The sequence below is a fragment of the Babylonia areolata genome, chromosome 14 (assembly GCF_041734735.1).
Source record: "Babylonia areolata isolate BAREFJ2019XMU chromosome 14, ASM4173473v1, whole genome shotgun sequence".
Lineage (NCBI taxonomy): Eukaryota > Metazoa > Mollusca > Gastropoda > Neogastropoda > Buccinidae > Babylonia > Babylonia areolata.
In genome coordinates, this window is record NC_134889.1 from 485,215 (window position 1) to 557,303 (window position 72,089).

A 72,089-nucleotide genomic window follows, 5' to 3' on the forward strand; every position below is an offset into this window, starting at 1 on the left:
TTACATACATACTCCCCCCCTCCCCATCTCACGCACTGTTTCTCCCCCCAAACACACACAGAAGCCATGCACGCGCGGAGGCGGGGGCGGGGGGGGGGGGGAGGCAGGGGGATAAGGATAACTATGAAAAAACTTACGTTGTTGTTTGTTTGTTCTTTTTTCTTCTTCTTTTTACCACGACATGAACCGTGATCAGAAACTCTAGGGAGAGCTGGGCAGTACCAGGTCTTCAGAAAAGAAGCCCCCCTCAGTCAAGTGTTTCAGCCATTTACTCCTTACACTCTAAGGCGGCCAGGCTGCACCGAGGTCATAACCCCTGGATGTCCTCAACAGGTTCGAACCCGCGCCTCTAGGGTGGACGCCACTTTAGGACTGAGTCACCTTTTCTGTCAGACGTTTTAACCACTGAACCGTCATACACCTAGTGGGAATTTTAACTCCTTGTGAAGTTTACTTTCATTCCTCCTCGACCAGATCCAGCTGGAACTCTTTTCTGTTGCTTCTACCATTGCCTTGAGAGCCCATGTTCTCTCTCTGCCAGAAATTGACAGCTGTTTCATGAGGCTGTATGCAGATGCACCCACAAACTTTGCACCAATCTCTATGGCGAGGACTTTGGCTTGGAAGCCAGATTCTCTCAGGCTGCTGGCTTGACTAGCATACTTCTCGGTCTTGTAGATGTGGGCTTCCTCCATTCTCCTTTCGTATGGCACAGTGAACTCAATCAGAATCGCTTGTTTCGTTGCCTTGGAGTGGAGTACTATGTCAGGCCTCACGCCGCTCTTGCTGATGATTTCCGGGTGTTTCTTCCCCTCTGGTAGGTCCACTGTGCATTCCCAATCTTCAGCACCATCAGCTAAGCAGCCCACGTTTCCATGCTTTGGGTGTTACAGTGGTTCCTGGCCAGACTTCGTTGCCTTCTGCACAGAGGAACTCTACTGGAACTTCTGGTGGTGTGGGTGCTCCTTGGACAGTGCTCACCACGTGCAACAAGTGGCCACGTGTATAAAATGTGCAAAAATAGACCCTCAGGCTACTGTGACGGACGAACCCGGGTGTGGCCGTGTGCGGGGGAAATCTAAATGAGCGGCGTGGGAGTAATGCCACTGAAATGGCGCAGATGATGGGTCAGAAAAAAGACCCTCAGTCTACTATTATTGCTCCATCTACTCTCTTTTATATTACGTCTTCTGAGAACAAGTTGTCAGTGGATGATGTAGTGTCCCCCCCCCCTCCCCACCCCACCCCCAACCAGCCCTTTTTCCAGAGTTCACGAGATGAAATGACGGAAGTGAGTAGCTGTGTCGAGTGACAGTGTAACAAAAACACCACTGACATGCGCCAACATGCGAGTGGCAGGCATACCTAACATGGTGAACGTTGCACTGCGCTGTCTTTGGTGCCCGCCAAGTCTGTGGCTCCTAGCCTGAGACAGGGATCACCCGGTGCTGACAACAGGCATGCAGCGTGTGATGGAATGTGTACACAGAGGTGGTCGCATCCTTTGACTATCTTTCAAGCCTTTATACTGGTGTGCTGCGTGTGATTTAGTCACCAACAGTGGTTCTCTTTGGCAGGACGACGTCAAAGAAAGGTAGGTCTTGCAGACTGTATTTTATGTTGACCGAGTTACGTTGTGTTAACGAGGCCTCGCGAGGGCACAGCTGGCCGTGAAATTCACTCCCTTGTTTGACCTGCATCGTGGTTTATTTTGGGGACGAAAACAAAACCAACCAATCAGCAACCAATATGGCTGGGAAACCTCCAGATGCTCTAATCTGTAAGCGTACATGGGATTGGAGCTCAGACAATTTGATTCGTGAACGTACATATGATTGGTGGAAATTATGTGGGTCATGCAAAACAACGCGCTTCCCCGCTCTGCCTGAAGCGTCAGTTGGAAGCGGGACGGATCGCAAACAGACAGACTTTGGCAAGAGAAACAAGGTGAGTGGCCGGACTGCCCTGTCTTCACCTCTCCTTTGTTACGTAATGGGGAGGGTCGTGTCGGGTGTTGACACGGAACTGTCCACGTCAGGCAGGTGCAGGGGGACACTTACTCTCAGTGTTGCTGGATTCCAGCAACAGGCAAAAAGTTACAGCTTCCTCAACCGCCATTTTCTGTGCACGAACGCGAGAACATTTTTTTTCAGCAGCAATTTTCGATTTTTTCTTCTTTTGCGTTGGAAACTTGACGCCTTTCAGAATGGCTGTGCCCCTTTGACCCGACCTGGGCGGACCGTTAGAAGGGGTGGATAACCATAGATTGCGTCACCTGTGTGTGTGTGGCGGTGGGAAGGAGGGAGGTTGTTGGAATTGCCCAAGGTGTGCCATGTAAACAACTCTGGGGCTCGTTGTGTGCGGGGAAATGGGGAAATGGTTCGTCTCTTCACCCAGAAACCTAGTCAGCCCGTTCAGAAATGCTGCTGTGCCGGGAGACAGGTTTGAGAAAGGTTTTTTGCCCCAATTTCCTGTTGCATTCCTGCAGTAATCAGGTCGTTGGTGTCTGCCCTTCAAGGCGAGGTGGCTGACGGGGAAGGGAGCTGAGGGTGCCGTGGGGGAGGGGGCGGGGGGGGGGGGGGGCGGCGAGGACTTTGTGCAGTGTGCGGAACGGCAGTGGGGAGGGGGAGGGGTCCTCCACGCGTTACTAAGCAACGTTGTGGTAATCGCCTGTTCCGCTCCAATCGTCACATGGCTTCATGTGCGGGCCACAGGCCCGAGTGTGTCAGTGTGTGAGTGGTTCAGTCTGACTGGCGGACTGTGTGAGTCAGAGAATGGCAGTCAGTGAGAGTGGTGGACTGTGAGTGAGAGACGGACTGTGTGAGTGAGAGAGAGGTGGACTGTGTGTGTGAGAGAGAGGTGGACTGTGTGTGTGAGAGAGAGAGGTGGACTGTGTGAGTGAGAGAGAGACAGACTGTATCAGTGAGAGTGGTGGACTGTGTCAGTGAGAGGGAGGTGGACTGTATCAGTGAGAGAGTGGCAGACTGTCAGTGAGAGAGAGAGACGGACTGTGTCAGTGAGAGAGTGGACTGTATCAGTGAGAGTGGTGGACTATGTCAGTGAGAGAGAGACGGACTGTGTCAGTGAGAGGGAGATGGACTGTCAGTGAGAGAGTGGTGGACTGTATCAGTGAGAGAGAGATGGACTGTGTCAGTGAGAGTGGCGGACTGTGTCAGTGAGAGAGACAGACTGAATCAGTGAGAGAGACGGACTGTATCAGTGAGAGAGTGGCGGACTGTGTCATTGAGAGTGACGGACTGTGTCAGTGAGAGTGACGGACTGTGTCAGTGAGAGTGATGGACTGTGTCAGTGAGAGAGTGGTGGACTGTGTCAGTGAGAGAGTGGCGGACTGTGTCAGTGAGATAGAGACGGACTGTGTCAGTGAGAGAGTGGATTGTATCAGTGAGAGAGACAGACTGTGTCAGTGAGAGAGTGGCAGACTGTGTCACAGAGAGAGGCAGACTGTGTCAGAGAAAGAGGCGGACTGTATCAGTGAGACTTGACACGTCTAACATCACTCAAAGTGAAAAGATATTAAATTAAAGAAAGAACACACACACACACACACACACAAACACACACACACACAACACATGCACACACACACTCACACATACACTTGACATGTCTAACATCACTCAGAGTGAAAAGATATTAAATTAAAGAAAGAACACATGCACACACACACTCACACATACACTTGACATGTCTAACATCACTCAGAGTGAAAAGATATTAAATTAAAGAAAGAACACACACACCCACACGCACACACAGTGACATGACATGAAGACAGTGGTGTGAGGATACCTGTGGAAGAGTGGTGTGAGGATACCTGTGGAAGTGGTGTGAGGATACCTGTGGAAGAGCGGTGTGAGGATACCTGTGGAAGTGGTGTGAGGATACCTGTGGAAGTGGTGTGAGGATACCTGTGGAAGAGTGGTGTGAGGATACCTGTGGAAGTGTGGTGTGAGGATACCTGTGGAAGTGGTGTGAGGATACCTGTGGAAGAGCGGTGTGAGGATACCTGTGGAAGAGTGGTGTGAGGATACCTGTGGAAGAGTGGTGTGAGGATACCTGTGGAAGTGTGGTGTGAGGTGTGAGGGTACCTGTGGAAGTGGTGTGAGGGTACCTGTGGAAGTGGTGTGTCCCTATGTTTCAGTGCTCCACTGATCACCATGGCAGCTACCAAGGGCAGGAAGGCAGCAGGAGACTCTGGAGCAAAGGCCAAAGGTGTGCTGTTTACTTCAGGAACTTTTAGACATTATCTGCACATGCTGCTGGTCAGGCATCTGCTTTGCAGGTGTGGTGTAGCGTATATGGATTTGTCCAAATGCAGCGATGCCTCCTTGAGGAACTGAACTGAACTGAAGCAGACAGTATTTTCATTATTACTGGTCCTTATATAACGCACATCTTCAACCAGATCAAGCTCCAAGGCTTTGCAGTCAATTGCACAACAGGCTGCCCACCTGGGTAGAGCCGACTGACAGCTGCCTTTAGGCTTCAATCATTCCTTTCCTGTGTCATTCAGTCAGGCTTCATTCCTTTCCTGTGTCATTCAGGCTTCATCATTCCTTTCCTGTGTCATTCAGTCAGGCGTCATCATTCCTTTCCTGTGTCATTCAGTCATCATCATTCCTTTCCTGTGTCATTCAGTCAGGCGTCATCACTCCTTTCCTGTGTCATTCAGTCATCATCATTCCTTTCCTGTGTCATTCAGTCAGGCTTCAGTCATTCCTTTCCTGTGTCATTCAGTCATCATCATTCCTTTCCTGTGTCATTCAGTCATCATTCCTTTCCTGTGTCATTCAGTCAGGCTTCAATCATTCCTTTCCTGCGTCATTCAGTCATCATCATTCCTTTCCTGTGTCATTCAGTCAGGCTTCAGTCATTCCTTTCCTGTGTCAGTCAGTCAGGATTCAATCATTCCTTTCCTGTATCATTCAGTCATCATCATTCCTTTCCTGTGTCAGTCAGGCTTCAGTCATTCCTTTCCTGTGTCAGTCAGTCATCATCATTCCTTTCCTGTGTCAGTCAGTCAGGCTTCAATCATTCCTTTCCTGTGTCATTCAGTCATCATCATTCCTTTCCTGTGTCATTCAGTCATCATCATTCCTTTCCTGTGTCATTCAGTCAGGCTTCAATCATTCCTTTCCTGTGTCATTCAGTCATCATCATTCCTTTCCTGTGTCATTCAGTCATCATCATTCCTTTCCTGTGTCATTCAGTCAGGCTTCAATCATTCCTTTCCTGTGTCATTCAGTCATCATCATTCCTTTCCTGTGTCAGTCAGGCTTCAGTCATTCCTTTCCTGTGTCATTCAGTCATCATCATTCCTTTCCTGTGTCATTCATTCAGGCTTCAGTCATTCCTTTCCTGTGTCATTCAGTCAGGCTTCAATCATTCCTTTCCTGTGTCATTCAGTCATCATCATTCCTTTCCTGTGTCATTCAGTCAGGCATCATCATTCCTTTCCTGTGTCATTCAGTCATCATCATTCCTTTCCTGTGTCATTCAGTCAGGCATCATCATTCCTTTCCTGTGTCATTCAGTCAGGCATCATCATTCCTTTCCTGTGTCATTCAGTCAGGCTTCATTCCTTTCCTGTGTCATTCAGTCAGGCTTCATTCCTTTCCTGTGTCAGTCAGTCATCATCATTCCTTTCCTGTGTCATTCAGTCAGGCTTCAATCATTCCTTTCCTGTGTCATTCAGTCATCATCATTCCTTTCCTGTGTCATTCAGTCAGGCGTCATCATTCCTTTCCTGTGTCATTCAATCAGGCATCATCATTCCTTTCCTGTGTCATTCAGTCAGGCTTCAGTCATTCCTTTCCTGTATCATTCATTCAGTCATCATCATTCCTTTCCTGTGTCATTCAATCAGGCATCATCATTCCTTTCCTGTGTCATTCAGTCATCATCATTCCTTTCCTGTGTCATTCAGTCATCATCATTCCTTTCCTGTGTCATTCAGTCAGTCATCATTCCTTTCCTGTGTCATTCAGTCATCATCATTCCTTTCCTGTGTCATTCAGTCATCATCATTCCTTTCCTGTGTCATTCAGTCAGGCATCATCATTCCTTTCCTGTGTCATTCAGTCATCATCATTCCTTTCCTGTGTCATTCAGTCAGGCATCATCATTCCTTTCCTGTGTCATTCAGTCAGGCATCATCATTCCTTTCCTGTGTCATTCAGTCATCATCATTCCTTTCCTGTGTCATTCAGTCATCATCATTCCTTTCCTGTGTCATTCAGTCAGGCATCATCATTCCTTTCCTGTGTCATTCAGTCAGGCTTCATCATTCCTTTCCTGTGTCATTCAGTCATCATCATTCCTTTCCTGTGTCATTCAGTCATCATCATTCCTTTCCTGTGTCATTCAGTCAGGCTTCATCATTCCTTTCCTGTGTCATTCAGTCATCATCATTCCTTTCCTGTGTCATTCAGTCATCATCATTCCTTTCCTGTGTCATTCAGTCAGGCGTCATCATTCCTTTCCTGTGTCATTCAGTCAGGCTTCATCATTCCTTTCCTGTGTCATTCAGTCATCATCATTCCTTTCCTGTGTCAGTCAGTCATCATCATTCCTTTCCTGTGTCATTCAGTCATCATCATTCCTTTCCTGTGTCAGTCAGGCATCATCATTCCTTTCCTGTGTCTTTCAGTCATCATCATTCCTTTCCTGTGTCATTCAGTCAGGCTTCATCATTCCTTTCATGTGTCATTCAGTCATCATCATTCCTTTCCTGTGTCATTCAGTCATCATCATTCCTTTCCTGTGTCATTCAGTCAGGTGTCATCATTCCTTTCCTGTGTCATTCAGTCAGGCGTCATCATTCCTTTCCTGTGTCATTCAGTCAGGCTTCATCATTCCTTTCCTGTGTCATTCAGTCATCACCATTCCTTTCCTGTGTCATTCAGTCAGGCTTCAATCATTCCTTTCCTGTGTCATTCAGTCATCATCATTCCTTTCCTGTGTCATTCAGTCAGGCTTCATCATTCCTTTCCTGTGTCATTCAATCAGGCATCATCATTCCTTTCCTGTGTCATTCAGTCATCATCATTCCTTTCCTGTGTCATTCAGTCATCATCATTCCTTTCCTGTGTCATTCAGTCATCATCATTCCTTTCCTGTGTCTTTCAGTCAGGCTTCATCATTCCTTTCCTGTGTCATTCAGTCATCATCATTCCTTTCCTGTGTCATTCAGTCAGGCATCATCATTCCTTTCCTGTGTCATTCAGTCAGGCTTCATCATTCCTTTCCTGTGTCATTCAGTCATCATCATTCCTTTCCTGTGTCATTCAGTCAGGCATCATCATTCCTTTCCTGTGTCATTCAGTCAGGCATCATCATTCCTTTCCTGTGTCATTCAGTCAGGCATCATCATTCCTTTCCTGTGTCAGTCAGGCATCATCATTCCTTTCCTGTGTCATTCAGTCAGGCATCATCATTCCTTTCCTGTGTCTTTCAGTCAGGCATCATCATTCCTTTCCTGTGTCATTCAGTCAGGCTTCAATCATTCACAAACATACACAAGTATAGTAGAATGACATTTTCTTCAGAATTTTGCCAGAGACCACCCTTTGTCGCTGTGGGTTCTTTAACGTGCGCTAAGTGCATGGTGCACATGTGACCTCGGTTTACCATCTCATCTGAATCGCATAACACATAAAACAAAGTAGCAACAGGAAGACAGCAGTCTACAATTAGATATAATCAGGGCATAAAAGTACCAACAGGAAGACAGCAGCATACAATTAGATATAATCAGGGCATAAAAGTACCAACAGGAAGACAGCAGCATACAATTAGATATAATCAGGGCATAAAACAAAGTACCAACAGGAAGACAGCAGCATACAATTAGATATAATCAGGGCATAAAACAAAGTACCAACAGGAAGACAGCAGCATACAATTAGATATAATCAGGGCATAAAACAAAGTAGCAACAGGAAGACAGCAGCATACAATTAGATATAATCAGGGCATAAAACAAAGTACCAACAGGAAGACAGCAGCCTACAATTAGATATAATCAGGGCATAAAACAAAGTACCAACAGGAAGACAGCAGCCTACAATTAGATATAATCAGGGCATGAAACAAAGTACCAACAGGAAGACAGCAGCCTACAATTAGATATAATCAGGGCATAAAACAAAGTACCAACAGGAAGACAGCAGCATACAATTAGATATAATCAGGGCATAAAACAAAGTAGCAACAGGAAGACAGCAGCCTACAATTAGATATAATCAGGGCATAAAAGTACCAACAGGAAGACAGCAGCATACAATTAGATATAATCAGGGCATAAAAGTACCAACAGGAAGACAGCAGCCTACAATTAGATATAATCAGGGCATGAAACAAAGTACCAACAGGAAGACAGCAGCCTACAATTAGATATAATCAGGGCATGAAACAAAGTACCAACAGGAAGACAGCAGCCTACAATTAGATATAATCAGGGCATAAAACAAAGTACCAACAGGAAGACAGCAGCCTACAATTAGATATAATCAGGGCATAAAACAAAGTAGCAACAGGAAGACAGCAGCCTACAATTAAATATAATCAGGGCATAAAAGTACCAACAGGAAGACAGCAGCATACAATTAGATATAATCAGGGCATAAAACAAAGTACCAACAGGAAGACAGCAGCCTACAATTAGATATAATCAGGGCATAAAAGTACCAACAGGAAGACAGCAGCCTACAATTAAATATAATCAGGGCATAAAAGTACCAACAGGAAGACAGCAGCCTACAATTAAATATAATCAGGGCATAAAACAAAGTACCAACAGGAAGACAGCAGCCTACAATTAAATATAATCAGGGCATAAAACAAAGTACCAACAGGAAGACAGCAGCCTACAATTAAATATAATCAGGGCATAAAACAAAGTAGCAACAGGAAGACAGCAGCCTACAATTAGATATAATCAGGGCATAAAACAAAGTACCAACAGGAAGACAGCAGTCTACAATTAGATATAATCAGGGCATAAAACAAAGTACCAACAGGAAGACAGCAGCCTACAATTAAATATAATCAGGGGAAATGTGAAGAAGCCTTCATCAAAAAGTAAAAAATTATCTGCGGTATTTCGTTTTTTTGAAAGATTTCAGTCAATGTGTTAAATAAATTGCAAATTATGATTTATATGTGCAATGTGTTTTCCTATATTGTAACATCACTTCAGTAATTTCTTGATTGTATTGAAAAATGAGGGACACTTGCTGAAGAATGAAGTGGTATGTTGTCAGAAAATCTGCTCCGACAAGTACTTTATCCTTTGATGTGTTTTGGACAGTTTCTGAACTGAGTTGCCTGAATTTGTGTGCATTATATTATAGTTTTTATAGAAAAAAATGAAATGATTGTAATTTATATAGTGCTGTCCCAAGAGCTGTATTCATTGCAGAAAGAAATGCTTAATTTTTGTGTATTGTGACATAGTGTGTTATACTTTTTTTTTATATACGGAAAGAAATGGAATAATGAATAGCAGTCTTACACAGCATTATAGTGACACTGTATAATAATAATAATAAAAAGACATTTAGTACACCCAATCAAATGACACAGAAGTCCTGGGCATTTACAAAGAAAAACACTGACGTATGCAATACACCTGTACACACAAATCCCACTGCTCCAACTCCGGCCCACAGACCCACACCACACAAGATGCAGACACACATGCGTGCAAGCACACCTTGGCCGCTCAAGGTATGTGAACATGTGTACGTTTAAAAATATTAACAATAACAGAAGTAAAAATCAAAATGAAAAATAGAAACAGTATGGTGGGCAGGAAACAGGAGTGAGTTCCATGAGGAAGGAACCTGGAAAGAGAAAGTGGGTTTTCCATACGATCTGGTTTTGTAGGAGGGAATTTTTAAGAGATGGTCAAAACATGACTGGAGATGGAGAGTAGTAATGCAGAAGCTCAGAAAAGAAAGGAGCCATACCATTCATAAATTTGTAGCTTAAACTTGTATTCTTTTCTCAGTAAGGAACCAGTTTAACACAACCAGCACTATGTGTGGTGCTGTGTACAGATTAACACACACAGCCTTATATGCAGTTGTTATCAGATGTGCTGTCAATGTGTAGTTATTAATGAGATGTGCATTGTGTTTGTTCCAGCCACCAAGGCCAAGAAGGCTGTGCCCAAGAAGAAAGGTCAGTGTTGACAGCTCTTGGTGAAGGCAGACAGACCCCATCAGTTCTACTCCTTGGGGGTCCCTGACACTTATACCACAATGCTAGGGGGTCCCTGACACTTATACCACAAAGCTAGGGGGTCACAGACACCCTGACACCACAATGCTTGGGGGGTCCCTGACACACCACAATGCTAGGGGGTCCCTGACACCTACACCACAATGCTAGGGGGGTCACTGACACTTATACCACAATGCTAGGGGTCCCTGACACTTATACCACAATGCTAGGGGGTCACTGACACTTATACCACAATGCTAGGGGGTCCCTGACACTTATACCACAATGCTAGGGGGTCCCTGACACCTATACCACAATGCTAGGGGGTCACTGACACTTATACCACAATGCTAGGGGGTCACCGACACTTACACCACAATGCTGGGGGTCACTCGCACCACAATTTTAGGGGTCACAGGAGTGAAGAATACGTGTGCAGGGGTAGTGAAGAAAACGTGATGTGTGTGCAGGGGTAGTGAAGAAAATGTGATGTGTGTGCAGGGGGAGTGAAGAAAATGTGATGTGTGCAGGGGGAGTGAAGAAAGTATGATGTGTGCAGGGGGAGTGATGTGTGTGCAGGGGGAGTGAAGAAAACGTGATGTGTGCAGGGGGAGTGAAGAAAATGTGATGTGTGCAGGGGGAGTGAAGAAAGTATGATGTGTGCAGGGGGAGTGATGTGTGTGCAGGGGGAGTGATGTGCAGGGGGAGTGAAGAAAATGTGATGTGTGCAGGGGGAGTGAAGAAAATGTGATGTCTGTGCAGGGGGAGTGAAGAAAATGTGATGTCTGTGCAGGGGGAGTGAAGAAAGTATGATGTGTGCAGGGGGAGTGAAGAAAACGTGATGTGTGCAGGGGGAGTGATGTGCAGGGGGAGTGAAGAAAATGTGATGTGTGCAGGGGGAGTGAAGAAAATGTGATGTCTGTGCAGGGGGAGTGAAGAAAGTATGATGTGTGCAGGGGGAGTGATGTGCAGGGGGAGTGAAGAAAATGTGATGTGTGCAGGGGGAGTGAAGAAAATGTGATGTGTGCAGGGGGAGTGATGTGTGTGCAGGGGGAGTGAAGAAAATGTGATGTTTGTGTAGGGGGAGTGAAGAAAATGTGATGTGTGCAGGGGGAGTGAAGAAAATGTGATGTGTGTGCAGGGGGAGTGAAGAAAATGTGATGTGTGTGCAGGGGGAGTGAAGAAAACGTGATGTGTGCAGGGGGAGTGATGTGTGTGCAGGGGGAGTGAAGAAAGTATGATGTGTGCAGGGGAAGTGATGTGTGCAGGGGGAGTGAAGAAAACGTGATGTGTGCGGGGGGAGTGATGTGTGTGCAGGGGGAGTGAAGAAAGTATGATGTGTGCAGGGGAAGTGATGTGTGTGCAGGGGGAGTGAAGAAAATGTGATGTGTGCAGGGGGAGTGAAGAAAATGTGATGTGTGCAGGGGGAGTGATGTGTGTGCAGGGGTAGTGAAGAAAATGTGATGTGTGCAGGGGGAGTGAAGAAAATGTGATGTGTGCAGGGGGAGTGAAGAAAGTATGATGTGTGCAGGGGGAGTGATGTGTGTGCAGGGGGAGTGATGTGCAGGGGGAGTGAAGAAAATGTGATGTGTGCAGGGGGAGTGAAGAAAATGTGATGTGTGCAGGGGGAGTGAAGAAAACGTGATGTGTGCAGGGGGAGTGATGTGTGTGCAGGGGGAGTGAAGAAAGTATGATGTGTGCAGGGGGAGTGATGTGTGTGCAGGGGGAGTGAAGAAAATGTGATGTGTGCAGGGGGAGTGAAGAAAATGTGATGTGTGCAGGGGGAGTGATGTGTGTGCAGGGGGAGTGAAGAAAATGTGATGTGTGCAGGGCGAGTGAAGAAAATGTGATGTGTGCAGGGGGAGTGATGTGTGTGCAGGGGGAGTGAAGAAAATGTGATGTGTGCAGGGGGAGTGAAGAAAATGTGATGTGTGCAGGGGGAGTGAAGAAAGTGTGATGTGTGCAGGGGGAGTGAAGAAAATATGATGTGTGCAGGGGGAGTGAAGAAAATGTGATGTGTGCAGGGGGAGTGAAGAAAATGTGATCTGTGCAGGGGGAGTGAAGAAAATGTGATGTGTGTGCAGGGGGAGTGAAGAAAATGTGATGTGTGTGCAGGGGGAGTGAAGAAAATGTGATGTGTGTGCAGGGGGAGTGAAGAAAATGTGATGTGTGTGCAGGGGGAGTGAAGAAAACGGCCAAGAAAGCAGCGAAGAAAGGGGCCAAAAAGGCGGCCAAGAAGAAGTGAATGAGCCATGAGTGTCCTTCCACTGTTGAACTCCTCCATCGGGTGTCTTACTCTTTTTTTATCGTCTTTTTGAGTGTTAGATGTGTGATGTGGTTAGCTTGTGGACTAGGCTGATTTCTGCAGTTTACCCATTCATTATATCTATGTACATGTCATCATTTCATCGGCAGCATCGTATTGACATCATCTTTGTCATCTGAAGTCATTGTCACCAGTGTCATGAAGGTCATGGTCATTGAAAATCTAACCTCGTTGTCAGGATCTTGAAGACAGTGTTGGTGTCTGGAAGGCTGACATCACAACTGCTGTCATTGCTTTGTGACGCTAAGGACCGAACCTGGACACCAACATGTCTACACCATCATCACCAATGTCCTTCACAACGGACTCTGCTTTGAATCTTTATCGTCACTGCCTTCATCATCATCATTTTCTTCATAATCCTCGTCATTTTCTTCATCATGGCATCACTGCCTTCATCATCACCATTTTCTTCATAATCCTCGTCATTTTCTTCATCATGGCAACAAGTCATTGAGGTTGTTTGTCCTGAGGCAGTCCCTGGCACATACTGCTTTTTATTTTTATCGTCTTCATTATCATCATTGCCATTTTGCTGTCAGTGCATAAGTACCCATTTTTTAAACACATTTGTGAATTTTGCATCATATTTAAATATTGTCAAGGTCAAGGGGGAAAGTAGACTGACCCTGTTAGCAAGCCTTAGTCTCCACATAGCAGCAATGTCATGGGCTTATCATTATTACACAAGCCCCTTCATGTTGTGTATTTACATTGAGAAATCATTCTCTCTTTAATTGTACACTCATTAAACAACTATGTTTACCTCACCTCAAAGCTGTGTCTGACTCGTCTTGCTGGGTGGAAGTGAGTGACTGAAGATCTGAATGCAGGCTGCCAGTCAATGTGTGGCTGTTGCCTGACTTCATTCATTTGGTGGTTCATTTCTAAATTAATGTGTGGTTTCCATGGCTCTAGGTCAGGTATTCCAATGACTGACAGACATGTTGAGGTCAGGTATTCAATGGACTGTGACACATGTTGAGGTCAGGTATTCAATGGAATGTGACACATGTTGAGGTCAGGTATTCAATGGACTGTGACACATGTTGAGGTCAGGTATTCAATGGACTGTGACACATGTTGAGGTCAGGTATTCAATGGACTGTGACACATGTTGAGGTCAGGCATTCAATGGAATGTGACACATGTTGAGGTCAGGTATTCAATGGACTGTGACACATGTTGAGGTCAGGTATTCAATGGACTGTGACACATGTTGAGGTCAGGTATTCAATGGACTGTGACACATGTTGAGGTCAGGTATTCAATGGACTGTGACACATGTTGAGGTCAGGTATTCAATGGAATGTGACAGACATGTTGAGGTCAGGTATTCAATGGACTGTGACACATGTTGACGTCAGGTATTCAATGGAATGTGACAGACATGTTGAGGTCAGGTATTCAATGGACTGTGATACATGTTGAGGTCAGGTATTCAGTGGACTGTGACACATGTTGAGGTCAGGTATTCAATGGACTGTGACACATGTTGAGGTCAGGTATTCAATGGACTGTGACACATGTTGAGGTCAGGTATTCAATGGAATGTGACACATGTTGAGGTCAGGTATTCAATGGACTGTGACACATGTTGAGGTCAGGTATTCAATGGAATGTGACAGACATGTTGAGGTCAGGTATTCAATGGAATGTGACAGACATGTTGAGGTCAGGTATTCAATGGAATGTGACACATGTTGAGGTCAGGTATTCAATGGACTGTGACACATGTTGAGGTCAGGTATTCAATGGACTGTGACACATGTTGAGGTCAGGTATTCAATGGAATGTGATAGACATGTTGAGGTCAGGTATTCAATGGACTGTGACACATGTTGAGGTCAGGTATTCAATGGACTGTGACACATGTTGAGGTCAGGTATTCAATGGACTGTGACAGACATGTTGAGGTCAGGTATTCAATGGACTGTGACACATGTTGAGGTCAGGTATTCAATGGACTGTGACAGACATGTTGAGGTCAGGTATTCAATGGAATGTGACACATGTTGAGGTCAGGTATTCAATGGACTGTGACACATGTTGAGGTCAGGTATTCAATGGACTGTGACACATGTTGAGGTCAGGCATTCAATGGAATGTGACACATGTTGAGGTCAGGTATTCAATGGACTGTGACACATGTTGAGGTCAGGTATTCAATGGACTGTGACACATGTTGAGGTCAGGTATTCAATGGACTGTGACACATGTTGAGGTCAGGTATTCAATGGACTGTGACACATGTTGAGGTCAGGTATTCAATGGAATGTGACAGACATGTTGAGGTCAGGTATTCAATGGACTGTGACACATGTTGACGTCAGGTATTCAATGGAATGTGACAGACATGTTGAGGTCAGGTATTCAATGGACTGTGATACATGTTGAGGTCAGGTATTCAGTGGACTGTGACACATGTTGAGGTCAGGTATTCAATGGACTGTGACACATGTTGAGGTCAGGTATTCAATGGACTGTGACACATGTTGAGGTCAGGTATTCAATGGAATGTGACACATGTTGAGGTCAGGTATTCAATGGACTGTGACACATGTTGAGGTCAGGTATTCAATGGAATGTGACAGACATGTTGAGGTCAGGTATTCAATGGAATGTGACAGACATGTTGAGGTCAGGTATTCAATGGAATGTGACACATGTTGAGGTCAGGTATTCAATGGACTGTGACACATGTTGAGGTCAGGTATTCAATGGACTGTGACACATGTTGAGGTCAGGTATTCAATGGAATGTGATAGACATGTTGAGGTCAGGTATTCAATGGACTGTGACACATGTTGAGGTCAGGTATTCAATGGACTGTGACACATGTTGAGGTCAGGTATTCAATGGACTGTGACAGACATGTTGAGGTCAGGTATTCAATGGACTGTGACACATGTTGAGGTCAGGTATTCAATGGACTGTGACAGACATGTTGAGGTCAGGTATTCAATGGACTGTGACACATGTTGAGGTCAGGTATTCAATGGAATGTGACAGACATGTTGAGGTCAGGTATTCAATGGACTGTGACACATGTTGAGGTCAGGTATTCAATGGACTGTGACACATGTCGAGGTCAGGCATTCAATGGACAGTGACAGACATGTTGAGGTTGGGAATTCAATGGACTGTGACACATGTTGAGGTCAGGCATTCAGTGGACTGTGACACATGTTGAGGTCAGGTATTCAGTGGACTGTGACACATGTTGAGGTCAGGCATTCAATGGACAGTGACAGACATGTTGAGGTTGGGAATTCAATGGACTGTGACAGACAGGTAATTACCTCACCCTGACCCTGTTTCAGCCCACTGTGGGGGTAAACCCCAAGCTAAACATGTCCAGTCATTTCACAGAGAACACTCCTATGGTCTGAACTTCGTCTTCACCTCCAGTTTGGAACGGCTTTCATCAATATTGTTGAAAGGATTTAAGAAAGAGCAGCTTGGAACATGCCTTTCCATTTTGTTTCTGTGTATGTGTGTCAGGTTGGTTTGATTGCCAGAACAGTGGTCAGTTCTGTTTTTACCTTCAATTTGTATGTTTGTATCTTTTCTTGCAAACTTAAGAAACTTAGATGTTGTGTGATCTAAGCAGCTGTTGACTGCATGCCAAGTGTTCAGCCAGATCAGGGAAGGACTGAGGTGAAGTCAGTGAAAAGAAACAGCTCAAATTGAATGAAAACCTCTGGAGTCAGTGGAAAGAAACAGCTCAAATTGAAGGAAAACCTCTGAAGTCAGTGGAAAGAAACAGCTCAAATTGAAGGAAAACCTCTGGAGTCAGTGGAAAGAAACAGCTCAAACTGAATGAAAACCTCTGAAGTCAGTGGAAAGAAACAGCTCAAACTGAATGAAAACCTCTGAAGTCAGTGGAAAGAAACAGTTCAAACTGAAGGAAAACCTCTGAAGTCAGTGGAAAGAAACAGCTCAAACTGAAGGAAAACCTCTGGAGTCAGTGGAAAGAAACAGCTCAAATTGAAGGAAAACCTCTGAAGTCAGTGGAAAGAAACGGCTCAAACTGAAGGAAAATCTCTGAAGGCAGTGGAAAGAAACAGCTCAAATTGAAGGAAAACCTCTGAAGTCAGTGGAAAGAAACAGCTCAAACTGAAGGAAAACCTCTGGAGTCAGTGGAAAGAAACAGCTCAAACTGAAGGAAAACCTCTGGAGTCAGTGGAAAGAAACAGCTCAAATTGAAGGAAAACCTCTGAAGTCAGTGGAAAGAAACGGCTCAAACTGAAGGAAAATCTCTGAAGGCAGTGGAAAGAAACGGCTCAAACTGAAGGAAAATCTCTGAAGGCAGTGGAAAGAAACGGCTCAAATTGAAGGAAAACCTCTGGAGTCAGTGGAAAGAAACAGCTCAAACTGAATGAAAATCTCTGAAGGCAGTGGAAAGAAACGGCTCAAATTGAAGGAAAACCTCTGGAAGCTTCCTGAATGTTTCAGTATCTGACAACACAGAACAAAACGAACGTACTTTAGTTCTTTGACATGATGAACAAAATCAAATCAGAAACTTTCTGCACATCCCAAAATAAGGAACTTGCAGATCAGATATATCCAGTCTAAATCTTGATATATGTTAAGCATCTTTGTTAACATTTGACAGCAAATTTATGTTTAAAATTTTAGCCATGTTTACAACAAAATGTCCTGTACATATTGTTGACTTGTGCAGAAACACTGACACCAAATGACTTTACAACCCCCAGCATGATGAGTGCAAAGTACATTCCTGAAATGATTTAACTCAAAATATTATCAGATATGGTCACACACACATGGACACTGAGACTGAAATAAAAATGTTACAGGAACATTTATTTTTATCCAGTGGCACAGACATCCTTTCTTTTTAACATAACCACTTTAGAACAAAATTTTTCACTATTTTCACACCACAACACAGCATGTCATTTCTGTGTTCTTCACACCACAACACAGCATGTCATTTCTGTGTTCTTCACACCACAACACAGCATGTCATTTCTGTGTTCTTCACACCACAACACAGTATGTCATTTCTGTGTTCTTAACACCACAACACAGCATGTCATTTCTGTGTTCTTCACACCACAACACAGCATGTCATTTCTGTGTCCTTCACACCACAACACAGCATGTCATTTCTGTGTCCTTCACACCACAACAAAGCATGTCATTTCTGTGTTCTTCACACCTTTGTCATACATACACAGCATTACATTTCTGTGTCACACTTCATGTTTCACACTCCACCCATTTCACATTCAGCATTCATCACACATCACACGTTTCACATTCAGCATTAATCACACATCACACGTTTCACAATCCATATTCTTCACACACCACGTTTCACAATCCATATTCTTCACACATCACACGTTTCACAATCCATATTCTTCACACACCAGGTTTCACAATCCATATTCTTCACACACCACGTTTCACAATCCATATTCTTCACACACCAGGTTTCACAATCCATATTCTTCACACACCAGGTTTCACAATCCATATTCTTCACACACCACGTTTCACAATCCATATTCTTCACACACCAGGTTTCACAATCCATATTCTTCACACATCACACGTTTCACAATCCATATTCTTCACACTCCACACGTTTCACATTCCATATTCTTCACACTCCACACGTTTCACAATCCATATTCTTCACACATCACACGTTTCACAATCCATATTCTTCACACATCACACGTTTCACAATCCATATTCTTCACACTCCACATGTTTCACATTCCATATACATCACATTCCATGTTTCACACTTCACATATATAACACTTGAAATGTTTCACACTTTACATATATATCACACTTCTGTTATTTCACTGTGGACAGGCACAGATAGACTGCCTTGCACCACACTGTAATACATTGTTTTACTGTTGACAGGTTATAGCACACTGTAATGAAACACACTGTTGACAGGTTATAGCACACTGTAATGAAACACTGTTGACAGGTTATAGCACACTGTAGTATAACACACTGTTGACTGGTTATAGCACACTGTAATACAACACACTGTTGACAGGTTATAGCACACTGTAATGAAACACTGTTGACAGGTTGTAGCACACTGTAATACAACACACTGTTGACATGTTATAGCACACTGTAATACAACACACTGTTGACAGGTTATAGCACACTGTAATAAAACACACTGTTGACAGGTTAGGGCACACTAATACAACACACTGTTGACATGTTAGGGCACACTAATACAACACACTGTTGACAGGTTATAGCACACTGTAATACAGCACACTGTTGACATGTTAACACACACTAATACACCATGTTATGTTGACATGTTATGGTACAGTGTCACTGCACTGCAGGCTGACATGCCATCTCTCACACACCTTCCCAGTTTTTCCTGTCCACTCTGTTTCACATTACTTCCTGTTTCCCTCAGCAATGTCATTTGTTAAATCATTAACCGCCTGACACAGTTATCGGCAGATCAATTAACTGCTAATTTCTGTTGGAGTTCTGGTCACCATGTAGGCTCCAGTTCCAGAGCAGTGTTGATGTGATGGACAGGTCATGTTCAGTTCCTGAACAGTGTTGATGTGATGGACAGGTGATGTTCAGTTCCAGAACAGTGTTGATGTGATGGACAGGTGATGTTCAGTTCCTGAACAGTGTTGATGTGATGGACAGGTGATGTTCAGTTCCAGAGCAGTGTTGATGTGATGGACAGGTGATGTTCAGTTCCAGAGCAGTGTTGATGTGATGGACAGGTGATGTTCAGTTCCAGAGCAGTGTTGATGTGATGGACAGGTGATGTTCAGTCCCTGAACAGTGTTGATGTGATGGACAGGTGATGTTCAGTTCCTGAACAGTGTTGATGTGATGGACAGGTGATGTTCAGTTCCAGAGCAGTGTTGATGTGATGGACAGGTGATGTTCAGTTCCAGAGCAGTGTTGATGTGATGGACAGGTGATGTTCAGTTCCAGAACAGTGTTGATGTGATGGACAGGTGATGTTCAGTTCCAGAGCAGTGTTGATGTGATGGACAGGTGATGTTCAGTCCCTGAACAGTGTTGATGTGATGGACAGGTGATGTTCAGTTCCAGAACAGTGTTGATGTGATGGACAGGTGATGTTCAGTTCCAGAGCAGTGTTGATGTGATGGACAGGTGATGTTCAGTTCCAGAGCAGTGTTGATGTGATGGACAGGTGATGTTCAGTTCCAGAACAGTGTTGATGTGATGGACAGGTGATGTTCAGTTCCAGAGCAGTGTTGATGTGATGGACAGGTGATGTTCAGTTCCAGAGCAGTGTTGATGTGATGGACAGGTGATGTTCAGTTCCAGAGCAGTGTTGATGTGATGAACAGGTGATGTTCAGTTCCAGAACAGTGTTGATGTGATGGACAGGTGATGTTCAGTCATCCAGTTCCAGTCCGTAGTTGGGGTACAGGTCCCTGGTCCTCACGCCCTGCACACTGGCTGCACAGCAATCATTGAGAACAGCTTGATTAGGATCGAACTCAAGCCACAACCACTTCCCTACTTTGCAAGACACAACACTGGCTATATACTTTTTCGAAAGAAAAAAAAACTAGGCAATAAAAAAATAGTGTGAAGAGTGAATAAACAATAGGCAAATTAAGAAGTAGATAATACAAATGAATACGGTGTCAACTGAATATATCCAAGCAGTGAAGTTGACTTTTATTCAGATTAACTGAGGAAAGCATGAGGATGAAACATGTTTGGAATTCATTATGTACTGCTACTGACAGACCACCTTCCTTGTTCTTTTTGGTTTATCTCAGACAGACCTCCTCAACACTGGACATAAAGAAATCAACAATAAAAGCCACAATGGAACACTACAATATTTCATTTTATTCAAAAATCTTCTTCATCATTTTGCATCAAAAGCAGGCAGAAATAAACAGTATGAAAGACTGAATCTGAAAATATTACTCAGTATCTAACCTGTGAACTTGATAACTAACCCATTCATATCCATATAACAAACCCACTCACAACCTTGCAACACACACACAGACTTCCGGTAAATGAATATAACAAACCCACTCACACCCTTGCAACACACACAGACTTCCGGTAAATGAATATAACAAACCCACTCACAACCTTGCAACACACACAGACTTCAGGTAAATGAATATAACAGACCCACTCACAACCTTGCAACACACACAGACTTCAGGTAAATGAATATAACAAACCCACTCACACCCTTGCAACACACACACAGACTTCAGGTAAATGAATATAACAAACCCACTCACATCATTGTAACACACAGACTTCAGGTAAATGAATATAACAGACCCACTCACATCATTGTAACACACAGACTTCAGGTAAATGAATATAACAGACCCACTCACAACCTTGCAACACACACAGACTTCAGGTAAATGAGTATAACAAACCCACTCACACAGACTTCAGGTAAATGAATATAACAAACCCACTCACATCCTTGCAACACAAACAGAAAAGATTGCGATTGAATAACACAACAAAACCAATGTGGATTTAGCTTCCTGTTAGACCATGATGCTTGTGTTATGAAATCAGAAAGAAATGATGCCCGTGTTATGAAATTAGAAAGAAATGATGCTCATTTTATGAAATCAGAAAGAAATGATGCTTGTGTTATGAAATCAGAAAGAAATGATGCTTGTGTTACGAAATCAGAAAGAAATGATGCTTGTGTTATGAAATCAGAAAGAAATGATGCTCATTTTATGAAATCAGAAAGAAATGATGCTTGTGTTATGAAATCAGAAAGAAATGATGCCCGTGTTATGAAATCAGAAAGAAATGATGCTCATTTTATGAAATCAGAAAGAAATGATGCCCGTGTTATGAAATCAGAAAGAAATGATGCCCGTGTTATGAAATCAGAAAGAAATGATGCTCATTTTATGAAATCAGAAAGAAATGATGCCCGTGTTATGAAATCAGAAAGAAATGATGCTCATTTTATGAAATCAGAAAGAAATGATGCTCATTTTATGAAATCAGAAAGAAATGATGCCTGTGTTATGAAATCAGAAAGAAATGATGCTCATTTTATGAAATCAGAAAGAAATGATGCTCATTTTATGAAATCAGAAAGAAATGATGCCCGTGTTATGAAATCAGAAAGAAATGATGCCCGTGTTATGAAATCAGAAAGAAATGATGCTCATTTTATGAAATCAGAAAGAAATGATGCCCGTGTTATGAAATCAGAAAGAAATGATGCTTGTGTTACGAAATCAGAAAGAAATGATGCCCGTGTTATGAAATCAGAAGGGAAATGATGCCCGTGTTATGAAATCAGAAAGAAATGATGCTCATTTTATGAAATCAGAAAGAAATGATGCCCGTGTTATGAAATCAGAAAGAAATGATGCTTGTGTTACGAAATCAGAAAGAAATGATGCTTGTGTTACGAAATCAGATAGAAATTGACACAAACATTTCTCTCAGTTTGTTGTGTGTGTGTGAACTATTTGTGGTGCCGAGGACCTGGCTGGCTCAGCTCACCTATGTTGCCCATGACCATCTGCCCCATGTCCTTCAGCTCATTGTACTCATGCAGTTTGGTGATGAACACTGCCAGCTCCGACTCCTTCAGGCCGCTAAAACAGACATGTGATAACATCACAGACAAATCATTCTTCTTCTTTTATCTTTTATTTAACTCATTCTATACTGCCCCATGACTTCCTTCATTATACTCTCTGTACTGGCCGTTTGTTTATGTTACAAGAAAAATATCAACAACAACAAAGAATTCAATTGCATACAGCTGTGAAATTTTGTGTTGATATAAAGAACTGTGAGGACTGACCCCCACACCTGTCTGTGAGGACTGACCCCCACACCTGTCTGTCTGTGAGGACTGACCCCCACACCTGTCTGTGAGGACTGACTCCCACACCTGTCTGTCTGTGAGGACTGACCCCCACACCTGTCTGTGAGGACTGACCCCCACACCTGTCTGTCTGTGAGGACTGACCCCCACACCTGTCTGTCTGTGAGGACTGACCCCCACACCTGTCTGTGAGGACTGACCCCCACACCTGTCTGTGAAGACTGACCCCCACACCTGTCTGTCTGTGAGGACTGACCCCCACACCTGTCTGTCTGTGAGGACTGACCCCCACACCTGTCTGTCTGTGAGGACTGACCCCCACACCTGTCTGTGAAGACTGACCCCCCACACCTGTCTGTCTGTGAGGACTGACCCCCACACCTGTCTGTGAAGACTGACCCCCACACCGGTCTGTCTGTGAGGACTGACCCCCCACACCTGTCTGTGAGGACTGACCCCCACACCTGTCTGTCTGTGAGGACTGACCCCCACACCTGTCTGTCTGTGAGGACTGACCCCCACACCGGTCTGTCTGTGAGGACTGACCCCCACACCTGTCTGTCTGTGAGGACTGACCCCCACACCTGTCTGTGAGGACTGACCCCCACACCTGTCTGTGAGGACTGACCCCCACACCTGTCTGTCTGTGAGGACTGACCACCACACCTGTCTGTCTGTGAGGACTGACCCCCACACCTGCCTGTGAGGACTGACCCACCTGTCTCTGAGCTGCTGGATGTGTTGCTGGGTGTGGTGTAGTTCTTCCTTCAGTCTGTCCACCTCCTTCCTCAGTCTCCTCTCAACGTCATCAACTCTGTCGACACCAGCAGGCCCCTTTGTGGCGCTCTGAAAACATCACACATGATGTCAATGACAATTCAATGCCCCTTCACACACATGACATCAATGACAACTGAACACCCTTCACACACATGACATCAATGATAATTGAACACCCTTTCACACGCATGACATCAATGACAATGCAACATCCCATTACACATGATGTCAATGACAATGCAACAACCCATTACACACATGATGTCAGTGACAATGAAGCACCCTTTCACACACATGACATCAATGACAATGCAGCACCCTCTTAAACACGTGATGTCAATGACAATGCTGCACCCTTTTACACACATGATGTCAATGACAATGCAGCACCCTTTTACACACATGATGTCAATGACAATGCTGCACCCTTTTACACACATGATGTCAATGACAATGCTGCACCCTCTTACACACATGACATCAATGACAATGCTGCACCCTTTTACACACATGATGTCAATGAAGCACCCTTTTACACACATGACATCAATGATAATGCAGCACCCTTTTACACACATGATGTCAATGACAATGCTGCACCCTTTTACACACATGACGTCAATGACAATGCTGCACCCTTTTACACACATGATGTCAATGACAATGCAGCACCCTTTTACACACATGATGTCAATGACAATGCTGCACCCTTTTACACACATGACGTCAATGACAATGCTGCACCCTTTTACACACATGATGTCAATGACAATGCAGCACCCTTTTACACACATGACGTCAATGACAATGCAACACCCTTTCACACACATTATGTCAAAGACAATGCAGCACCCTTCTACACACATGACGTCAATGACAATGCAACACCCTTTCACACACATTATGTCAAAGACAATGCAGCACCCTTCTACACACATGACGTCAATGACAATGCAACACCCTTTCACACACATGATGTCAAAGACAATGCAGCACCCTTCTACACACATGACGTCAATGACGATGCAGCAGCCTCTTACTCACATGATGTCAACGACAATGTAACACCCCTTTACATAAATATTTTAAAACATGTCACTGTTATTTGATGTGATCACTCTGAAACCTGTGCATGTCTTTCTGTGTTTGTACTGTGAGCTCCATGACCACACTGTAATTTCCCTGGAGAGATTATAAAGTTGACATTGAGTCTCTCATAAGAGATAATGTGCATTCTACTACACAACTGGATACAATACAATAGGATTATCAGTAATCATCTGACAAAGTTTTATTTCTATCTATCAATGTATCAGCTTGTGGTGGCTAGGAAAATAACAAGGTAAAAAGTTTACCATGCACACATACACACACACACAGGCAACAGACATTATACACATACTTACCTGAACTGTTTTGACACATGACTACAAAGTGGAGAGGTACCTGAACAGAGGAGGGCCGAGCAGAAGTGTCCCCAGCAGAAACACTTTGTCCACAGGCTCTGGAGATCAATGGGGATTTGAACTCCTTGTTCACACAACTCTGCTTCTTCCAGCTGCAAATTACACAAAAGGTAAGAACTCATCAACAATCACCAATTACACAAAAGGTAAGAACTCATCAACAATCACCAATTACACAAAAAGTAAGAACTCATCAACAATCACCAATTACACAAAAAGTAAGAACTCATCAACAATCACCAATTACACAAAAAGTAAGAACTCATCAACAATCACCAATTACACAAAAAGTAAGAACTCATCAACAATCACCAATTACACAAAAGGTAAGAACTCATCAACAATCACCAATTACAGCTAAAAAGGAAAACACAGTTTCAAACTGAAAAATTAAATACTGTCGAGTCCAGTTTGTCTCAGTATTGATAAAAAACACCAAATTTCACCTTGTTTACAGAGGCAGGAATTCCCATTCCTGACAATCACTCCTGTATTTTCTTGTTATGTTTGTTAAGTAACACAAGCCTTTGACAAAAGCAACAACATTGTTTGCCAGTAAAATTCCCAGCTCCTGACGGGTGCAACAGCCAAGTGGTTAAAGCAATGTACTGACAGGTGCAACAGCCAAGTGGTTAAAGCAATGTACTTTCAATCTGAGGAACCTGGGTTCAAATCTCAGTAATGGCGTGTAGTGGGTAAAGGTTTGAGATTTTTCTGATCTCCCAGGTCAACATATGTGCAGACCTGCTAGTGCCTGTAACCACCACTGTACCTACCACTTTGAAAGGATTCTATGCTTATTTTTGTTGTCAAAATGAATGAACATTACACCACTAACTCTGACCACTTCTTTTCTCAGTGCAAATATTGGTCAAACACTTGTATTAGCTGTAAACAAGATTTCTCTGATCTGTTCCCTTGAAACTAATGTTAAGCAGATACCAATTAACAAGCATACATACATGTATACATATGCATGCGTTCAGACACACACACATACTCTGCACATATATACAGTGGAGTGGTCCTAGTGGTAAGGCATCTACGTAGGAAGCAAGAGAATCTGAGTGTATACCTTTGATGCCACAGTTGCCATAATGTTCTCCCCATACACTCAGTCTCTGGGGTTAGTTTCAGTTTCTTGAGTGTCAATGTTTTACTTTCAGTTTCAGAACCTCGAAGAAGAAATGACACCACTGGTCATTTTTCACACAGATATTTTTGCCTGACGTTCCAGAATGGAAACGACAAAATTATCGAAAACAGGACAAAATTTCCTATGCTAGATACTTACTTTTCAAAACTTGTGTTTCTGTTGCTCATGATGCTCGTAATAAATGCGAGTCGTCTGGGATGATAACTACTGTCATTGGATGAAAAACCCCGCCTTTCAATCGTCATCAAGAGTGATCTGATCCTGATGAGTGCTGGTCAGGTTATGTCCCTTAGACTACAGCAGTCGACCAGAGCAGACGACAATAATGAACGCAATGGAATCTCACTCTGCATTCACACTAAAGTGTTTGAGGGGCATTTCACTCTTGGAAATAAGCAAAACATCTGTAAAATATAATCAAAGTACAAACCATATATTTAAGCCTGTAACTTTTTTTTTAGTCGCATTCCATGATTACTGACGTCAAGCGTGACGTTTTAAATAGTGTGACGACAAAAATCACCGCACGCCGGGAAACAAGTCTCGGGACAAAACGTTTCGAAAAACAGTCTGGCAAAAACAGTTGAACCGTCACAAACCACGAGCTCAAGATGGGTATGTCGGCATTGTTTTTTGTAGACCATATTAGTATTGACATGTTTCTTCCCTGTCCTTGTTTTTCTTCTTTTTCAGTCTAAATATGCACAGTATGAGAACCAAATGGTTTCCCACTTATATCCAGGCTACAATTTGTTTTTAACATTAATCTAGCTGTTCAGGAAAACGCACCCAAGAATGAACAAAATACAGTAAGAGAAAGGGGTTTTGATAATGGTCAGCCGGATTACAGAACACAGTGACAAAGCCGAAAGGCTGTCCATGTTACATCTTAGTATTCTTACATCTTTCAACATGCTCTGAGTGTGGTTGGACGGATGTGTGGCGGTCTTCACTCGCGGGGATTGGGTACAGGGGGGTGAGATGGGGGTGTGAGGAGGGGGAGGAAGTGGTGGGCTCACTCTGTCTCCACTTCGCAACAACGATGATGATATAATTATATCATTGAATTTTGTCATCAAACATATCACGAAGCTTCATTGTGCATTTCTTTCGTTCTTTTGTTTTTTCCAACCAGGTATCGAGAAGGTCCTTACGTACGACGAAATCAAAGGCGTACTTCATGTTAAAGGTACGATCACAGGGATATACTTGTGCGATTATTGATCGGGTGGTGTAGTTGGCGGTCGCACAGTCGTACTGGTCGTGTGCTGTGCTGTGCTGTGCTGTGCTCTGTGTGTGTGTGTGTGTGTGTGTGTGTGTTAGAGTATCAGCACCGTAAAATGTTAGATTGATATTGCCCACCTTTCCTCCGTACATTCCTTACTCTCCATATTGTCCTGGTTTAGTAGCTACTGAAAGGTATTCTTTTCTTCACCCTCCTCCCCAATTTTCCTCAAACCTCTCCTTAGACACACACACACACACAAACACACACACACACACACACACACGTTCTTCCATTGATTACTTCTTTTTTACTCCGTTTTTTATTTCCATCCTTCTTATCTCCTTTCTTTCTTTCATTCTTTTTCTCCACTTCAAGCTTGCTTGCTTTCAGCATTTCTCTTTGCTTGTTCATTCAATATTCATTCTTTATTTGACTTCTTTCTTTCTTTTTCTCTTTTCTCCACCTTTTGCTTTTTGCTTTCTTTTCAAATCTCATTTTTGTTCCTTTGCAGACTTCAGTTCTTGTATCTTTTATACCCTTTTTTTATGGGCAGTATGAAACATGATTCGTTTGAATACAAACAATAAACATGACTCATTTCAGCTTTTAGTTTGGTCATTAACATAACTAGTGTGTCTGCTGGGTTTTGTTCTGGACTTTTCCGTTTCTTCCTCCCTACCATTTTTACTGGGGGTTTTTTTCTTGTCCTTCCCTTTCTTTTCCTTGCCATTTCTTCCCTTTCTCTTCCTTGCCATTTCTTCCCTTTCTCTTCCTTGCCATTTTCTTCCCTTTCTTTTCCTTGCCATTTCTTCCCTTTCTCTTCCTTGCCATTTCTTCCCTTTCTTTTCCTTGCCATTTCTTCCCTTTCTCTTCCTTGCCATTTCTTCCCTTTCTCTTCCTTGCCATTTTCTTCCCTTCTGTCCTTCCTACCTTCCACACTGCAATACAGTACAATGCACAATAAACCTGTGTGGCCTGCTCACTAAATATACACCTCAGTGTGTGGCCTGGTCACTAATTGTACACCTGTGTGGCCTGGTCTCTAATCAACATTTGTGTGGCCTGGTCACTAATCAGCACTTGTGTGACCTGGTCAATATTCAACACCTGTGTGGCCTGGTCACTAATCAACACCTGTGTGGCCTGGTCACTAATCAACACCTGTGTGGCCTGGTCACTAATCAACACCTGTGTGGCCTGGTCACTAATCAACACCTGTGTGGCCTGGTCACTAATCAGCACTTGTGTGGCCTGGTCAATATTCAACACCTATGTGGCCTGGTCACTAATCAACACCTGTGTGGCCTGGTCACTAATCAACACCTGTGTGGCCTGGTCACTAATCAACACCTGTGTGACCTGGTCACTAATTATACACCTGTGTGGCCTGGTCACTAATTGTACACATATGTGGCCTGGTCACTAATCAACACCTGTGTGACCTGGTCACTAATCAACACCTGTGTGGTCTGGTCACAAATCACACACCTATGTGGCCTGGTCAGTAATCAACACCTGTGTGGCCTGGTCACTAATCATACACCTGTGTGGCCTGGTCACAAATCACACACCTATGTGGCCTGGTCAGTAATTGTGCACCTGTATGGCCTGTTCACTAATCAACACCTGATTGGCCTGGTTGGGTTGACAGAGAAGGAGCGCGACACCTTCGTGCAGACCACAGAGGAACAGAAGCAGAAGAACCAGGAGAAACTTCAGTACCTCAGGGCAGCCAGCGATGACCTGCGTAAAGAAGTGGCCTTCCACCGCAGTGTACGTCACGTGTAGTGTGTGTGTGTGTGTGTGTGCGCATGTTCTTGTGTGTGGTGTATGTGTGCGAGCGTGTGTGTGTGTGTGTGTGTGTGTATGAGTGAGTGTGTGTGTGTGTGTACATATGCAACAATAAGATGCCTGTGCTCAGTGGGAACTCATCTCTCTGAGTGATGCTTCCTGGAAGCCACCAAATATGATGAAATGTACTACTTTTGCCACTACTACTACTACTACTACTACTTCTCTTTCTCTCTCTCTCTCTCACTCTCCCCCTTCCCCTCTCTCTGCCTCTCTCTCACTCTCCCCCCCTCTCCCCCTTCCCCTCTCTGCCTCTCTCTCTCTCTCTCTGCAGGGTGGGAAGCATGTGGTGTCCAAGATCTTCGTCACACGGCCCAAAGAAAAGCCGTTGATGAAAGACAAAGACCTAAAGGTAGAGCTGTACTCTCTTCTCTGCTTCTTTGTTTGTGTGCCCGCCACTCTGTGTGTGCCACTCTGTCCGCTGTTTCTTCTCACTGTAATAAAACGACACTATGGTAAAGACCTGTCTATGCACGGTATCTCTATACAACAACACAACACAACATGATATAGCACAACACAACACTATGAAAAAGACCTCTTGTTTGCTGTATTTTCATACTATGACATAACACAACACAGCACAACACAACACTATGACAAAGACCTCTGTGTGTTGAATCTTCATATTATAACATAACACAGCACAACACTATAACGAAGACCCATCTGTTTGCTGAATCTTCACACTATATCATAGCACAGCACAACACAACACAACACTGTGACAAAGACCTTTTTCCGTCTGCTGTATCTTCATACTATGACATAACACAACACAGCGCAGCACAACGCTATGACAAAGACATCTCTGCCATATCTTCATACAATGACATAACACAACGCAACACAACACAACACTATGACAAAGACCTTGTTTGCTGTATCTTCATACTATAACAACACAACACAGTACAACACAACACTATGACAAAGACCTTGTTTGCTGTATCTTCATTCTATAAAAACACAACACAACACAGCACAGCACAACACATGACAAAGACCTTGTTTGCTGTATCTTCATACTATAACACAACACAGTACAACACAACACTATGACAATGACCTTTGTGTTTGCTGTATCTTCATACTATAACACAACACAACAGCACAGCACAGCACATGACAAAGACATCTCTGTTTGCTGTATCTTCATACTATAACACAACACAACACAGCACAGCACAACACTATGACAAAGACATCTCTGTTTGCTGTATCTTCATACTATAACACAACACAGCACAGCACAGCACATGACAAAGACATCTCTGTTTGCTGTATCTTCATACTATAACACAACACAGCACAGCACAGCACAACACTATGACAAAGACATCTCTGTTTGCTGTATCTTCATACTATAACACAACACAGCACAGCACAGCACAACACATGACAAAGACATCTCTTTTTGCTGTATCTTCATTCTATAAAAACACAACACAACACAACACAACACTATGACAAAGACCTTGTTTGCTGTATCTTCATACTATAACAACACAACACAGTACAACACAACACTATGACAAAGACATCTCTGTTTGCTGTATCTTCATACTATAACACAACACAACACAGCACAGCACAACACTATGACAAAGACATCTCTGTTTGCTGTATCTTCATACTATAACACAACACAACACAGCACAGCACAACACTATGACAAAGACATCTCTGTTTGCTGTATCTTCATACTATAACACAACACAACACAGCACAGCACAGCACAGCACAGCACATGACAAAGACATCTCTGTTTGCTGTATCTTCATACTATAACACAACACAACACAGCACAGCACAACACTATGACAAAGACCTCTCTGTTTGCTGTATCTTCATACTATTACACAACACAGCACAGCACAGCACAACACTATGACAAAGACATCTCTGCTTGCTGTATCTTCATACTATTACACAACACAGCACAGCACAGCACATGACAAAGACATCTCTGTTTGCTGTATCTTCATACTATTACACAGCACAGCACAGCACAGCACAGCACAACACTATGACAAAGACCTCTCTGTTTGCTGTATCTTCATACTATTACACAGCACAGCACAGCACAGCATAATACTATGACAAAGACCTCTCTGTTTGCTGTATCTTCATACTATTACACAACACAGCACAGCACAGCACAACACTATGACAAAGACATCTCTGCTTGCTGTATCTTCAAACTATAACATAACACAGCACAGCACAACACTATGACAAAGACATCTCTGCTTGCTGTGTCTTCATACTATAACACAACACAATACAACACAACACTGTGACAAGGACCTCTCTTCTGTATCTTCATACTATATCATAACACAACAGCACAACACAGCACTATGACAAAGAACTTGTATCTTCATACTATAACCCAACACAACACAACACTATGATAAAGACCTCTCTGTTTGCTATATCTTTATACTTTGGCATAACACAACACAACACAGCACAGCACAACACTATGACACAGACATCTCTGATTGCTGTATCTTCATACTATATCATAACACAACAGTACAACACAACACTATGACAAAGACCTCATATCTTCATACTGTAACACAACACTATGATAAAGACCTCTCTGTTTGCTATATCTTTATACTATGGCATAACACAACACAACACAACACAACACAACACAACACTATGACACAGACATCTCTGTTTGCTGTATCTTCATACTATATCATAACACAACAGTACAACACAACACCATGACAAAGACCTCGTATCTTCATATGATGACACAGCACAACACAACACAACACTATGACAAAGACCTCTGTGTTCGCTGTATCTTCATACTATAACACATCACACAATACAGTGAGAAAGACATCTCTGATCGCTGTATCTTCATACTATAACACATCACAGTACAATGACAAAGACATCTCTGATCGCTGTATCTTCATACTATAACACATCACAGTACAATGACAAAGACATCTCTGATCGCTGTATCTTCATACTATAACACATCACAGTACAATGACAAAGACATCTCTGATCGCTGTATCTTCATACTGTAACACATCACAGTACAATGACAAAGACATCTCTGATCGCTGTATCTTCATACTATAACACATCACAGTACAATGACAAAGACATCTCTGATCGCTGTATCTTCATACTATAACACATCACAGTACAATGACAAAGACATCTCTGATCGCTGTATCTTCATACTATAACACATCACAGTACAATGACAAAGACATCTCTGATCGCTGTATCTTCATACTATAACACATCACAGTACAATGACAAAGACATCTCTGATCGCTGTATCTTCATACTATAACACATCACAGTACAATGACAAAGACATCTCTGATCGCTGTATCTTCATACTATAACACATCACAGTACAATGACAAAGACATCTCTGATCGCTGTATCTTCATACTATAACACAACACGACACAACACAACACAACATGATGACAAAGACCTTTCTTTTCGCACACACACACACACACACACAAACACAAACACAGACACACACACACACACACACACACAAACACAAACACAGACACATCCCCTAACACTGTGCACTGACAACCTGTCCCAGACGGCAGCAATGCTGATGGACCAGAAGGCCTTTGAGGCATCCCGCTCTCTGGCCAAGCTGAACTACGACCTGCAGAAGGCTCAGCACAAGCTGGCCCTCAAACAGGAGGAGCTGGCCGACCTCAAGCATCTGCTGGACAACAACCCTGCAGATGTCAGGATCAAGGTCAGTCGCTGGTCACTGGCTGGTCTGTCTGTCTGTCTGTATGCCGGTGTGCTGCTGTATGATGGACTGACAACATTGTGAACTGGACAGGAAAAGCGTTTACAGAGACCCAGGTTATGACAATACTGACAGACTTGGAGGAATGTGGTGAACAGTGTTATGCTGTGGTGTGATGTGATGTGGTGTGTTGTCATGTGTTATGTTGCGGTGTGGTGTGATGTGTTATGGTGTGGTGTGGTGTGATGTGTTATGCTGTGGTGTGGTGTGATGTGTTATGTTGTGGTGTAATGTGTTGTGATGTGCTGTGGTGTGGTGTGTTATAGTGTGATGTGGTGTGGTATTGAGGTGTAATGTGGTGTGCTGTGCTGTGGTATGTTGTGGTGTGATGTGATATGTTGTGATGTGCTGTGGTGTGATATGTTGTGATGTGCTGTGGTGTGATGTATTATGGTGTGGTGTGATGTGATGTGCTGTGGTGTGATATGTTGTGTGATGTGATGTGCTGTGGTGTGATATGTTGTGTGATGTGATGTGCTGTGGTGTGATATGTTGTGTGATGTGCTGTGGTGTGGTGTGATATGTTGTGTGATGTGATGTGCTGTGGTGTGATATGTTGTGTGATGTGATGTGCTGTGATGTGATATGTTGTGTGATGTGATGTGCTGTGGTGTGATATGTTGTGTGATGTGATGTGCTGTGCTGTGATGTGTTATGTTGTGTGATGTGATGTGCTGTGGTGTGATATGTTGTGTGATGTGATGTGCTGTGGTGTGATATGTTGTGTGATGTGATGTGCTGTGGTGTGATATGTTGTGTGATGTGATGTGCTGTGGTGTGATATGTAGTGTGATGTGATGTGCTGTGGTGTGGTGTGATATGTTGTGTGATGTGATGTGCTGTGCTGTGGTGTGGTGTGATATGTAGTGTGATGTGATGTGATGTGCTGTGGTGTGATATGTTGTGTGATGTGATGTGCTGTGGTGTGGTGTGATATGTTGTGTGATGTGATGTGCTGTGGTGTGATATGTTGTGTGATGTGATGTGCTGTGATGTGATATGTTGTGTGATGTGATGTGCTGTGGTGTGATATGTTGTGTGATGTGATGTGCTGTGGTGTGATATGTAGTGTGATGTGATGTGCTGTGGTGTGATATGTTGTGTGATGTGATGTGCTGTGGTGTGATATGTTGTGTGATGTGATGTGCTGTGGTGTGATATGTTGTGTGATGTGATGTGCTGTGGTGTGATATGTTGTGTGATGTGCTGTGCTGTGCTGTGATGTGTTATGTTGTGGTGTGATGTGCTGCGTTATGTTGTGGTGTGATGTGCTGTGGTGTGATGTGTTATGTTGTGATGTGATGTGATATGTTGTGTTGTGCTGTGCTGTGCTCTGTTGTGTTGTATTGTGATGTGCTGTTGCAGTAACTGTGACAGTGGGAGTGATTATGACAGTGACTGTGACAGCAGCAGTGACTATGACAGTGGCAGTGACTGTGACAGCGGCAGTGACTCTAACAGTGGCAGTGACTGTGACAGTGGCAATGACTGTGACAGTGGCAATGACTGTGACAGCGGCAGTGACTGTGGCAGTAACAATGACTGTGGCAGTAACAATGACTGTGGCAGTAACAATGACTGTGGCAGGGACAGTAATAGTGACTGTGGCAGTAACAATGACTGTGGCAGTGACAGTAATAGTGACAGTGGCAGTAACAGTGACTGTGGCAGTGACAATAAAAGTGACTGTGGCAGTGACAGGAACAGTAACAGTGCTAGCAGCAGTGGCATTGATAGTGACTGTGGCAGTGACTGACAGTGACAGTAACAGTGACTGTGGCATGACGATGATGATGGTACCTACAGGAGTTTCTGGAGCTACAGAGTAAGGCAGAGCTGGTGAAGATGAAATATGTGGACGCTGTCAACACCGGCAACTACTACAAGAAGATCATTCACAGCCTGAAAAAGGTCAGCTGATGGGTGTGTGTGTGTGTGTGTGTGTGCATGCATGCTCTCGTACATGTGTGTGCATGCACAAGTGTGTTTGTGATTGTGCGCACATGTGTTTGTGTCTGTATATGCCTGTTCTAATTTCACACAGGAATACACATGCACACTCACACACACGCACACACATGTGAACACAAAAACACTTACATTGACGTGCAGAGAATGTGCGCACACACACACTTTCAGACACATACATACACAATGACCTCTCCTCTCTCCCCCACCCTATATGCCCTCCCACTCCCTGACACTGCTCTGGGGGATGTTGGTGGGAGCCTCAGGAGATGTGACGTCATGTGCTGTGCTGTGACATGATGTGGTGTGATGTGATGTTGGTAGGATCCTTAGATGTGATGTGGTGTGCTGTGGTGTGGTGTGACATGACATGATGTGGTGTGATGTGGCATGATGTGGTGTGATGTGTTGTTGGTAGGATCCCCAGGAGATGTGACATGATGTCGTGTGGTGTGACATGACATGATGTGGTGTGGTGTGATGTGACGTGATGTCATTTTGGTGGGATCCTCAGGAGATGTGATGTGGTGTGGTGTAACATGACATAATGTGGTGTGATGTGAAATGATGTGGTGTGATGTGATGTTGGTGGGATCCTCAGATGTGATGTGATGTGGTGTGATGTGACATGGTGTGATGTGATGTTGGTGGGATCCTCAGGAGATGTGACGTGATGTGGTGTGGTGTGATGTGATTTGGTGTGATGTTGGTGGGATCCTCAGGAGATGTGACGTGATGTGGTGTGACTTGATGCAGTGTGATGTGGTGTGACGTGACATGTGATGTGGTGTGATGTGATGTGACATGATATGGTGTCACATGACATGGTGTGATATGATGCAATGTGACGTCACGTGCTGTGATGTTGGTGGGATCCTCAGGAGATGTGTTGTGACATGATGTGGTGTGGTGTGATGTGGTGTGGTGTGACATGACATGATGTGATGTGATGTCATATGGTGTGGTGTGGTGTGATGTTGGTGGGATCCTCAGGAGACATGATGTGGTGTGACATGGTGTGATGTGACATGATGTGAAGTGATGTGACGTGACTTGATGTGATGTGGTGTGACGTGATGTGATGTGATCGACAGGAGATCTTTGACACCAGCCAGCAGATCAAGAATCTGACGGATGTGAAGGAGCAGAAGGTGAACATTGTCAACGACCTGAGCAACATCAAGGACGGTGCCATCAAGGAGTACAAGACCGTGCAGGTCAGTGTCAGTGTGCCCCACCTTCTGGAGTCACTCCTTGCCCAGGGGGCGTCCTGGTAGTGGTGGTTCTGGTGGTGGTGGTGGTGATGATTGTGGTGGTGATGATGGTTGTAATGATGATTGTGGTGTGGTAGTGATGGTGATTGTGATTGTTGTAATGATGATTGTATTGGTGATGGATGTAATGATGATTGTGGTAGTGATGGTGGTGGTGATGGTTGTAATGATGATGGTGGTGATGGTTGTAATGATGGTGGTGGTGATGATTGTAATGATGATGGTGGTGGTGATGGTTGTAATGATGATGGTGATGATTGCAATGATGATGGTGGTGGTGATGGTTGTAATGATGATCGTGGTGATGGTGATGGTTGTACTGCTGATGCTGGTGATGATGGTTGTATTGATGATGATGGTGATGATTGTAATGATGATGGTGGTGGTGATGGTTGTAATGATGGTGGTGGTGATGATTGCAATGATGATGGTGGTGGTGATGGTTGTAATGATGATCGTGGTGATGGTGATGGTTGTAATGATGATTGTGGTGATGGTGATGGTTGTACTGCTGATGCTGGTGATGATGGTTGTATTGATGGTGATGGTAGTGGTGATGGTTGTAATAATGATGGAAATGATGATGGTTGTAATGGCAATGGTGGTGATGATGGTTGTAATGGTGATGATGGTTGTAATGATGATGGTGGTGATGGTGATGGTTGTAATGATGATGGTGGTGATGGTGATGGTTGTAATGATGGTGGTGGTGATGGTTGTAATGATGATGGTGGTGATGATGGTTGAAATGATGGTGGTGATGGTGATGGTTGTAATGATTGTGGTGGTGATGATGGTTGTAATGATGATGGTGGTGGTGATTATGGTTGTAATGATGATGGTGGTGATTATGGTTGTTATGATGGTGGTGGTGATGATGGTTGTACAGATGATGGTGGTGGGGATGGTTGTAATGGTGATGGTGGTAATGATGATTGTGGTGGTGGTGGTTGTGTTGATTGTGATGGTTGTAATGATGCTGGTGGTGGTGGTGGTTGTGATATTTATAATGAACATGATGGTGTTGGTAGTGGTTGTGGTGGTGGTGGTGGTGATGGTTGTGATATTTGTAATGATAATGATGGTGGTGATAGTGGTTGTGGTGGTGGTGGTAATTGTGATGGTTGTAATGATGGTGGTGGTGGTGGTGGTGGTTGTGATAGTTATAATGATAATGATGGTGGTGATAGTGGTTGGTTGTGGTGGTGGTGGTAATTGTGATGGTTGTAATGATGGTGGTGGTGGTGGTTGTGATAGTTATAATGATAATGATGGTGGTGGTGGTGGTGGTGGTTGTGATAGTTATAATGATAATGATGGTGGTGGTAGTGTTTGTGGTGGTGGTGGTGGTGGTGATTGTGATGGTTGTAATGAATGTGGTGGTGGTTGTTGTGGTATTTGTGATGGTTGTAAAGATGATGATGATGGTGGTGATGGTAATGGTGGTGATTGTGATGGTTTTAATGATGATGGTGGTTGTAGTAGTGGTAATGGTGATTGTGGTGGTTGTAATGATGGTGGTGGTGGTGTTTGTGATGGTTGTAATGATGGTGGTGGTGTTTGTGGTGGTTGTAATGATGATGGTGGTGGTGTTTGTGGTGGTTGTAATGATGATGGTGGTGGTGTTTGTGATGGTTGTAATGATGGTGGTGGTGGTGGAGATGGTGATAGTGGTGGTGATAGTAATGATGGTGATAGTGGTGGTGATTGTGGTGTTGATGACGATGCCAGTGATTATGGTGGTACTGGTGATGATGGTGATGATCATGATATTGACAGCTATGATGATGATGGCGAGGATGACGATAGAGCACGATAAAACCCATGCAGACCATGACAGAGACCATGATGATGATGATGATGATGACAATGATAGAAAACATAATGATGAGGAGGACATTGATGATGTTAATCATGAAAATGGTGACAGAGCAGGATGAAGCCCTTGCAGACCATGATGATGATGACGATGATGATGATGATGATGACAATGATGACAACAGAGCAGGATGAAGCCCTTGCAGACCATGATGATGATGATGATGACAATGATGATGATGATGATGACAGAGCAGGATGAAGCCCTTGCAGACCATGATGATGATGATGATGACAATGATGATGATGATGATGACAGAGCAGGATGAAGCCCTTGCAGACGATGATGATCATGATGATGATAACAATGATGATGATGATGACAGAGCAGGATGCAGCCCTTGAAGACCATGATGGTGATTATGATGATGATGACAATAATGATGATGATGATGATAATGGTAATGACAATGATGATGACAGAGCAAGATGAAGCCCCTGCAGACTATGATGATGATGATGATGATGGTAATGACAATGATGATGACAGAGCAAGATGAAGCCCCTGCAGACTATGATGATGATGATGATAATGGTAATGACAATGATGATGACAGAGCAAGATGAAGCCCCTGCAGACTATGATGATGATGATGATGATGGTAATGACAATGATGATGACAGAGCAAGATGAAGCCCCTGCAGACTATGATGATGATGATGGTAATGACAATGATGATGACAGAGCAAGATGAAGCCCCTGCAGACTATGATGATGATAATGGTAATGACAATGATGATGACAGAGCAAGATGAAGCCCCTGCAGACTATGATGATGATGATGATAATGGTAATGACAATGATGATGACAGAGCAAGATGAAGCCCCTGCAGACTATGATGATGATGATGGTAATGACAATGATGATGACAGAGCAAGATGAAGCCCCTGCAGACTATGATGATGATGATGATGATGGTAATGACAATGATGATGACAGAGCAAGATGAAGCCCCTGCAGACTATGATGATGATGATGGTAATGACAATGATGATGACAGAGCAAGATGAAGCCCCTGCAGACTATGATGATGATGATGATAATGACAATGATGATGACAGAGCAAGATGAAGCCCCTGCAGACTATGATGATGATGATGATGATGGTAATGACAATGATGATGACAGAGCAAGATGAAGCCCCTGCAGACTATGATGATGATGATGGTAATGACAATGATGATGACAGAGCAAGATGAAGCCCCTGCAGACTATGATGATGATGATGGTAATGACAATGATGATGACAGAGCAAGATGAAGCCCCTGCAGACCATGATGATGATGATGGTAATGACAATGATGATGACAGAGCAAGATGAAGCCCCTGCAGACTATGATGATGATGATGGTAATGACAATGATGATGACAGAGCAAGATGAAGCCCCTGCAGACTATGATGATGATGATGATAATGGTAATGACAATGATGATGACAGAGCAAGATGAAGCCCCTGCAGACCATGATAGAGACCCAGACGCGAGAGAACGACGAGGTTCTGCGGAAGAAGAAGAAGGAGTACACGGACCAGCGCAGAGACACCAACGCCAAGTGCATGGGGGAGCTGAAGGTTCGCTCCTCAACCATCCCTGTCTGGTCTGTGTGTGTGTGTGTGTGTGTGTGTGTGTGTGTGAGCACACATTCATATACATTGTGTGTGTGTGCGTGCGTGTCTGTGTGTATGTATGTGGGTTCATACTTGGGATGGACTTTCTTGACACTTGCATTTTTATGTGCTAGCAATGTTTTGAACTGTACCTTTATTTGTGTGTTTGAAAGTCACACTGCTGCAGCTTCGTCTTCTTCTTTGACTGTATGATACCAACATCTGGAACTAGAAAGCACTTGACCATCAGTTATTGATTGTATAAACACTTGAACGAAGTTGATTTTCTGCGTGATCTTAGCAAACGCTCAATTAAGGAAATTTATGAATATAACGATCCAGACGAAGCAGTCGCAGCTTTCATGGAATGTTTTCATCTGTTTATGACTAGCATGCCCCAATTAGAAGAAAACCAACGTTCACCAACACCTTGGTTTACTGTCATTAGATCAGTAGCAATCAAAATTAGAGATCAACTGAAGAAAATAATATTATCTTGCATTAAAGCAACAAAGTTAACACTGGGAGTATTTGGCCCATCAAGCTGTCAAAAGAAATGTTTTATGGGGCAGTGACATAAGACTCAGACAATACTTCATCTATGTGGAAGGCTGTTAATGCTCAAATCAGTGGAATCCTTTTTTGGAAAATCATTGAAATCTGATTGTTTTGCGGCAACAGACTTTAACAACCATTTTCTATCTGTTGCAGAAAGTTTGACGAACATTCTGAAACAAAACTCAGAAGAATACAAATGTTCAGCCTGTCTAAGATCATTTTGTTCAGACAGACTTGGCCCATAACATGCATTTCATACTCCAGAACTGACCATCTATGAGGTTGCTAAATCCAGCCCAGGACATGAAAATGCACATGGCAGTAATGGGCAGTAATGAAATTCTGCTTCTATCGCTGCCATATACAGTGCATCATCTAACATACATTTATGACCTCAGTACACAAAAAAGCCATTTTCTGGCCATTTAAAAAAAACTGCCACGATAATACCTCTACCTGAAGTAAAAATCCTACTGATCTAAATGATTTCCGACCATTATCGACACTGTCTTCGCTCTCTAAACCACTTGAAATACACGTACACAAACATGTCTTGCAGTATTTTCAACGTCATCACCACCACCACCATCAGCATCACCATCATCACCACCATCATATCCATCATTATTTCCACCATCACCATCAACACCATCGTCACTGTCACATCATTATCATCATCATTACCATCATCACTGTCATCACCACTATCACCACCATCAACGTCATCGTCATTATCATTATCATCGTCTTCTGCTTCTTCTTCTGTTGCTGCTGCTAATACTGGTACAACCACATTCACTGACCTTATTATAATCATCATCATTATTGTTATTGTAATGATTGTTCTCACAGATGGACACTGTGGAAGATGATAATCCAGGTGAGAAGATAATTATGATTCTGGTCTCTGTGTTTCAGTCTGTATGCATGCACCTGTTTGTGTTTGCCTGCACACTAACACACACACACACACACACACACACACACACACACACACACACACACTTTGTCTCTCTCTCTTTTTCTTTCTCTCTCTCTCTCTCACTCTCCAGCATCAAGTTATCCATGTGTAGAACTGAAGTATCTTTCAGTGACAGCATCAAGTTATCCATGTGTAGAACTGAGGTATCTTTCAGTGACAGCATCAAGTTATCCATGTGTAGAACTGAGGTATCTTTCAGTGACAGCATCAAGTTATCCATGTGTAGAACTGATCTTTCAGTGACAGCATCAGGTTATCCATGTGTAGAACTGAGGTATCTTTCAGTTACAGCATCAAGTTATCCATGTGAAGAACTGAGGTATCTTTCAGTGAAAGCATCAAGTTATCCATGTGTAGAACTGAGGTATCTTTCAGTGACAGCATCAAGTTATCCATGTGTAGAACTGAGGTATCTTTCAGTGACAGCATCAAGTTATCCATGTGTACAACTGATCTTTCAGTGACAGCATCAAGTTATCCATGTGTAGAACTGAGGTATCTTTCAGTGACAGCATCAAGTTATCCATGTGTAGAACTGAGGTATCTTTCAGTGACAGCATCAAGTTATCCATGTGTAGAACTGAATTAGACCTGCTGTGAGTGGATAAGTTTTCACTCTCATAGAGTGTGTATGTGTGTGTGGTAAACATTAATGTTACCTTTTTCTATGGAAACACTGTCAACACCGAATTTGGTTCCACATAGAAAATAGAAACAACAGCATGGGTTCCCATTCCAAAGACAGCCAAGGGATTTAATTATGTAGCATCTTGCAGTGATGAACAATTACTCCTCTTGGACTGATGGCTGATTTCTGTATGTCCATGTTCCTCTACCCGCACAGTGCCCCCACCTCACTCTCTCTGTGTGCGCCCCCCCCCCCCCCCCCCCCCCCCGCCTCTCTCTCTCTCTGACTCCCCCCCCCCTCTCTCTCCCATTCTCTCTTTGCCCCTCTCTCTTTCTCTGCCTCTCTCTCTGTGATTAGAATAGAAGACATTTTATTGTCAAGAAACCATAATGTTTACAATGAAACACACACACACACACACACACAATGAATGACAGTAACAATCATATGTTGATAAGGTGGCATTCAAAAACACAATTTTCCCGATGTTGGTTGAACATGGCTTGCTGACATCAACTGACTGAGAACTCGTCCTGTGTTATTATATTCTCTATTGTCTTGCATGTCCCATAGCCCCGAAATTTTTTTGCAAAATTCGTTTGTGAAGAAGAAAAAAAGCGCCCAACTGTTGGCATGAAATCCACCCACCAGTTTTGACTGAAACCGTAGCACCAATACAACCAAAGCAAGCACTGTGTTTGAAAAATAAGACAACTAGACAACTGTGGCTACAGTCCTGTTGCCATGGAAGAAGAGATATGAAGAAAAGAGCCAGCTTCCATTTGGGGAGAACAACACTTTGAAGCTCAGACAGCAACAGGGTGCTTACAGCAGTGTGATCAAGGAACTGGGTTTGGATGGGAATGTCTTCAACAAACAGGTGGACATGTGGTAGACAGGGTGCTTACAGCAGTGTGATCAGAGAACTGGGTTTGGATGGGAATGTCTTCAACAAACAGGTGGACATGTGGTAGACAGGGTGCTTACAGCAGTGTGATCGATGAACTGGGTTTGGATGGAAATCTCTTCAACAAACAGGTGGACATGTGGTAGACAGGACAGCTGTGTCCTCAGTGATCAGTGTGGTGGAGGGGGATGTCAGCAGTCATTCTGTCTCAGCCGTCGATCTAGGGATCTGCCCTTTGGCTGGTCAGATTGGCTTGCTAAATAAAACGTTTACCTCTTTCATGCGAAAGGAAAGTTTTCCTGTGATGTTTGCCAACAATATGGGTCTACGATTATGCAAATTGAAGATGATGAGGTTGACAGCATTTTTTTTCTTTCAGTGCAGTTTGCACATATCTGTTTTTTGTGTCTATGGAATTACATCTGATTTGGCAACAATGATCAGATATTTTACTGCTGTGTGTGCGTGTGTGTGTGTGTGTGTGTGTGTGTTGCAGAGGAACGGAAACGCAAAGAGCTGGAGACGAACTTGGAACTGAAGAACTACCAGGACATCTTTGAGGAGCTCAAGGAGGCTCTGGACATCTCCGATGTCAAGGTCCGGCCTTCGTCTTCAGAGCCATCTTATTGTTGATTGACCAGTGCTGTGTGTAGGACATGTTGATGACTGACTGACTGACCAGTGCTGTGTGTAGGACATGTTGATGACTGACTGACTGACCAGTGCTGTGTGTAGGACATGTTGATGACTGACTGACCAGTGCTGTGTGTAGGACGTGTTGATGACTGACTGACCAGTGCTGTGTGTAGGACGTGTTGATGACTGACTGACTGACCAGTGCTGTGTGTAGGACGTGTTGATGACTGACTGACTGACCAGTGCTGTGTGTAGGACGTGTTGATGACTGACTGACCAGTGCTGTGTGTAGGACGTGTTGATGACTAGGTACAGGAAGTGATGATGACATGTTGATGATGATGATGACTGAGTGCAGGACGTGTCGATGACATGTTGATGATGATGATGTCTGTGTGCAGGACATGATGATGATGATGATGATGACTGTGTGCAGGACATGATGATGATGATGATGATGACTGTGTGCAGGACATGATGATGATGATGATGATGACTGTGTGCAGGACATGATGATGATGATGATAATGATGATGACTGTGTACAGGACATGATGATGATGATGATGATGACTGTGTGCAGGACATGATGATGATGATGATAATGATGATGACTGTGTGCAGGACATGATGATGATGATGATGACTGTGTGCAGGACATGATGATGATGATGATGACTGTGTGCAGGACATGATGATGATGATGATGATGACTGTGTGCAGGACATGATGATGATGATGATAATGATGATGACTGTGTACAGGACATGATGATGATGTCTGTGTACAGGACATGATGATGATGATGATGTCTGTGTGCAGGACATGATGATGATGATGATAATGATGATGACTGTGTGCAGGACATGATGATGATGATGACTGTGTGCAGGACATGATGATGATGATGATGTCTGTGTGCAGGACATGATGATGATGATGATGATGACTGTGTGCAGGACATGATGATGATGATGATGTCTGTGTACAGGACATGATGATGATGATGATGTCTGTGTGCAGGACATGATGATGATGATGATGTCTGTGTGCAGGACATGATGATGATGATGATGATGATGTCTGTGTGCAGGACATGATGATGATGATGATGATGATGATGACTATGTGCAGGACATGATGATGATGATGACTGTGTACAGGACATGATGATGATGTCTGTGTACAGGACATGATGATGATGATGATGTCTGTGTGCAGGACATGATGATGATGTCTGTGTGCAGGACATGATGATGATGATGTCTGTGTGCAGGACATGATGATGATGATGATGTCTGTGTGCAGGACATGATGATGATGATGATGTCTGTGTGCAGGACATGATGATGATGATGATGTCTGTGTGCAGGACATGATGATGATGATGATGTCTGTGTACAGGACATGATGATGATGATGATGTCTGTGTGCAGGACATGATGATGATGATGATGATGTCTGTGTGCAGGACATGATGATGATGATGATGATGTTTGTGTGCAGGACGTCCTCAGCAGGGTGCAGGAGGAACACGCCCGGTACCGCAGGCTGTGCAGTCAGCTGGATGAGTGTAACTCCATGTATGACCAGCACTGTGACGACCTGGATGACCTCCGTGAGGAACTGGCCAACCTCACCTACCACCCTGAACCACCCAGCATGTGGGTTCTGTGTGTGTGTGTGTGTGTGCCTCTGTGTGTGTGTGTGTGTGCCTCTTTGTGTGTGTGTGTGTGTGTATGTCCGTGCACCCTCATCCATGGTAAAATGTGTGTGTTGATACATGTGTGTACTATAATTATGTGTGTATGTACGTGTGTTGTTTTTTTTTTGTGTGTGTATGTATACGTACATACATACATACATATATATATGTATGTTTGTGTGTGTGTGTGTGTGCATGTGTGTGTGTGCCCAGGACGGAGCAGGAAGAGGCAGACCTTCAGAAGGAGGCAGACCAACAGATGGAGCGCGTGCAGAACGCCGTCAGCAAACTGAGGGACAAGGAGAAGGTCATCGCTGGCATCAAACTGGCCACGGTCGCCATCCACTCTAAACTGCTCTACATCCGTCTGCCTCAGGTCCGTCACAGGGCATGGGTAGTGAGGGGTGGGGGTTGGGGCGGAGGCCGAGGAGGTGAGGGTTGTGGGGGTGGGTCATCGCCGCCGCTGTGTCGCCATCCACTCCAAACTACATCCGTCTTCCTCAGGTCGGTCATGAGGGGCAGGGGGGAGGTGTGTGTGTGGTGACTGTACCCCATGATGTGTGATGTCAGAACAGAAAGTGACACGCAGTGTAACTCTGTACCCCATGATGTGTGATGTCTGAACAGAAAGTGACACACAGTGTAACTCTGTACCCCATGATGTGTGATGTCAGAACAGAAAGTGACACGCAGTGTAACTCTGTACCCCATGATGTGTGATGTCAGAACAGAAAGTGACACGCAGTGTAACTCTGTACCCCATGATGTGTGATGTCAGAACAGAAAGTGACATGCAGTGTAACTCTGTACCCCATGATGTGTGATGTCAGAACAGAAAGTGACACGCAGTGTAACTCTGTACCCCATGATGTGTGATGTCAGAACAGAAAGTGACACGCAGTGTAACTCTGTACCCCATGATGTGTGATGTCAGAACAGAAAGTGACACGCAGTGTAACTCTGTACCCCATGATGTGTGATGTCAGAACAGAAAGTGACACGCAGTGTAACTCTGTACCCCATGATGTGTGATGTCAGAACAAAAAGTGACACACTGTGTAACTCTGTACCCCATGATGTGTGATGTCAGAACAAAAAGTGACACACTGTGTAACTCTGTACCCCATGATGTGTGATGTCAGAACAGAAAGTGACACACTGTGTAACTCTGTACCCCATGATGTGTGATGTCAGAACAAAAAGTGACACACTGTGTAACTCTGTACCCCATGATGTGTGATGTCAGAACAGAAAGTGACACGCAGTGTAACTCTGTACCCCATGATGTGTGATGTCAGAACAGAAAGTGACACACTGTGTAACTCTGTACCCCATGATGTGTGATGTCTGAACAGAAAGTGACACGCAGTGTAACTCTGTACCCCATGATGTGTGATGTCAGAACAGAAAGTGACACGCAGTGTAACTCTGTACCCCATGATGTGTGATGTCTGAACAGAAAGTGACACGCAGTGTAACTCTGTACCCCATGATGTGTGATGTCAGAACAGAAAGTGACACGCAGTGTAACTCTGTACCCCATGATGTGTGATGTCAGAACAGAAAGTGACACGCAGTGTAACTCTGTACCCCATGATGTGTGATGTCAGAACAGAAAGTGACACACTGTGTAACTCTGTACCCCATGATGTGTGATGTCAGAACAGAAAGTGACACGCAGTGTAACTCTGTACCCCATGATGTGTGATGTCTGAACAGAAAGTGACACGCAGTGTAACTCTGTACCCCATGATGTGTGATGTCAGAACAGAAAGTGACACGCAGTGTAACTCTGTACCCCATGATGTGTGATGTCAGAACAGAAAGTGACACGCAGTGTAACTCTGTACCCCATGATGTGTGATGTCAGAACAGAAAGTGACACGCAGTGTAACTCTGTACCCCATGATGTGTGATGTCAGAACAAAAAGTGACACACTGTGTAACTCTGTACCCCATGATGTGTGATGTCAGAACAAAAAGTGACACACTGTGTAACTCTGTACCCCATGATGTGTGATGTCAGAACAGAAAGTGACACACTGTGTAACTCTGTACCCCATGATGTGTGATGTCAGAACAAAAAGTGACACACTGTGTAACTCTGTACCCCATGATGTGTGATGTCAGAACAAAAAGTGACACGCAGTGTAACTCTGTACCCCATGATGTGTGATGTCAGAACAGAAAGTGACACGCAGTGTAACTCTGTACCCCATGATGTGTGATGTCAGAACAGAAAGTGACACACTGTGTAACTCTGTACCCCATGATGTGTGATGTCAGAACAGAAAGTGACACGCAGTGTAACTCTGTACCCCATGATGTGTGATGTCAGAACAGAAAGTGACACACTGTGTAACTCTGTACCCCATGATGTGTGATGTCTGAACAGAAAGTGACACGCAGTGTAACTCTGTACCCCATGATGTGTGATGTCAGAACAAAAAGTGACACGCAGTGTAACTCTGTACCCCATGATGTGTGATGTCAGAACAGAAAGTGACACGCAGTGTAACTCTGTACCCCATGATGTGTGATGTCAGAACAGAAAGTGACACACTGTGTAACTCTGTACCCCATGATGTGTGATGTCAGAACAGAAAGTGACACGCAGTGTAACTCTGTACCCCATGATGTGTGATGTCAGAACAGAAAGTGACACACTGTGTAACTCTGTACCCCATGATGTGTGATGTCTGAACAGAAAGTGACACGCAGTGTAACTCTGTACCCCATGATGTGTGATGTCAGAACAGAAAGTGACATGCAGTGTAACTCTGTACCCCATGATGTGTGATGTCAGAACAGAAAGTGACACGCAGTGTAACTCTGTACCCCATGATGTGTGATGTCAGAACAGAAAGTGACACACTGTGTAACTCTGTACCCCATGATGTGTGATGTCAGAACAGAAAGTGACACACTGTGTAACTCTGTACCCCATGATGTGTGATGTCAGAACAGAAAGTGACATGCAGTGTAACTCTGTACCCCATGATGTGTGATGTCAGAACAGAAAGTGACACACTGTGTAACTCTGTACCCCATGATGTGTGATGTCAGAACAGAAAGTGACACACTGTGTAACTCTGTACCCCATGATGTGTGATGTCTGAACAGAAAGTGACACGCAGTGTAACTCTGTACCCCATGATGTGTGATGTCAGAACAGAAAGTGACATGCAGTGTAACTCTGTACCCCATGATGTGTGATGTCTGAACAGAAAGTGACACACAGTGTAACTCTGTACCCCATGATGTGTGATGTCAGAACAGAAAGTGACATGCAGTGTAACTCTGTACCCCATGATGTGTGATGTCTGAACAGAAAGTGACACGCAGTGTAACTCTGTACCCCATGATGTGTGATGTCAGAACAGAAAGTGACACGCTGTGTAACTCTGTACCCCATGATGTGTGATGTCAGAACAGAAAGTGACACGCAGTGTAACTCTGTACCCCATGATGTGTGATGTCAGAACAGAAAGTGACACGCAGTGTAACTCTGTACCCCATGATGTGTGATGTCTGAACAGAAAGTGACACGCAGTGTAACTCTGTACCCCATGATGTGTGATGTCAGAACAGAAAGTGACACACTGTGTAACTCTGTACCCCATGATGTGTGATGTCAGAACAGAAAGTGACACACTGTGTAACTCTGTACCCCATGATGTGTGATGTCTGAACAGAAAGTGACACGCAGTGTAACTCTGTACCCCATGATGTGTGATGTCAGAACAGAAAGTGACACACTGTGTAACTCTGTACCCCATGATGTGTGATGTCAGAACAGAAAGTGACACGCAGTGTAACTCTGTACCCCATGATGTGTGATGTCAGAACAGAAAGTGACACGCAGTGTAACTCTGTACCCCATGATGTGTGATGTCTGAACAGAAAGTGACACGCAGTGTAACTCTGTACCCCATGATGTGTGATGTCTGAACAGAAAGTGACACGCAGTGTAACTCTGTACCCCATGATGTGTGATGTCAGAACAGAAAGTGACACGCAGTGTAACTCTGTACCCCATGATGTGTGATGTCAGAACAGAAAGTGACACACTGTGTAACTCTGTACCCCATGATGTGTGATGTCAGAACAGAAAGTGACACGCAGTGTAACTCTGTACCCCATGATGTGTGATGTCAGAACAGAAAGTGACACACTGTGTAACTCTGTACCCCATGATGTGTGATGTCAGAACAGAAAGTGACACGCTGTGTAACTCTGTACCCCATGATGTGTGATGTCAGAACAGAAAGTGACACGCAGTGTAACTCTGTACCCCATGATGTGTGATGTCAGAACATAAGGTGACACACAGTGTAACTCTGTACCCCATGATGTGTGATGTCAGAACAGAAAGTGACACACTGTGTAACTCTGTACCCCATGATGTGTGATGTCAGAACAGAAAGTGACACGCAGTGTAACTCTGTACCCCATGATGTGTGATGTCAGAACAGAAAGTGACACGCAGTGTAACTCTGTACCCCATGATGTGTGATGTCAGAACATAAGGTGACACACAGTGTAACTCTGTATCTCATGGTGACACACTGTGTAACTTTGTGTGGGTGCAGGGCCAGCAGAGCACCCTGTGATGTGTGGCATCACAACACAAAGTGACACAAACACAATATATCTATGTGGAGTGCAGAACCAGCAGAACACCCTGTGATGTGTGGCATCACAACACAAAGTGACACAAACACAATATATCTATGTGGAGCGCAGAACCAGCAGAACACCCTGTGATGTGTGGCATCACAACACAAAGTGACACAAACACAATATATCTATGTGGAGTGCAGAACCAGCAGAACACCCTGTGATGTGTGGCATCACAACACAAAGTGACACAAACACAATATATCTATGTGGAGTGCAGAACACCCTGTGATGTGTGGCATCACAACACAAAGTGACACAAACACAATATATCTATATATCTATGTGGAGTGCAGAACCAGCAGAACACCCTGTGATGTGTGGCATCACAACACAAAGTGACACAAACACAATATATCTATGTGGAGTGCAGAACCAGCAGAACACCCTGTGATGTGTGGCATCACAACACAAAGTGACACAAACACAATATATCTATGTGGAGTGCAGAACACCCTGTGATGTGTGGCATCACAACACAAAGTGACACAAACACAATATATCTATATATCTATGTGGAGTGCAGAACCAGCAGAACACCCTGTGATGTGTGGCATCACAACACAAAGTGACACAAACACAATATATCTATATATCTATGTGGAGTGCAGAACCAGCAGAACACCCTGTGATGTGTGGCATCACAACACAAAGTGACACAAACACAATATATCTATATATCTATGTGGAGTGCAGAACCAGCAGAACACCCTGTGATGTGTGGCATCACAACACAAAGTGACACAAACACAATATATCTATACAGTGGAACCTCCTCACTCCGACCTTCCCTATTACGACTCCCTCTAAGATGCGACCGGCACCCTCACGACCGACACACTTTATTATATAAAATAACTCTGTATTACGACCACCTCCCAAACGCGACTTGCGACCGAAAAATATTAGTCAGATACGACTTTTTGCGTAAAATTTGCCCCAAAATGACTGAAAATAAATCGAAAATGCGTGGTACCGATCTTAAAAAGTCGCTACATTCCCACTTTTTAGACAAAGACCGGAAACACTGCTTCATAAAAGTCGCTCAGAGTTATCGCCCTTCCAATAGCGTTCGCGCCTTCCGCCAAAGACGACACAACGGTTCCACTGCACACAATTTCATCTCGGCTTCAGCTTCCACGTGCGTTTTCACTTCAAGATGTCAGCATCAAAATCTTCACGAAAAAGAAAAGCCCTGACTCTGGAAGAACGTGTCAAGGTTGTTGAACGGAGTTCGCGTGGGGAAAGTGCGATTTCCATTGCGAAATCGTTGGATGTTGGTAAAACTCAAATCCAGTCAATTATCAGAGACAAAGAGTCGATCCTGACAAGATGGCAGAGCGGTGAGAGTGGGGACAGAAAGTTGTCAAAAATTCGCAAAACCACGTACACGGACATCGATGAGGAAGTGTGGGAGTGGTTTTGTGAAGCCAGAAGAAAAAATATTCCAGTGACAGGAAAACTGATCCAAGAAAAAGCACTGTGTCTGGCTGTGGGTAGTGGGTGTGATGGCTTCATGGCATCGAATGGCTGGTTGGAAAAATGGCTAAAACGACGAAATGTTCATCAGTCGTGTCTGAGTGGTGAGCGGGGAGACGTCAACCAACAAACTGTAGATGATTGGATCGGCCGTTTGCCACATCTTTGTGAGGGCTACAGCCCGGAAAACATTTTCAACGCGGACGAGACTGGTCTTTTTTACAGAACTTTGCCGTCCAAATCGATGGTAGTGAAAGGCCAAGAGGCAGCTGGCATCAAGACATCAAAGGAGAGGGTCAGCATTCTGCTTTGTGTCAGTGCCACAGGGGAAAAACTCAAGCCTCTTGTAATTGGAAGAAGTGCCAAACCAAGGTGTTTCCAAGGACTGGACATATCATCACTTGGGGTGGATTACAAATTTAATAAAAAAGCATGGATGACCTCAATCATCTTCACAGAGTGGGCCAGTAAACTGAACAACAGAATGAAGATTTTGCAGAGACATATTGTATTGTTTGTGGACAACTGCTCTGCTCACCCCCCAATCCAGCTGTCAAACATCAGATTTGTGATGCTGCCACCCAACACCACCTCGCGTCTGCAGCCCTGTGACGCTGGAATCATCCAGGCTGTAAAACTGCAGTACAGAAAATGCCTTCTTCGCCATGTTCTTTTTGAAATGGAGAGGGATGGCACTGCCACTGGCACAGAACTGGCCAAGTCAGTCAGTCTGTTGGATGCTGTCTTCTGGCTGAAGAAAGCCTGGAACTCCTTGAAGCCAAGCACAGTGACGAGCTGTTTCAAGAAGTGTGGATTCTGTCCAGATCCTCAACAAGGTATGTGCATGTGTGTGTTTGTGTGTGTTTGTGTGCAAGACTAAGAGAGATAAAACTTATATTTTGTGTTCTATGTGTGCATTTGTGTGTATGTTTGTGATAACTCTTTATTTCATATACATTTTCTGACTTGTTTCCATTCTACAGTTAAAATTTTTTATTCATTCACATCAATTCTGGACAATACAAACACAAAGAACAGAAGTGAGTTTTCTTTGTGTGTGTGTGTGTGTGTGCTTCCATTGTCTTTGTTTCACATACATTTTGATTTGTAATTTGTAGGTGACATTTTCTGTGTGTGTGTGTGTGTGTGTGTGTGTGTGCTTCCATTCTCTGTTTCACATACATTGTAGGTGACATTTTCTCTGTGCATGTGCATGTGTGTGTGTGTGTGTGTGTGCTTCCATTCTCTTTGTTTCACATACATTTTGATTTGTAGTTTGTAGGTGACATTTTCTCTGTGCATGTGTGTGTGTGTTTGTGTGTGTGTGTGTTTGTGTGTGTGTGCTTCCATTGTCTTTGTTTCACATACATTTTGATTTGTAATTTGTAGGTGACATTTTCTCTGTGCATGTGTGTGTGTGTGTGTGTGTGTGTTTGTGTGTGTGTGCTTCCATTGTCTTTGTTTCACATACATTTTGATTTGTAATTTGTAGGTGACATTTTCTCTGTGCATGTGTGTGTGTGTGTGTGTGTGTGTGTCTGTACTCTGTGTGTGTATGTGTGTTTGTATGTGTGTCTGTACTCTGTGTGTGTGTGCGTGCGTGTGTGTGTGTGTGTGTGTGCAAAGATGTCCAGGTTGCAGTGGCTACAGCTGAAGGGCCAGGTGAAGAAGAGGAGCCTCTGGGTGATGGAGCTGCTGCTCTGTTGGAGGGTGCAACACTGGAGGAGATGACAGCTGTTGAGGAAAACCTGCAGATCTTCCCTGACACCTGCTACACAGCACAATCCACAGCTTCAGGCAGTGCAGCTGAAGATGTCAAGGAAGATGCTGAGGAAGAGGAGCCTGAGGCTGAAGAAGCACCAGTGATCAACTTCTCCACAGCAGCAAAATATGCTCATGAACTTGCTCGCTTTGGACTGGCTCATGGCATCTCAATTCTTGAGAACATGAGTGATGCAAAAGTAGAGATAGAGAAAATGCACATCATCAAAAACACTGTGTCCAAAAAACAATCAATGATCTCACAGTTTTTTACAAAACAATAGCCACATGTATAGAAGAGATTTCTATGACTGTGTGTACAGTACATGTATATGTAATGTTTAGTGTTTTAATTGACACTGATTTCATCATTACAGTTTTTCTTTCATTCATATGTGTGCGTATCTATGTGTGTGAGTGCGTCTGTGTGAAATGTGCCCAATGTGACTCCTCTCTATTAAGACCCCTCTCAATTAAGACCTAAATTTGGCTGATTTTTCAAAGTCTTAATAGGGAGGTTCCACTGTATATCTATGTGGAGTGCAGAACCAGCAGAGGACCCTGTGATGTGTGGCATCACAACACAAAGTGACACAAACACAATATATCTATGTGGAGTGCAGAACCAGCAGAACACCCTGTGATGTGTGGCATCAGAACACAAAGTGACACAAACACAATATATCTATGTGGAGTGCAGAACCAGCAGAGGACCCTGTGATGTGTGGCATCACAACACAAAGTGACACAAACACAATATATCTATGTGGAGTGCAGAACCAGCAGAACACCCTGTGATGTGTGGCATCAGAACACAAAGTGACACAAACACAATATATCTATATATCTATGTGGAGTGCAGAACCAGCAGAACACCCTGTGATGTGTGGCATCAGAACACAAAGTGACACAAACACAATATATCTATATATCTATGTGGAGTGCAGAACCAGCAGAGGACCCTGTGATGTGTGGCATCACAACACAAAGTGACACAAACACAATATATCTATGTGGAGTGCAGAACCAGCAGAACACCCTGTGATGTGTGGCATCACAACACAAAGTGACACAAACACAATATATCTATATATCTATGTGGAGTGCAGAACCAGCAGAACACCCTGTGATGTGTGGCATCACAACACAAAGTGACACAAACACAATATATCTATATATCTATGTGGAGTGCAGAACCAGCAGAACACCCTGTGATGTGTGGCATCACAACACAAAGTGACACAAACACAATATATCTATGTGGAGTGCAGAACCAGCAGAACACCCTGTGATGTGTGGCATCAGAACACAAAGTGACACAAACACAATATATCTATGTGGAGTGCAGAACCAGCAGAACACCCTGTGATGTGTGGCATCACAACACAAAGTGACACAAACACAATATATCTATGTGGAGTGCAGAACCAGCAGAACACCCTGTGATGTGTGGCATCACAACACAAAGTGACACAAACACAATATATCTATGTGGAGTGCAGAACCAGCAGAACACCCTGTGATGTGTGGCATCAGAACACAAAGTGACACAAACACAATATATCTATATATCTATGTGGAGCGCAGAACCAGCAGAACACCCTGTGATGTGTGGCATCACAACACAAAGTGACACAAACACAATATATCTATATATCTATGTGGAGCGCAGAACCAGCAGAGCACCCTGGTGGGAGACCCAGTGAAGGACATGGAGCTGATCTGGACCAAGGCAGAGAAGCTGAGGGCGCAGTTCGAGTCCTGGAACATGGAGGAGGAGGTGCACGACAAGAAGGAGGTTCGAACACCCCCACCCCCACACCATCACTGTCTGTCTGTCTCTCACTCTGTATCCCCCTCTGCCCCCCTTCTCTCTCACCCCCTCTCTCTTCTCCCTCTCTGTGCATCATCTCTATTTCTCACACTCTCTTTCTCTCCCCCTCTCTATTTCTCACACACTCTCTTTCTCTCCCCCTCTCTCTTTCTCTATTTTTCTCTCTCTCTATTTCTCATGCTCTCTCTTTCTCTCCCCCTCTCTATTTCTCACGCTCTCTCTTTCTCTACCCCTCTCTATTTCTCTCTCTATTTCTCACGCTCTTTCTCTCCCCCTCTCTATTTCTCTCTCTATTTCTCATGCTCTCTCTTTCTCTCCCCCTCTGTTTCTCTCTCTATTTCTCACGCTCTCTTTTTCTCCCCCTCTCTATTTCTCATGCTCTCTCTTTCTCTCCCCCTCTATTTCTCTGTCTATTTCTCACGCTCTCTCTTTCTCTCCCCCTCTATTTCTCTCTATTTCTCACACTCTCTCTTTCTCTCCCCCTCTATTTCTCTCTCTTTCTCACGCTCTCTCTTTCTCTCCCCCTCTATTTCTCTCTCTCTTTCTCACGCTCTCTCTTTCTCTCCCTCTCTCTATTTCTCTCTATTTCTCACGCTCTCTCTTTCTCTCCCCCTCTATTTCTCTCTATTTCTCACGCTCTCTCTTTCTCTCCCCCTCTCTCTTTCTCTCCCCCTCTATTTCTCTATTTCTCACACTCTCTCTTTCTCTCCCCCTCTATTTCTCTGTCTATTTCTCACGCTCTCTCTTTCTCTCCCCCTCTATTTCTCACGCTCTCTCTTTCTCTCCCCCTCTATTTCTCTCTATTTCTCACGCTGTCTCTTTCTCTCCCCCTCTCTCTTTCTCTCCCTCTATTTCTCACGCTCTTTCTCTCCCCCTCTCTATTTCTCTCTTTCTCACGCTCTCTCTTTCTCTCCCTCTCTCTATTTCTCACGCTCTCTTTCTCTCCCCCTCTCTATTTCTCTCTTTCTCACGCTCTCTTTCTCTCCCCCTCTCTATTTCTCACGCTCTCTTTCTCTCCCCCTCTCTATTTCTCTCTTTCTCACGCTCTCTTTCTCTCCCCCTCTCTATTTCTCACGCTCTCTTTCTCTCCCCCTCTCTATTTCTCACGCTCTCTTTCTCTCCCCCTCTCTCTTTCTCACGCTCTCTTTCTCTCCCCCTATTTCTCACATTCTCTCTTTCTCTCCCCCTCTCTATTTCCCACACTCTCTCTTTTTCTCTCCCCCTCTATTTCCCACGCTCTCTCTTTCTCTCTCTCTCTTTCTCTCCCCCTCTATTTCCCACGCTCTCTCTTTCTCTCTCTCTCTTTCTCTCCCCCTCTCTATTTCCCACGCTCTCTCTTTTTCTCTCTCTCTCTCTCTTTCACTTTCCCCCTTTCTCTCTCTCCACCCACTCTCTTTTTGTGTGATGACAATGACTATGATAACAGTGATGGTGATGAACACACACCACACATGTACAGAAGTACATAGAGATGATGATGATGATGATGATGACGAACACCCCTCACAGGTCAAAGGACATGGAGATGATGATGATGACGACAATGATGACAATGAACAAACACACCACAGGTACAGAAGTACATGGAGATGATGATGATGATGACCACTCCCACAGGTACAGAAGTACAAGGAGATGATGATGAAGACCCCTCACAGGTACAGAAGTACACAGAGATGATGTTGATGATGACGATGACCACTCCCACAGGTGCAGAAGTACATGGAGATGATGATGATGATGACAATGACAATGACCACCCCCCTCAGGTGCAGAAGTACATGGAGATGATGATGATGATGATGACAATGATGATGACCACCCCCCACAGATGCAGAAGTACATGGAGATGATGATGATGACAATGACGATGACCACCCCCCACAGGTGCAGAAGTACATGGAGATGCGGCTCCCTGAGGACAACCTACGCACCACACTGCCCTCCCTGGACTACCGGTCCCGTGACAACCTGCGCTATGACTTTGACGACGTGCAGGCGTCCTATGTGTCCCGCGAGGACATCAAGCGGCGCCACCAGGAGATCCTCAAGCCCAAGAAACGCAAGCCAGCTGGCAGGAAGAGCGCCTCCGGCAGGGGCTCCAAGAAATGACTGCACACCTGACTGTGTGGGGGGGATGGCTGAGGGGGTGGGGGAGTGGTTACGGGGGTCATGTGATAGTTCAGGTAAAAGGTGAAAGGTCACACAGCCTTTTAGGGCCATCAGGGCGGTGAGTTTCTCTGCACTGTGTGGAGGGCGGGGAATGGAAGGCCGAGCCCTGACCTTGAACTTTCCACAGCCAGTCAGGAGTCCATACACACTGACAGTCAGACACTGTAAAGTCCTTGGGGTGAATGCCATGCAGAGGATGGGATGGCAAATGAATCAATGATTAAAATCATCAATTAATCAATCAATCTATCAGTCGATAGATAAGTAAATAAATATTTTAAAAAATCTATAAATAAAAGCAAAAAGAAAGAGGGGAGTTGTTGGTGTGAGGGGGTGTGGGGGGATAAGGGAAGTAGAAGAGAAGAGTTGTGGACGGTGCATCAAGAGTGGACAGGTGTGAGGGTGGGTCAGTGGGGGTGGGGGGTGTTGGTGTGAGGGGGGTGGGGGGATAAGGGAAGTAGAAGAGAAGAGTTGTGGACGGTGCATCAAGAGTGGACAGGTGTGAGGGTGGGTCAGTGGGGGTGGGGGGTGTTGGTTTGAGGGGGGTGGGGGGATAAGGGAAGTAGAAGAGAAGAGTTGTGGACGATGCATCAAGAGTGGACAGGTGTGAGGGTGGGTCAGTGGGGGTGGAGGGTGTTGGTGTGAGGGGGGTGGGGGGATAAGGGAAGTAGAAGAGAAGAGTTGTGGACGGTGCATCAAGAGTGGACAGGTGTGAGGGTGGGTCAGTGGGGGTGGAGGGTGTTGGTGTGAGGGGGGTGGGGGGATAAGGGAAGTAGAAGAGAAGAGTTGTGGACGGTGCATCAAGAGTGGACAGGTGTGAGGGTGGGTCAGTGGGGGTGGAGGGTGTTGGTGTGAGGGGGGTGGGGGGATAAGGGAAGTAAAAGAGAAGAGTTGTGGACGGTGCATCAAGAGTGGACAGGTGTGAGGGTGGGTCAGTGGGGGTGTTGGTGTGAGGGGGGTGGGGGGATAAGGGAAGTAGAAGAGAAGAGTTGTGGACGATGCATCAAGAGTGGACAGGTGTGAGGGTGGGTCAGTGGGGGTGGGGGGTGTTGGTGTGAGGGGGGTGGGGGGATAAGGGAAGTAGAAGAGAAGAGTTGTGGACGGTGCATCAAGAGTGGACAGGTGTGAGGGTGGGTCAGTGGGGGATCGGGGGTGTTGGTGTGAGGGGGGTGGGGGGATAAGGGAAGTAGAAGAGAAGAGTTGTGGACGGTGCATCAAGAGTGGACAGGTGTGAGGGTGGGTCAGTGGGGGTGTTGGTGTGAGGGGGGTGGGGGGATAAGGGAAGTAGAAGAGAAGAGTTGTGGACGGTGCATCAAGAGTGGACAGGTGTGAGGGTGGGTCAGTGGGGGTGTTGGTGTGAGGGGGGTGGGGGGATAAGGGAAGTAGAAGAGAAGAGTTGTGGACGATGCATCAAGAGTGGACAGGTGTGAGGGTGGGTCAGTGGGGGTGGAGGGTGTTGGTGTGAGGGGGGTGGGGGGATAAGGGAAGTAGAAGAGAAGAGTTGTGGACGATGCATCAAGAGTGGACAGGTGTGAGGGTGGGTCAGTGGGGGTGGAGGGTGTTGGTGTGAGGGGGGTGGGGGGATAAGGGAAGTAGAAGAGAAGAGTTGTGGACGATGCATCAAGAGTGGACAGGTGTGAGGGTGGGTCAGTGGGGGTGTTGGTGTGAGGGGGGTGGGGGGATAAGGGAAGTAGAAGAGAAGAGTTGTGGACGGTGCATCAAGAGTGGACAGGTGTGAGGGTGGGTCAGTGGGGGTGGAGGGTGTTGGTGTGAGGGGGGTGGGGGGATAAGGGAAGTAGAAGAGAAGAGTTGTGGACGGTGCATCAAGAGTGGACAGGTGTGAGGGTGGGTCAGTGGGGGTGGAGGGTGTTGGTGTGAGGGGGGTGGGGGGATAAGGGAAGTAGAAGAGAAGAGTTGTGGACGATGCATCAAGAGTGGACAGGTGTGAGGGTGGGTCAGTGGGGGTGTTGGTGTTGGTGTGAGGGGGGTGGGGGGATAAGGGAAGTAGAAGAGAAGAGTTGTGGACGGTGCATCAAGAGTGGACAGGTGTGAGGGTGGGTCAGTGGGGGTGTTGGTGTGAGGGGGTGTGGGGGGATAAGGGAAGTAGAAGAGAAGAGTTGTGGACGATGCATCAAGAGTGGACAGGTGTGAGGGTGGGTCAGTGGGGGTGGAGGGTGTTGGTGTGAGGGGGGTGGGGGGATAAGGGAAGTAGAAGAGAAGAGTTGTGGACGGTGCATCAAGAGTGGACAGGTGTGAGGGTGGGTCAGTGGGGGTGGAGGGTGTTGGTGTGAGGGGGGTGGGGGGATAAGGGAAGTAGAAAAGAGTTGTGGACGATGCATCAAGAGTGGACAGGTGTGAGGGTGGGTCAGTGGGGGTGTTGGTGTTGGTGTGAGGGGAGTGATAGGATGGAACAGTAATGTGGAAGGGGTAGGGGGGGCTGGAGTGTGCATGAGCTTGTGGATTTTTTGTCAGTGTGTCAGGGAATAGCATATGTACAGGTGTTTTTTTTAAAGTTTTTTTTTGTTTGTTTTTTTCAGATGGTGTCATCAACATGCTCATTATTATCGTTGTCATTCTTTTTTTAATTTATTCTTTTATATTTCTTTTTAAGCACACAAGAAAGAAATACAGACAACAGCTAGGTCACAGTGGTTCATTCAGCTGCAGCAATGTAAATATTCAGTACATGTACACAAGCAATGATGTTGGCAGCAGTACAAGTCACACACACACAGTAGAATGGAGCACATGTACATGTCCTTTGGATAACTTAGCACAACAAATCAAAATCACCACTTGTCTTTGGCAAGCTTTTGGTATGATGGCCATTTTATATCAAATTCACATTGTTTTGACTCATTGAAATTTTTCTATTTTCTACTATTGATCAGGTCTTTCTGAAAAATCCCCATGTTTGGTTTGTGTTTTTATCTTATTTGCATTATATTATAAAGCAGATATTTGGCAAACATGATGAACAGATCGGGTGTCATGTGTTTCTGTGTGTTGGTCATTTCTGTTTCCTTTCTTTCTTCCTTTCTTTTCTTTCATTGAATGATTTCTGTTGTCTTTCTTTTTTCTGTCCTTGGGTCGTCTTTGCCTCTGTGCTTGTCTTCCCCCCTTTCTGTCAGTTTTGGCTCACGTGTGTGAACAAAGTGTCTCTGCATTAAACCTGTTTTGTGTCTGCCCATGCATGTGTGTCTATGCCCATGCTAAACTTTAACCAAATCTTTTTCTCTGGAAATATTTTGAATATCAACACCAAGTTTGGTTTAAAAATTGTTAAAGATTTGTTGTTTCTTCCCACACATTCATTTGAGTGACAGTGATAATGCACTGGTCTTTTGAAGTGAACAGAGCTGTACAGAACTTAAGACCTGACACTGACCATAGTGTTTTGAAGTGAACAGAGCTGTACAGAGCTGAAGACCTGACACTGACCATAGTGTTTTGAAGTGAACAGAGCTGTACAGAGCTGAAAACCTAACACTGACCATAGTGTTTTGAAGTGAACAGAGCTGAAGACCTAACACTGACCATAGTGTTTTGAAGTGAACAGAGCTGAAGACCTAACACTGACCATAGTGTTTTGAAGTGAACAGAGCTGAAGACCTGACACTGACCATAGTGTTTTGAAGTGAACAGAGCTGAAGACCTGACCCTGACCATAGTGTTTTGAAGTGAACAGAGCTGAAGACCTGACACTGACCATAGTGTTTTGAAGTGAACAGAGCTGTACAGAGCTGAAGTCCTGACACTGACCATAGTGTTTTGAAGTGAACAGAGCTGAAGTCCTGACACTGACCATAGTGTTTTGAAGTGAACAGAGCTGTACAGAGCTGAAGACCTGACACTGACCATAGTGTTTTGAAGTGAACAGAGCTGTACAGAGCTGAAGACCTGACACTGACCATAGTGTTTTGAAGTGAACAGAACTGAAGTCCTGACACTGACCATAGTGTTTTGAAGTGAACAGAGCTGAAGTCCTGACACTGACCATAGTGTTTTGAAGTGAACAGAACTGAAGTCCTGACACTGACCATAGTGTTTTGAAGTGAACAGAGCTGAAGACCTGACACTGACCATAGTGTTTTGAAGTGAACAGAGCTGTACAGAGCTGAAGACCTGACACTGACCATAGTGTTTTGAAGTGAACAGAGCTGAAGGCCTGACACTGACCATAGTGTTTTGAAGTGAACGGAGCTGTACAGAGCTGAAGGCCTGTCCCTTATCCAGACAGCCAACACTGCCCTATGCGGACTGAGGGCTGTCCAGAGACATGCTGGGCAGATGACTCCACACCTCCTCCTGACGGGCCAACACGCCCCCCTGGGTGCGGACCATGTCATCATCCTGCAGGCACAGCCAGGGGAACTCGTGGGACCTGCCCCAGTTCTGGTAATGGTGGGTGGAGCCCAGGACCAGGGGGACCTCCAGCCTCCTGCCTACCCCTCTGCCCAGGTCGGGGAGGTGCTTCAGCATGAAGTAGATGCCTGCCACGTGCACCCCTTCCGGGTCCATGTACTTGGCTATGCCGGGGAAGGGCACGGAGACCTCTCCTACTTGTTGACCAGCGCCACATCAGACTGGAGCATGAGGGCCAGCTGTCTAGCCTTGAAGGGGCTGTCCCGAGGCGGGAAGTCCTTATGGAAAAGAGGCAGGCTAAGGAGTACTTGGCAGCCCGCTGGCCTCGCTGCTGCAGGAAGTGGATCAGGTTCCACCAGGTGGCGTGCTCCTTGAGCACCACCACCTCGTCCCAGTCCACCATCACCAGGTAACGGCTCCACTTCCGGTTCCGGTTCCGGTACAGGCAGTCATTGCTGGCAGCAATCTGCCCAAAGGCGTGGATCTTGGGAGGCTGGAAGGGAAAGAGGGGGCAGTCATCGCTGACTGTTTTTTTGAAACAAGACAGATTCACAGTCGTTGGGCCTCAGAAACATTTTCTAGTTCTGGGGCCCTCCTGACTTCACTGAATGCTGAAGTAAGAAAGAATAAAAACTGGAATGTGACCAAAAAATTGAGAAAAAAAATTGTCCTCACTCTTGCTGGGAACATTCGACTGCTTCCTGGACATTCAGAGCTGTTTGACTCGGAATAAGTTACTCTGGAATAGTGACAAAACTCAAGCAATGCTCACAGATAACGAACAAAAACTCTCCTCTGTCACATCTGACTCCATCAAACATGGCAACACATCCATCTCTCACACTGAATAAAGGTGAAAAAAAACATTGATTCCAAGTTTTGTACACTTGATTGTATGACTTGTACATTTTCCTTCCATATTATTGTAACAAGCCCAAAATCAGTGAATGAAAAGTCGTATTTATTCCATAAACGCTATTGATTACTTTGGCATTGTGTGATTTATATACAAAATAAAACGGTGGTCGACCCAAGAAAGTCCGGGTAAAAAAAATAATAAAAATTTTTTTTTTAAAATCTCTCACTCCAGCTCAGTCAGTAACCTCCATGTTGTCCTTGACAACACACTGTCCATGCAAATGTGTCAGTCAGACCTCTCAGTCCTGCCTCTGTCAATTGCATCAGTACTTACTTTACTTTGTCTGACTGCCTCTGTCAATTATCAGTACTTACTTTACTTTGTCTGACTGCCTCTGTCAGTTACTGTGTATCAGTACTTACTTTACTTTGTCTGACCAACTCTGTCAGTTACTGTGTATCAGTACTTACTTTACTTTGTCTGACTGCCTCTGTCAGTTACTGTGTATCAGTACTTACTTTACTTTGTCTGACCACCTCTGTCAATTATCAGTACTTACTTTACTTTGTCTGACTGCCTCTGTCAATTATCAGTACTTACTTTACTTTGTCTGACTGCCTCTGTCATTTACTGTGTATCAGTACTTACTTTACTTTGTCTGACTGCCTCTGTCAGTTACTGTGTATCAGTACTTACTTTACTTTGTCTGACTGCCTCTGTCAATTATCAGTACTTACTTTACTTTGTCTGACTGTCTCTGTCAGTTACTGTGTATCAGTACTTACTTTACTTTGTCTGACTGCCTCTGTCATTTACTGTGTATCAGTACTTACTTTACTTTGTCTGACTGCCTCTGTCAATTACTGTGTATCAGTACTTACTTTACTTTGTCTAACTGCCTCTGTCATTTACTGTGTATCAGTACTTACTTTACTTTGTCTGACTGCCTCTGTCAGTTACTGTGTATCAGTACTTACTTTACTTTGTCTGACTGCCTCTGTCAGTTACTGTGTATCAGTACTTACTTTACTTTGTCTGACTGCCTCTGTCAGTTACTGTGTATCAGTACTTACTTTACTTTGACTGCCTCTGTCAATTATCAGTACTTACTTTACTTTGACTGACTGCCTCTGTCAGTTACTGTGTATCAGTACTTACTTTACTTTGACTGACTGCCTCTGTCAGTTTACTTTGTCTGACTGCCTCTGTCAGTTACTGTGTATCAGTACTTACTTTACTTTGACTGCCTCTGTCAATTATCAGTACTTACTTTACTTTGACTGACTGCCTCTGTCAGTTACTGTGTATCAGTACTTACTTTGACTGACTGCCTCTGTCAGTTACTGTGTATCAGTACTTACTTTACTTTGTCTGACTGCCTCTGTCAGTTACTGTGTATCAGTACTTACTTTACTTTGACTGACTGCCTCTGTCAGTTACTGTGTATCAGTACTTACTTTGACTGACTGCCTCTGTCAGTTACTGTGTATCAGTACTTACTTTACTTTGTCTGACTGCCTCTGTCAGTTACTGTGTATCAGTACTTACTTTACTTTGTCTGACAGTCTCTGTCAATTATCAGTACTTACTTTACTTTGTCTGACTGCCTCTGTCATTTACTGTGTATCAGTACTTACTTTACTTTGTCTGACTGCCTCTGTCAGTTACTGTGTATCAGTACTTACTTTACTTTGTCTGACTGCCTCTGTCATTTACTGTGTATCAGTACTTACTTTACTTTGTCTGACCAACTCTGTCAATTATTGTGTATCAGTACTTACTTTACTTTGTCTGACTGCCTCTGTCATTTACTGTGTATCAGTACTTACTTTACTTTGTCTGACTGCCTCTGTCAGTTACTGTGTATCAGTACTTACTTTACTTTGTCTGACTGCCTCTGTCATTTACTGTGTATTACTCTACTTTGTCTGACTGCCTCTGTCAGTTACTGTGTATCAGTACTTACTTTACTTTGTCTGACTGCCTCTGTCAGTTACTGTGTATCAGTACTTACTTTACTTTGTCTGACTGCCAGTCTATCAGTTACGGTGTATCAGTACCCCATGCCATCACACACACCACACTGTCCCCTGTCCCCATGCCATCACACACACCACACTGTCCCCATGTCATCACACACACCACACTGTCCCCTGTCCCCATGCCATCACACACCACACACTGTCCCCATGCCATCACACACCACACACTGTCCCCTGTCCCCATGCCATCACACACACCACACTGTCCCCTGTCCCCATGCCATCACACACCACACTGTCCCCTGTCCCCATGCCATCACACACACCACACTGTCCCCTGTCCCCATGCCATCACACACCACACACTGTCCCCATGTCATCACACACACCACACTGTCCCCTGTCCCCATGCCATCACACACCACACACTGTCCCCTGTCCCCATGCCATCACACACACCACACTGTCCCCTGTCCCCATGCCATCACACACCACACACTGTCCCCTGTCCCCATGCCATCACACACACCACACACTGTCCCCTGTCCCCATGCCATCACACACACCACACTGTCTCCTGTCCCCATGCCATCACACACACCACACACTGTCCCCTGTCCCCATGTCATCACACACCACACACTGTCGCCATGTCATCACACACACCACACTGTCCCCATGCCATCACACACACCACACTGTCCCCTGTCCCCATGCCATCACACACACCACACTGTCCCCTGTCCCCATGCCATCACACACACCACACTGTCCCCTGTCCCCATGCCATCACACACACCACACTGTCCCCATGCCATCACACACACCACACTGTCCCCTGTCCCCATGCCATCACACACACCACACTGTCCCCTGTCCCCATGTCATAACACACACCACACACTGTCCCCTGTCCCCATGCCATCACACACACCACACTGTCCCCATGTCATCACACACCACACACTGTCCCCTGTCACCATGCCATCACACACACCACACTGTCCCCATGTCATCACACACCACACACTGTCCCCTGTCCCCATGTAATCACACACACCACACTGTCCCCTGTCCCCATTCCATCACACACACCACACTGTCCCCATGCCATCACACACACCACACTGTCCCCTGTCCCCATGTCATCACACACACCACACTGTCCCCTGTCCCCATTCCATCACACACACCACACACTGTCCCCATGCCATCACACACACCACACACTGTCCCCTGTCCCCATGCCATCACAGACACCACACTGTCCCCTGTCCCCATGCCATCACACACCACACACTGTCCCCTGTCCCCATGCCATCACACACACCACACACTGTCCCCTGTCCCCATGCCATCACACACCACTCACTGTCCCCTGTCCCCATGCCATCACACACACCACACTGTCCCCTGTCCCCATGCCATCACACACCACACACTGTCCCCTGTCCCCACACAGTCCCAAATCCACCACCCTGATCTCGTACCACCCACTGACCTGGTTCCTGATTTGGTACCACCCACTGACCTGGTACCACCCACTGACCTGGTTCCTGATCTGGTACCACCCACTGACCTGGTTCCTGATCTGGTACCACCCACTGACCTGGTTCCTGACCTGTACCACCCACTGACCTGGTTCCTGATCTGGTACCACCCACTGACCTGGTTCCTGATCTGGTACCACCCACTGACCTGGTTCCTGATCTGGTACCACCCACTGACCTGGTACCAGAGCAGAACGTGCATAACGTTGGGTGCCGCTGACGTGACGTATACGTGGAACTTAGTGGCGCTCAGCAGTCGGGCCATCTCCACCGCCTCCACCACCTCGTGGGCCCAGCTGTAGCGCATGTTGACCGGCTTCCCGCACACTGTGAAGTTGTGAACCTTGACCCCACCTGACGTCACCGCGCGCAGCACGTTGGTGGGCTGGGCGCTGACGTCACGGTCATGGCGACACGCGTAACGTCGGGATATCATCGGTTGTGACAGGAAGCATAGAGTACAACCTTGTCACATTGTCCCAAACCTAAGTGGATCTCCATAGCAGCGTTATCCTTCTCTTCCTTGTCCAGCATCAATGTATATTTAAAAAAAGAAGAACTTGGGAAAAAATAAGTCCCCAAATGATGTGACCTTTCATGCCCTGCTCTCATGGTGACCTAAGTTTCGATACCCCTCCACTTTCGTGTTTTGGGTGAGTCGGCAGATTCATGGGGGGCTGTTGTTGGAGGGACGTGGTGGCGGTCTCCACTGACTCCAGGAGGGACGCTCACTGTCTGGCTCCACGACCAAGCCACTATTGTCAGTAGGGGGTTTAGTAGGTGCTGTCCTAAGTATGTTAAATCAGAACAGGCACTACTGAATTTGACTTGAACACCACAGAAGTGATTCAACAGCAGTGCAGGGTCTTCTCTGGCGTGTGGCCTCCTGGAGACCTTACTTCGATGGTTCCCAGCAGACTGCCGACACTAGGACTACGACGGAATAGTCCGGGTATGGCCGAGAAAGGTGGGGGGACCGGGTTGGTCTCAGAGTACATGTGCACCAACGCCTCGTACACGTGCCCTTTTCGCGATTTTGTGCGTCAGCCCGCCCGGCCCCCCACCCCCACCCTCTTCACCTCTCTCTCTCTCTCTCTCTCTCTCACTGCAACGAAGTTTTCAATACGCTAAAGAGAATCATGACTGAACATGACTTGCCGTCAAATGAATAGAGAGAAGGTGAAAGAGGTCAGTAGACATAGAGATTGATGGAGAGAGGAAACCGACTGACAGACTGATGGAGAGAGGGAACCCACTGACAGACTGATGGAGAGAGAGAACCCACTGACAGACTGATGGAACTGACTGACAGACTAGTGGAGAGAGGGAACTGACTGACAGACTGATGGAGAGAGGGAACCCACTGACAGACTGATGGAACTGACTGACAGACTAGTGGAGAGAGGGAACTGACTGACAGACTAGTGGAGAGAGGGAACTGACTGACAGACTAGTGGAGAGAGGGAACTGACTGACAGACTAGTGGAGAGAGGGAACCGACTGACAGACGGACGAGGGCTGCAGATGGCAGTTTTAAACAGAAAACAGTTCCCTGCTGATAACGAGTTCCAAGGCAATGGTGAGCCAAGCGGCCAGGGGAGGTAACCCGACACCTCCACATTCCCATTCTATCACTTGACCTCCATCCTCCGCCTGAGTTCTTCACCCCACTCTCACCTTCATTCTGGCACCAACAGGCGCTTGACGTTGTTCTGCATGATGTCACTGATCTGGCGGCAAACACTGCTAGCAAAGAGAGACCTCAGACATGTCGACAGCCAGTGGAGTGACACCAACAAAAAGTGGAGAGAGACCTCAGACATGTCGACAGACGATGGGCTGACACCAGCAAACAGTGGAGAGAGACCTCAGACATGTCGACAGACGATGGGCTGACACCAGCAAACAGTGGAGAGAGACCTCAGACATGTCGACAGACGATGGGCTGACACCAGCAAACAGTGGAGAGAGACCTCAGACATGTCGACAGACAATTGGGTGACACCAGCAAACAGGGGAGAGAGACCTCAGACATGTCGACCGTGAACGGCGGGCTGACACTAGCAGAGAGTGGAGAGACTGCCTAAATCAGTAGCTGTATTAAAATGATCATACACGTAAAACGAACCGCAGTGTCGGGACTGAGCGATAAAAGTCAGTTGCATGGTCTACGAATTCAGTGGAAACATGATCAGTTGCTTTGCTTTTACATTAAAATGCTTTGGATCATAGCACATCATATCAATACGGCATTGCCAGTGGCAGTGTGGAGGTGCACGACGTATTGTGCTGCCTGGCCGGCAACGTCACAGTGACAGGAGTCTTGGCAGGTGGTGTCCTGCGTGTTGTGAAACAGAACAGGCACTGCTGAACACCACCCAGTCAGTCAGCTGCCGTGCTGGGTCTTCTTTGATGTGTGACCTTTTAACGACATAGCCTTGAAGTGACTTGAACAGATCCTTCCAGACTTAAGGAACTGGGGTTGCACACACATGCGTGCGCGCGCGCGCACGCGCACACACACACACACACACTAAAACACACGTGCACACACACCGCGGCACACACACTAAAACACACACTTTTCCCCCTTCCTATGTTTTGAGCGCCTTTCCCTCTTAATATGTAGAGCGCCTGTGTTTTCCTAAGAATCTGGCAGTGCCAGTAACCTTGGTAGGATATATCAGCTGGACTCCGGGTGAGGAAGGCACGTCAAGTACAAGGCAGATAGTGGCAGTGTCTAGCCCTCTCCTGACTGTACCCACAGAGACTGGCGTGAAGACTGCGTGAAGAACGGATCAGTCTTGCCTTGGATTTGGACATCCACGACAATGTGACTGAGTTTACTGGTGAGGAAAGACTTTTCCCACTGTTCAGCTTATCATGAATTTGTTATCCTTCACTTATTGATGTAACATAGACACCCACAACAATGTGATTCAGTTTACATGTGAGAAAATACCTTTCCGGCTGTTAACCGTATGATGAACGTTTTCCATCACATATTGATTTTACATAGACATACACAACAATGTGACTGACTTTACTGATGAGAAAAGACTTTTCCCGGCTGTTCAGCGTATCGCATGATGAATATTTCCCATCACACATTGATGTTACGCAGACATCCACAATAATATGATTGACTTTACCGTCGAGAAAAGAAGTTTTCCCGGCTGTTCAGCATATCACATGATGAATATCTCCCATCACATATTGATGTAACATAGACATACACAACAATATGGTTGACATTACCGGCTAGAAAAGACTTTTCCGGCTGTTCAGCGTATCACATTAATGATGTTACGTGAGGCCTGCATGGACAGAACGTCAGCCAGGTAGGCCGACATGCAGACGGGTGGCACATAAAGAAATGGAGGTGCTTTAAAGCTAGTTTATATTGTACATTATTTTTACTTATTGTGTTATTTTGACCAGTTATCTTACATTGTTAAAATAATGGAAATGCGGAACCGTCTATTCTATGATTTTCTTTCCTTCGTTGATATGTCTTTGGTAGCTAACAGTTAACTCAATATTAATCTGACAATTTTCTTTCCGGTAATCATACGATGATGATCATTGTAGTGACAACAATGATGAACTAGTCATGTGTCCAACTGTGTGTGTGTGTGTGTGTGTGTGTGTGTGTGTGTGTGTGTGTGGAGGGGGTGGTGGTGTAATGTTCCCGGCTGTGCTGACATGAACTATAATCAGACTGAATCACTGGAAGATATACATCAATCGAACACATATACGCTATTGTCATCTTAACAACACTTGACAGGTACTGAAATTGTTCATGACACTTTGTGCCGACCGAACCAGTGCAGTTACTGATGTACCTGTCAACAGCAGTTCCCTGCGAAACCTACTGTACAAATATTCAGTACATACACAGGCACATTATATGATTATTGTGCTGAAGTCCTTCCGGCTATCAGGTTTAGTGGATGATTTTCATGCATTTGCATTCATAATTTTGCGTATATCTCTCAGTCACACTCACACTGTGAGATTAAGAATGCCAACATTTCATTCTGCTGTGTGTGTGTGTGTGTGTGTGTGTGTGTGTGTGTGTGTGTGTGTGTGTGTGTGTGTGTTCTGCTAACGAACTGACTCCTGATCTTGCAGGCAAAACTATACGTGACTAGAAACGGGTTCATACGAAGGATTAAATAAACACGGACGACAGAGGATGGCTACTTCCAGCCTGCTGTCTGGGTTATGTCCCTTGATCTTCATCTTGGGAGTGGGAGTGTGGAAAACTTCTGCTGCTGCAACTCAAAGGCAGAGGCGGACAGTTTCGAATTTCCCCTTTTCAAAGGTAAATTTTCATTACTTCTGCATTGTTATAACCAATCAATCTGACGGTTCAAAGCGAGAGAGAGGCATATAGGGACACAAGAAAAGAGACTGTTGTTAAATGGAAAACAAGAGATTAATTTTTTTTTTCAAAAATTCATTTTCTTTAGAAATACTTTGGTCACACTAAGATTTGGCTCAAGTTGAAAATAGGAGGTAAAAAGAGACTTTTTTCGGTGAATTTTAAATATAACAATATACTAATGGGAAGAGCACCATACAGATTGTATAGACACAAAGATTTCACAATAATTTTACCTTTACATTTTAAATATTTCCTTTTCTCAAAACTTTTTTTTTACATTTTTATAAAATTACATGTCCACAGGTCAGTAGCAGTCATTTTATCCTGAAACAAAGTTTTCAAACAAATAAAAATAGCAGTACACATGATATACTATGTGCAGATTTGTACCCAATGTCCATCTTGTGAACACTTGTTTCAGGTGTCTTCTGCAGAATTTGCCTTCATTGATAGAACCACATTTTAACACAACATTTGACCTTTGAATCATGATGAACATAACACTCAACATTTTGCACAGCTTTTATCCAGAAGGTTTTTTTTATCTACTTTTTTTTGGAATTGGCACAGAAAACTGACGAGGACAGTTCAATATCATGAACCAGATCTAATATTAATGATTTAGACGTCTTCAAAGAACTCTACAGTAACATCCTTGTAATAGGATAGAGAAATACTCATATGTTTTGACTTGTTTTTTTCTAATAATTTACATTTGGTCTTCAAAATAGTCAACAGTAACACCCTCATAATAGGATAGAGAAACGCCCCATCTGTTTTCACTTGTTTTGTCCACCCCTGAAAACAGAGTATGGCTGCCTGCATGGCGGGGGGAAAAAATGGTCATACACGCAAAAGCCCACTCGCATACATACGAGTGAACGTGGGAGTTGCAGCCCATGAACAAAGAAGAAGATGAACTGGTCTTCAAAGAACTCTACAATAACGCCCCTTGTAGTGGGATAGAGAATTAACCCTAATGTTTTGACTGATAATTTAGAGCTGATCTTTGAAGTACTTTACAGCAACACCCTTGCAATAGGATAGAGAAACGCCCTTTATGTTTTGACTTGTTTTGTCTAATGATTTAGGGCTGATCTTAAAGTACTTTACAGTAACACCCTTGCAATAGGATAGAGAAACGCCCTTTATGTTTTGACTTGTTTTGTCTGATAATTTAGAGCTGATCTTTAAAGTACTTTACAGTAACACCCTTGTAATAGGATAGAGAAACGCCCTTTATGTTTTGACTTGTTTTGTCTAATAATTTAGGGCTGATCTTTAAAGTACTTTACAGTAACACCCTTGCAATAGGATAGAGAAACGCCCTTTATGTTTTGACTTGTTTTGTGTAATAATTTAGATCTGGTTTTCAGAATACTCTACAGTAACAAATGTAATAGGATAGAGAAACACCCCTCATGTTTTGACTTGCAGCACAACAGCTGATGAGCTGACCAAATATTCCAGCTGACTACTTTACTTATAAGTGTGATCAGAGCACAGACTGCACAGGAAAACATGTTTGTGCATCATGACATTAAGGTGCACTCTACTGCACTGTACTTCATTGCACAGCATTATAGAAAACAGCTACTTGTGAACAGAAAACACCACCAGAACCAAAGGCGTCACTGGTCTTGCAACTGGAGGTAGGTGGCAGAATGGTTAAGGTGCTTATGTGCCAACTCAGTGTCTGTGAGGGTCTAGGGTGAAGGTGCTTATGTGCTAACTCTGTGTCTGTGAGGGTTAAGGTGCTTATGTGCCAACTCTGTGTCTGTGAGGGTCTAGGGTTAAGGTGCTTATGTGCCAACTCAGTGTCTGTGAGGGTCTAGGGTTAAGGTGCTTATGTGCCAACTCAGTGTCTGTGAGGGTCTAGGGTTAAGGTGCTTATGTGCCAACTCTGTGTCTGTGAGGGTTAAGGTGCTTATGTGCCAACTCAGTGTCTGTGAGGGTTAAGGTGCTTATGTGCCAACTCTGTGTCTGTGAGGGTCTAGGGTTAAGGTGCTTATGTGCCAACTCTGTGTCTGTGAGGGTTAAGGTGCTTATGTGCCAACTCTGTGTCTGTGAGGGTCTAGGGTTAAGGTGCTTATGTGCCAA

At 44.7% G+C, this 72,089-nt stretch overlaps 3 protein-coding genes and 1 long non-coding RNA gene across 5 annotated transcripts in view; 3 read left to right on the top strand and 1 right to left on the bottom strand.

Annotated features, from left to right (window-relative positions):
• Nucleotides 1–2,353: 2,353 nt before the first annotated feature.
• On the top strand, nucleotides 2,354–13,351 carry LOC143289437 (uncharacterized). Its single transcript, XR_013056246.1, has 4 exons — nucleotides 2,354–2,442; nucleotides 4,163–4,233; nucleotides 10,171–10,206; nucleotides 12,426–13,351. It is a non-coding gene; the product is annotated as an uncharacterized LOC143289437 (long non-coding RNA).
• Nucleotides 13,352–15,724: 2,373 nt separating this feature from the next.
• On the bottom strand, nucleotides 15,725–25,813 carry LOC143289398 (DNA repair protein SWI5 homolog). The gene is made up of 5 exons (XM_076598361.1): nucleotides 25,779–25,813; nucleotides 24,684–24,795; nucleotides 23,176–23,303; nucleotides 22,127–22,221; nucleotides 15,725–20,059 (listed from the first exon to the last, which is right to left on the bottom strand). The coding sequence occupies exons 1-5, from the start codon at nucleotides 25,811–25,813 to the stop codon at nucleotides 19,995–19,997; spliced, it is 435 nt and encodes a 144-aa protein (XP_076454476.1). The 3' UTR covers nucleotides 15,725–19,994.
• A 657-nt stretch (nucleotides 25,814–26,470) lies between these two features.
• LOC143289399 (uncharacterized) lies at nucleotides 26,471–56,780 on the top strand. Its single transcript, XM_076598362.1, has 13 exons — nucleotides 26,471–26,474; nucleotides 28,739–28,860; nucleotides 29,213–29,290; nucleotides 32,549–32,713; nucleotides 34,577–34,681; nucleotides 35,833–35,955; nucleotides 39,332–39,463; nucleotides 40,910–40,937; nucleotides 43,071–43,171; nucleotides 44,716–44,873; nucleotides 45,128–45,290; nucleotides 54,507–54,632; nucleotides 56,556–56,780. Exons 1-13 carry the CDS (start codon nucleotides 26,471–26,473, stop codon nucleotides 56,778–56,780), a joined length of 1,530 nt encoding a protein of 509 aa, XP_076454477.1.
• Nucleotides 56,781–68,294: 11,514 nt separating this feature from the next.
• LOC143289709 (uncharacterized) overlaps nucleotides 68,295–72,089 on the top strand; it is a 145,638-nt gene continuing 141,843 nt past the window's right edge. For both annotated transcript variants that reach the window (XM_076598766.1, XM_076598767.1), the window contains exons 1-2: nucleotides 68,295–68,445; nucleotides 69,734–69,926. In XM_076598766.1, coding sequence (XP_076454881.1) covers nucleotides 69,798–69,926 — 129 coding nt within the window. In that variant the 5' untranslated portion in view covers nucleotides 68,295–68,445; nucleotides 69,734–69,797. The remainder of the gene's footprint in view (nucleotides 68,446–69,733; nucleotides 69,927–72,089) is intronic.

Coding starts and splice junctions, on each gene's coding strand:
- LOC143289398 (XM_076598361.1), bottom strand. CDS start 25,813: ATGGGGAGAACATTATGGCAACTGTGGCATCAAAG. Junction 23,304..24,683: donor CTCGGCCCTCCTCTGTTCAG/GTACCTCTCCAC, acceptor TGATGTTTTCAG/AGCGCCACAAAGGGGCCTGC. Junction 20,060..22,126: donor GATGGTCATGGGCAACATAG/GTGAGCTGAGCC, acceptor ATTGCTGTGCAG/CCAGTGTGCAGGGCGTGAGG.
- LOC143289399 (XM_076598362.1), top strand. Junction 29,291..32,548: donor TGAAAGACAAAGACCTAAAG/GTAGAGCTGTAC, acceptor AACCTGTCCCAG/ACGGCAGCAATGCTGATGGA. Junction 35,956..39,331: donor AGGAGTACAAGACCGTGCAG/GTCAGTGTCAGT, acceptor TGATGATGACAG/AGCAAGATGAAGCCCCTGCA.